Consider the following 72089-nt stretch of genomic DNA (forward strand, 5'->3'; position numbering starts at 1 on the left):
TTAATAAATAATTAAATATGAACATGAAAAAATGAACACGTAAAAAAATGAACATTTAAAACAATTAAGTGACATGGTATATGATTAACCATTTATTAAAAATGAACATGATTATTATATAATCATATATTTGCTAGCCCATGACATTAAAAATGAACATTTAGTTAAAAAAATGAACACGTAAAAATAGGAATGTTCAGTAATAAAAAATGAACACGTAAAAAAAATAAATTAAAATAAAAAAAATAAATTAAAAAAAAGAACATTTATTAATAAAAAGTGAACACGTCAAATAAAGAAAGAAATGTTATGAAATATATAGAAATTAGAGGATTATGAGAAGGAGGTAATAAGAGAAGTATTACTTCTTTTATGTATTACTCTTGGTAATATTTTGTGCATCATACAAGTGAAATTACATGGCTATTTATAGTAGTAAGAACCACTATTACATTGTGGGCTATAACCTTAGAGGGTGGCAATTAGGGTTGGCTACTACATTAAATGCAATGAAGAAATTGGAGTGTGGACATTCACACATTGACTAAATTAATTAACTCTTAACACTCCCCCTTGAATGTCCATACAGAATAGGTTATATGTTGCCTCGTTAAAACCTTGCTAGGTAAAACCCTTTAGGATAAAAGCCATAGCTAAGGAAAAAGAGTACAACAATACATTACTATATGCTTTAGTGTACTGCCTCATTAAAAACCTTGTCAGGAAAAACCCATTGGGATAAAAACCTGATCGAAGGGAAAAAGAGTGCAGTGCATATAATGCTCCCCCTGATTTTAACATAGTTTATGAAGACGACGCATCCCAATCTTGTGGACCAACCGCTCAACACTCTTCGAAGGTAGGGACTTTGTAAACAAGTCTGCAAGATTATCAGATGATTGGATCTGTTGAACATTTATCTTCCCTTCCTTCTGCAAATCGTGTGTAAAGAACAGTTTTGGGGATATATGTTTAGTCCTATCACCTTTAATATATCCTTCAGTTACTTGTGCGATACATGCAGTATTATATATCTTCGTAAATGATGGTTGGACTTTCAGTTACTTCTTTCATCCCACATTCTTCTTGGATATTGCCGATCATTGACCTTAGCCATACACACTCACGTCCTGCTTCATAAAGGGCAATCAACTCAGCATGATTTGATGATGTCGCAGTTAAGGTTTGCTTTGTTGATTTCCAAGAAATTGCAGTTCCACCATAGGTGAACAGATATCCAGTTTGTGACTTGGCGTTTTGTGGGTCTGATAGATATCCAGCATCTGCATATCCGATGAGGGTGGCATCTTGCCTTGATTGATAAAACAAACCAAGATCTTTTGTTCCTCGTAGATATCGTAGTAAGTGTCTTACTCCTTTCCAGTGTCTCTTCGTTGGTGCGTTGCTAAACCTGGCTAACAAATTCACAGAAAAAGCTATGTCTGGTCTAGTATTGTTAGCTAGATACATTAGAGCCCCAATTGCACTTAGATATGGTACTTCAGGACCAAGGACATCCTCGTTTTCCTCTCGAGGTCTAAATGGATCATATTTCATAGTCAAAGACCGAACAATCATCGGGGTGTTTGTTGGGGTCGCTTTGTCCATGAAAAAACGTTTTAACACTCTTTCGGTGTAGTTAGACTGATGGACGAAAATACCATTATTTAAGTGCTCAATTTGCAATCCAAGGCAAAATTTAGTTTGTCCAAGGTCTTTCATCTCAAATTCTTTCATCAAGTATTTTGCAGTTCTTTCAAGTTCATTTGGGGTTCCAATGATATTCAAGTCATCAACATAAACTGCAACAATTGCAAACCCTGATTGTGATCTCTTAATGAAAACACAAGGACTGATTTGATTATTGTTGAACCCTTCTTTCATAAGGTATTCACTAAGACGATTATACCACATCCTCCCAGACTGTTTCAATCCATAAAGTGACCTTTTCAATTTTATGGAAAGTAAATGTCTAGGCTTGTGGTTTTCTGGTAATTTTAGTCCATCTGGGACTTTCATATAAATATCTGTATCGAGTGACCCATATAAATATGCGGTTACTACATCCATTAATCGCATCTTTAGTCCTTCTGAGACTGTCAAGCTTACCAGAAATCTTAACGTAGTTGCATCAACCACGGGAGAATATGTCTCCTCATAATCAATCCCTGGAATTTGAGAAAAACCTTGGGCTACAAGTCTTGCCTTGTATCTAACAATTTCATTTTTCTCATTTCGTTTTCTCACAAATACCCACTTGTATCCAACTGGCTTTACACCTTCTGGTGTAAGGGTTATTTTTCCAAACACTTCTTGTTTTTCGAGTGACTTTAACTCTGTCTGCATTGCCTCTTTCCATTTTGGCCAATCATGCCTGCAACGACATTCTTCCACTGTTCTTGGTTCACTATCATTTTCGTCAGATGCCATTTCAATTGCAATGGAATATGCAAATATTTCATTTACGATAACATCATTTCTATTCCAATAATTCCTGGTAGAAACAAAATTTATTGAAGTTTCATTGTTATCGATGTTATGGTCATCTTGTTCATCCCCTTTTAGATTATCATCTTTTTCTCTATTCTCATCTGTACTTTGTCTTTCTTGACCTTCTGTAAGGGGAATATTGTTGATCTCATCAGGTCTTTTTAATTTTCTTGGTTTAGAGTCTTTTGAACCAAGTGGTCTTCCACGCTTTCGGCGTGCTAGAGATTCATTTTCAATGATCTTATCACCAGATGGAATTTCAATTCGTGCAGGGGCATTTTCAGCTGGTATATGTGATTTTGTCACTTTCTTTGCATCTATAAATGCATCAGGTAGCTGATTTGCAATGCTTTGTAAATGAACAATTTTCTGAACTTCTTGTTCACACATATTTGTTCGTGGATCAAACATTGACAATTGTGTTGCATTCCAAATGATTTCTATTTCTTTCTTTCGTGGGTCCACTTTCTCTCCCCCTAAGGCTGGGAATACTGTCTCATTGAAATGACAGTCGGCAAATCTGGCCGTAAATAAATCACCGGTCATTGGTTCAAGATATTTAATTATGGAGGGTGATTCAAACCCAACATAAATTCCCAGCCTTCTTTGTGGACCCATCTTTGTTCGTTGGGGTGGAGCAATAGGAACATACACCGCACAACCAAAAATTTTTAGATGTGAGACATTAGGTTCTCGACCAAAAACTAATTGTAGTGGTGAGAACTTATGATAAGCAGTTGGTCTCAACCTAATTAGAGTTGCCGCATGTATTATGGCATGACCCCAAGCAGATGAAGGCAATTTTGATCTCATCAATAATGGCCTTGCAATCAATTGTAGTCTCTTAATTAATGACTCAGCAAGTCCATTTTGTGTATGAACATGAGCTACTGGATGTTCTACAACAATTCCAATCGACATACAATAATCATTAAATGTTTGGGATGTAAATTCCCCAGCATTGTCAAGCCTTATTCTTTTTATTGTATGGTCTGGAAATTGTGCTCTTAGTTTAATAATTTGAGCAAGGAGTTTTGCAAAAGCAACATTTCTACTGGATAAGAGACTTACATGTGACCATCGAGTTGAGGCATCAATTAATACCATAAAATATCGGAATGGTCCACATGCAGGATTAATTGGTCCACAAATGTCTCCTTGAATCCTCTCTAAAAATGTTGGAGATTCAGTAGCAATTTTGTTCATAGATGGCCTTATTATTAATTTGCCAAGTGAACATGCAGAGCATGTTAATTCATCTGATCGAGGGATTTTAACATTCCTAATTGAATGTCCTACTGAATTTTCTATAATCTTGTGCATCATTCCCGTACCAGGATGACCCAAACGATCATGCCATAAATTTAGCAGTTCTTATTATCTAACTTCTGGTTAGATATCGAATTTATTTCAATTGGTCGTATATCTATATGATATAACCCTGAAGAATATGCTGGCAATTTCTCATACACATGTTTCTTGCCATGTTTTTCTGCTGTGAGGCATAAATATTCCTTTTGATCCACTATCATTGTTTCTAAATGAAAACCATTTTGACGCACATCTTTAAAACTTATAAGATTTCTTCGAGATTTACTCGAATATAAAGCGTCATTAATGATTAATTTTGTTCCATTTGGGAGTATTATGCAAGCTTTTCCAGAACCTTCTATTAGCTTGGCTGACCCAGAAATGGTATTAACATTTGCTTGAAATAATTTTAACTTTAAAAAATATTTTCTATCCTTCAGAATAGTGTGTGTTGTTCCACTGTCCAAAAGGCATTGAAATTTGGAACCAACTTCGGGCAGATCCATATCTTCATAAAATAATAAGTATAAGATTAGTTTAAGATAATTAAACTGGACTTACTTTATTAATGATGAAAAATTAAGAGTACATAACTTGAAAATGAAGAAAAAAAAACATACAAGAAAAGTACATAATGAAAACATAATACATATCATAGTAATTGATGAATTATCTAAACATGATTATTCTCTCCAAAGATAAATTCACCACCAGCTTCACCATTGTCTATGTGGAAATCAGACACATCAAGGCTAATTCCAGGGACATTTTCTTCATTAACATAATTTGTTTCGGCATGTTTTTCTTTCCCTTTAATGGAAGCCTAGTATAGTTCTACCAGATGTTTGGCCGTACGACAAGTACGTCCCTAATGTCCAGTCATGCCACATCTATAACATGTGTCTTTTCCTTTTGTGGTGGCTTGATTTTTGTTTCCTTGTTGATGCCCCCTTTGAGTGTTGTTTCTAGGGGGAAATTGGCCTCTACCACGGCCATAACCACGTCCACGGCCACGTCCGCGGAAATTTCCACGACCTCTGCCACGGTTATTATATTTTCCACGTCCACCTCTATGAGCAACATTTGTCTCGGGTGGATTTGAGCTTTCTACAGCATTTGTTTCATTGAATGCTTGAGACCCAGTTGGTCTTAGGTTGTGATTCTTCAACAGAAGATCATTATTCTTTTCAGCAACCAATAATGTAGAAATAAGCTCAGAATATTTTGCAAAGCCTCTTTCACGGTATTGCTGTTGCAATACAATGTTGTTAGCATGGAATGTAGAGAGTGTTTTCTCTATCATTTGCACTTCAGTGACTGGTTGATCACAATATCTCAATATTGATACGATTTTATATAGTGATGAATTATAATCACTGACAGATTTAAAGTCCTGAAATCTCAGGTTTGTCCACTCAAATTGTGCTGAAGGAAGGAGTACCCTTTTATGGTGGTCATATCTTCCTTTCAGGCTATCCCATAGTTCTCTGGGATTTTCCACCATTAAATACTCAGTTTTTAAACTGTTATGTAAATGATGCCTTAAGAGAACTATAGCTTTTGCTTTCTCTTGATCAGTTGGAACTTTAACTTGAGCAGGGGCATCTTTTTCATTTCCTGGGATGGTAATTTCTTTGATTGTATGTTCCAATCCCTGAGCCTTCAAATTCATTTGGGCATCAACTGTCCATTCAAGATAATTATGTCCGGACAAGTCTAATACGTCAAATTGTCTTTTCATCAAGTCTCCCATTTTAACTACAATCAAATAGGTAATTATTATTAAGCCAATTAAGCAAGTGATAATTAAAGTAATCAATTTGTAATCATAATAATAATCCATTTAAAACATATTTGCTTCTCCCCCTTGGGTTATTATTATGATTTACATAAAGTTAAGCTAAAATTAAACATGATAATTACGTTAATTAAACAACGACAACAACAATAATAACAATAACAATGATAATAACAATAACAATAAATACTACTACTATCACTACATCACTGACAACAACAACAACAACAATAATAATAATAATATTAATGACATACATTAATGATAAGACAAAAGGAACATTTATTATAACAAAATGCACTTATAATCTACCTAGAAGACAAAAAAAACTTGAAGTACTACGGAGATTACATGCATGAATTCCCTTTGTCGAAAAACCGAGCGTTACTTATGTAAAATGATGAAAATCATCATTGCCATTAATAAAACTACTAGGGACATAATTAAAACTAAATATAGTTTTAATTTCCTCAAATCTTCTTCAAAGGTAAAGGGGTGTGGTGGTTGTCGGTTGTCGACGGGGAACATGGTGTATGACCGGTATAAATGGAGGAAGAAGAAGAGGAGATAATTTGGGTAAAGTTTAAGGAGGGGATAAGGTTTGTATGGTGAAATAAGGGGGTGTAATCCGCCTTTTATAGGGGGTAAATTATCCGTTTCAGCTTTACACTACTGTAAAAATATCATACAATGTTCTAGTAGACTGGTAAAATAATCGTAATCAAACTATTAATATTTACAAACGTAAATAAGTATCACACTGGGATGCAAGCCGTAGTGGTCCGAGAACCCTAATCTATTCGTGAGGTCAAGGGTTCGAAAACTGAAAGAAACATAAAAGTGTGTAATCTAAAAATTAAATAAATATAAAGGCTGCATCATTTTTTTTCATTTTAGTAATTATGCACAAGTAAGTAAGTATAAACATGATTTGTGTGACCATGAAATTTACTCTATTAACATGCATACAACAAATATTTCCACATGCAAAAGTAATTATATATTACTTTCTATATGCATGAGAGTTACCAAACTAAGTATCATAAATAAGGTATGTATTGATATCCTCATTTTTAATCAACATGGCTAATTATGTAGAGTAATTTTGTGGAGAAATATATTGTGAGTTTCTGGTATAGAGGATCCCATATGGGCAACTATAGAGCATACTCCTCAAAATATATTTTGTGAAGGAAATTGAATCTTTGTAAAAATTGGATAATCGGTATAAGTATACCTGATTGAAGATGGTGCTGATAACGTGTTATGAAATATATAGAAATTAGAGGATTATGAGAAGGAGGTAATAAGAGAAGTATTACTTCTTTTATGTATTACTCTTGGTAATATTTTGTGCATCATACAAGTGAAATTACATGGCTATTTATAGTAGTAAGAACCACTATTACATTGTGGGCTATAACCTTAGAGGGTGGCAATTAGGGTTGGCTACTACATTAAATGCAATGAAGAAATTGGAGTGTGGACATTCACACATTGACTAAATTAATTAACTCTTAACAAGAAACATTTAGTAAATTAGAAATGAACATTTATCATTCAACCACAAAATAGCTACACCATACCAAATAAAATGAACATTAAATAAAAATATATGAGCACGTTAAATAAATGAAAATTTAGTATAAAAAACACGTAAAAAATGAACATGTCAAAAAAAAAAAATATATGAACATCTATATGATAGGTTAGTTGTCGTACACCTGTCAAAAATAAATTCCTAACAAAACCAACTAACAATGTAGTAGGGTAAGTAAGGTCGAATCCACAGGGAGATGGTATTTAATCTAACCTCTAAGAAATTGGAGAAACTAAACTATGTCACGAAATCGGGATAAAAAGATAGTCTAAATTAAAATAGGAATAAAACAATTAATAAAATGACCTAGGGTCATAGTTCACCATGTTTATAGTTCTGAATCTATCAAATATCAATAATAATTCAGTCAATCAATTATCTAGAGCAATTGCATGCTAAGCCTACAGTCGGGTCTTAACGCTCTCAATTCAACATATGTAGTTCGGTCGCTAACATAATCAGAATTGCTAATTGTAGGGAAGCCTCTAAAAGTAAGATCTTTCGATTCAAACTCTTAATAACATGAATAAATCATACAATTGATTAGGTTGCAAGATTTAAAATAAAACACTATCAATTAGAGAAATCAATAATCAAAATATTAAAATTATCAATCAAGTTTCATAATATAAACATGGATTCCCAAACCCTAGAAATAAACTACTTAAGCATAAAATAAATAATTAAAACTAGATCTAAGGAATAAAACATATTAAAAACAAGAAATAGAAATAAAATACCTCAATGAATTGAAATAATAAACCCAAGAATCATCCATGGAAGAATCCATGGAGATGCCATGAGAAACTAGGGTTCAAGAGAGAAAACTAAAAAGAACGTAAAATAAAAAGTATCAAAAGGCCTAAGGGAAAAATAAAATCCCTTGGAATATTTATAATATCCTAAAACTAATCTAAAAATAATTAAAGAAAAGTAATAAGAAAATAATAAATACATAAGTTGAATTATTATTAGATGATAGAAGATGACGTGGCATAAAACCGCAAGAGAAGTCGAGAACACGAGCTACACATGGCTGCTTTGGCTGCTCGTCAGAACCCGCGGCTGCAGGGTGGTTCCCGCACCCTGATAGTGGCGGCAGCAGCCTTCGAGTGGGCGCGGGACAAACCCGAAGCAAGATCTCGCGGGTGGCTGACTGCAACGCCTGGATTCTATTCAAGGAAGATTCTTGGGGCGTGTGACCTATCATTGGAAATATCTTCAAGTCTAGTTTCCAATGCAACTTGAATAACTTTAATCCGATCTATTTGTTATTTGGGTTGCTTTTTGGTTTGTTTGGTAGTGACAAATTTTGGTAGACTTAGAATTTGATGAGGAGAATAAAAGTCAGAATTGTATACTTCTATTTGAATTTGCCCTTAAACAAGAGCATTAGGCACACAGTAGAAAACCTACACGGTTATTGTCCGTATTACTTGTTAACGAATTGAGTAATGGTTTGATGATTTAAGGTTAATGAATTTTTGTCAATAACTACAAGTGATTTCCCTCAATATAGTTGGATCAAATTATTTCTCATTATACATTGGTTTAAAAATAAATTCCCAAAGTACCGTCCAAGTAGGATCGGTGCTTGGTTCAACTTAGAACCGCTGATATCGCTAATGACATTAGCGGTTTTTTTTTTTTTTTTTTTAAAAATATACGAAGAGACCTGTTGTTGCAAAAAGAAGGTCTCTCTGTTCTTAGTATTATGAAAAGGACACATACACCCAAGTAAAGCGGGTTTGTCAGTTAGTGTTTGGTTTTTTCCTCAAAAGGAATATAATATTTCAAAATGAGGTCTCTTTTTGCACATATATATATATATATATATATATATATATATATATATATATATATATATATATATATATATATAGTATTCAATGCATTTAAAGAGGGAAAGAGACCAATTACTAATAAAAGGTGGTCTCTTTTTAAAACCGCTAATACAAGTAGCGGTTCTAAACAAAAACCGCTGCTATTATTAGCGGTTTATGGTGAATCAAAATAAAACCCACACCAATCCTACATGGACGGTATTTGGGGAATTTATTTTCATAACGACGTATAAAGGGAATTTATTTTCATTTTTACATTATTGTGGGAAATCACTCCAACAACTACCAATTTAAGTCTCTGTTTTGAAAACAGCTACCTTTTAAATTTTTTTTTAAAAAACTGCCACAAACTTGTAAAAAGTTAGAGTAGCACTACCACTCTTATATTTCCGGCTAGAATCTCCGAGGAGTGGGTCCCACTTTATATATTTTCCTGCCAGGCTCACAACCCAGCCAAAACAGCAGCCTTGCCATCATGAGCAGGCCGAAGCCTAGCCTCAATAGCTCCGGCCGCCGTAGCTAGGCCACAAGCCCAGCCACGCAGTTAGGACGTGCAACACTTGCATCATTCAGCCACCACTGTGCCCCAAAACGCTTGAGTTGCTCTTCCGTGACTGAGCAATCCACCCAACCATACGGAGCTCTTGCCGCAGCCGTAGCTAGGTGGAGTGCCCAGTCATGCCTGCTAGCTTGGAGAACAACAACCAAACTGTGCAGTTGTTGCACATTTCAGCCATTGCCCTCCTTAGCTCCGCCTCCCTGCTGCCCTCCGCCCCACTTGACCATCGGAGCAGCCACCGTGGCCCACCAGCAGGTGGGTCTGCCACTCAGCCATAGCTGCTCCCACTCAAAATTTAATTTTTAAATTTTTTTTTGAGTTAAATCAATTTCACAACTTTTGCAAAATTAATTTGGTGATTAAATTAAACATAAACTCTTTTATGCCTAATTCAAAATTACTCCAAAACCTTTATTTCAATTAATTTAGACTTTCATAAAATTTAATCCTTAAATCACATAAATTAAACTTTCACATAAATTAATTAATCATACCAAACACTTTTAAGTATGAAAAATTAGATCAAAATTTAATTTTTAATTTTTTTTTTGAGTTAAATCAATTTCACAACTTTTGCAAAATTAATTTGGTGATTAAATTAAACATAAACTCTTTTATGCCTAATTCAAAATTAATCCAAAACCTTTATTTCAATTAATTTAGACTTTCATAAAATTTTATCCTTAAATCACATAAATTAAACTTTCACATAAATTAATTAATCATGCCAAACACTTTTAAGTATGAAAAATTAGATCAAATTTTATGAAATCAATACATTTAAATTAAAAAAAAAGGCTTCATAACACTACTAAATTTTCGAAATTAATTAGGGGTTTAGGGTTTAAAATAATTCGGCTAGGGCATAGAAGATGATTGAGAAATTAAATCATATTTAACGATTCCATATGTTAAATCACATTTAAAATAATATTTGACCCATAATTAAATTATTCTCCCACTTAATTGAATTAAAATTGTGGACAATCAAAGAATTAAAATTCAATATGCGTACATGCAAACGCTAACTGATACCACAGTAGGACTTTAGATACTCTAAAGAATTACATGAATCATATTCATAAGCAACTAAACACCAAGATCAATCCATGACACATAAAGAACATATAATTGTACCTTTTGAAGCGTGATTCTGAAGGAGTTATGTCTTCGTCGTGTGCAATTACTAGATATATAATTGGATCAAATTATGGAGATAATTAAGTCCGGACATTTGGGTCGTCGTTTTGCCATAGCTAGAGGTACTTACGATCTTTGGACTAGTAAAATAGGCCAAAGCCCAATTGGACGGATCCTATGAGGTCACACAAAGGGGCTAGATCGAGCATTAGAGGACGAGGCCCATCATGGGCCTTATCACTCTAGGTGGCCGGCCATAAGGGGATTAGAAGAGGGTTTTGGGCCTCAAGCCCTAGTCTAATTATAATGAGATTATAAATAGACTAGGTGCCTAGGTTTGCATGTAAGGAATTTACTGATCATTTAGATCAAAACCCTAATTAGCAAACACGAAACCAACCCCTCTCATATTCCCTCTCTCACGGCTCTCTCCTCCTCCCGGCGCCGGTGGTGGTGGTTCGTGCGGTGGTCGGTTGTCCGAAAAGGTGGTGATCGCGATTTTCCTCAATCACTCGACCAATCTAGTATTGGTGGACGGCTCGTTCGAATCTCGTGGACTAAGTAGAGGAGCAACACTTGGGGCTCTATTCTCTCCCTGATTTGCCTGTCGAATAGCTTCGTGGAATTCACGCTTCAAAGGTATGATTATGTGTCTTGTGTGTTATGCATGCGATCCTTGGATTAGGTATTTTATTGAATATGATTTATATATATTATTTCCGTTGCGTAGTACCTATAAACTCCTACAGATTCCACGTGCAATCGAGCAAGAATAATGGGGAATAAAGAACTCCGAGCGTGATTCCTCTACTTGGTCCATGGACAAATATTAAACCTCCACTAATGCTAGTTAGTCGTGATTGAACCCTTCAATCAACCTTCTACGGAGAATAGAGATAAGTTAACCACAAACCACCACGACGAACAACACGAGCCGCACCTAGGAGTGCTGGTCGTACGAAGTGAGGAGGAGAGAGAGAGAAAGCCATGAGTGAGAGAGAAAAAGGAGTTTAGGGTTTTGGGAAAACTAGTTGCCTTGTTTCACAATTCACTGTCTGTTAATCGTGTCTTATGTCAACCCATAGCTTGGAATTTATTTATAAATCACATCTCTAAATAAGAGTCCATATCAAGCCCAAAATCCTAATCCTAATCAAACTACTCTAGCCTAACACTCTATATAGTATATCATGATCTCACGATGGGCCTCTTACTTGTTTAACCCAATACCCTTGTTGTGTGACCTCATATGATCCATTCTATTGGGCTTTGGACTATTTGATCAGCCCAAATATCATTTATCATATCTAGCAACAAACAATGACAATCCAAAAGAACAAATTTTTTTCTCCATAATAGTGATCCTTGATATATCTAGTAATTGCACTTATCAAAGACATAATTCCTTCATCCACTAATAATATCTGCACACATTTTATTTTTCTTTTCTCCATTACTTCTGTCCCCTTCATCAACATCTATCATACCGACACTTCTCTTTTTTCAACATTGCTAGTACCCGTTGTAGTAGTATTAGGATTACCCCCAACCCCTCATATTCATATCTGATGATAAATTTTAATGTTCAATTATGTTTGAAAGAAATAAAAATAATTGTACAAGTACTATTATAAAAAAAGGCAAAATTGACCTCAACACCCTGAATTATGGCTTAGATGCACTCAGCACCAACAACTTTGCGTAGTAGGCAAAACACCACTAACTATAGTGTTAGGTGCGACAATTGTCTTAAATGAAAATTTTCGGCCATTTATAAGGCACTCGTCGCACTTAACACTATAGTAGATGGTGTTTTAGCTATTACGCAAAGTTCAAGGTGCTCAGTACACCTAAGTCATAATTCAGGGTCTTACGGTCAATTTTACCTAAAAATAATTAATCTTAAAAATAAAATACTCCATAACTAATCCATATTAATATTTCACCTAATTATCATAAAATTTAGTTTAATTTTATACACAATGATGAATGATCGGGGTTAAAAACTACTTCCTCCCTTCTATTAATATTGTAACAAGGAGGAAATTACGCATCCTATGATGAATGATCGGGGTTATAAACTACTTCCTCCCTTCTATTAATATTGTAACAAGGAGGAAATTACGCATCCCAAAGTATATTTTATATGCTAAATATCTATAATTGTATAAGAGTAAAATTATAAAAAGTTGATATTGTGAAAGTAATTTATGAGACGAATCCAACAAGATCCCATATGACTATATTTTGCAACGTATAAATCATATTATATAGTCAAACAAGAGTAGTAAATAGTGCAAAAAGTCCATTGTTGCAATATTAATAGAACGGAGGAAGTATAGTTTTCTTTCCTTAAATTTTTTTTTTTTTGGGTTTTTCTACACGGTAACCCTATTTTTTTCACTTTTCTACGTTGTGCCCCAATATATATGACTTTCTACACGGTAACCCCAATATAGTTTTTGTTTCCATACGGTAACCTTGCCGTTATCCTGCCGTTAAAAAATTCCGTTAGTGGGGCCCACTCTCCATTTATTAATATTATTTTTATCGAATTGGTATTCCGTCAAAGGTTTCGAGGGCTATTTTAGTTCTTAGGGGTCCAAATTGAGTTCAAATTTGGCAAAAAAATACCTAGATGCCTCGTTTTGCTTATTAAGAAATGTCTCGATTTACGTGTTAACATTTAAACACACAAAACGAGGGTGTTTTGCTTCTTAAAAAAACTTTATGGGGCAATGCGCGGGACCCATTGGCAGAGGGTGTTTCACGTTTTTAATTCACGGCTCTTGCTTCGTCATCTCTCACTCTCATTCTCACACTCATCGTAATATCTGATTCAATTTCTTCTTTACACTTTTTTCTCTCTATTTCTGCTCTGTAATTTTCAGGTATATTTCTCTTGCACAAATTACTCACTATTTTAGTTTCTAATTGCATTATTAATCAATTTTACCTTTTTTAGGACATCATGGGGTGCCACACCATTGGAATTGTGAGGTAAATTGATTTTTTTTTTATTTTTTTATTTTTATTATTATTTTTTTTTATTTTTTTTTTATTTTTTTTGTAAGGATTTTATTGTTTTTGGGAAATTTTCTTATATGAATTGAAGAACTAGTTATATATATATAATCAGACTGATGCTAAATTGTTTTGGCAGTAGTATTGTATTTGTCTATGCTTAATTTTGTTTTTTGGGAAAAATTTCTTTTATATATTGAAAAACTAGTTGTATTTATAATCAAACTGATGCTATAATTGTTTGGCACTATTATTGTATTTATCAATGCTTAATTTTGTTATAAATTATAATCAGACTGATGCTATAATTGTTTTGGCAGTAATATTGTATACCATGTTAGTCATTTAGTTTGGTAATTGCTTGTAGAAATTTATAGTTATTGATCTATTCTGTTGTGCATGCAGCTTAAATTATGTGAAAAGCAGCTAATTAAACAATTAAATTGGCTAATGTTTGGACTAATAGGTGTCTGACTAGTGAATTTGAGGACACTAGAGAGTGAAATTTTGATCATAGTGTGTGTGTGTGCGCGCGTTTGTGGCTTTTCTTTTGGCCATGATTTATTGAGAAATAAATGTTCGAACATGAATTCCGGTGGCTGGGTTATAGGGTATAATTATTTAATATCAGTGTTATGTAGTGTAGATACTAAGGTTTGTTATGGTTTGAAGTGATGTGTGAATTTAAGTACTTAATCGGCAGGCATTGCTTAGCTTATGTTAAGATACTTATAGAAGGAGAACATAGAAATATGTGTTTGGGCATAGCTCAGGATTCCCATGTTTCGGTCAAGTCTAGTCATTGGCCCAATCTAGTGTTGGAGATTGAGGATTTAGGCTCGCAATCAAGTGCTTGAATCACTAAGAGGAGTGGGGGTGTTGAGCCATGTTTTACAAAAAAAAAAATCTAAAATGACAATTGAAGGTGGTGATGATACGAGCTATATGGCTGGTGGAGATAACTTTGCCCATTAATCTCTAATATTCTGTGCAAATTGATTCTGGAACTCTTTAATAAGCAAACAACAATATGAACAATAAGAAGTGAGAATTTAGCTGGCCTTTTACCAGGTTCGGGGTATCTAGTTGTTTGCTGCCTTATCCCTAATCAGGCTTGTCAGCCAATATCTAAAAGACTCAAATAATCACCATTTTTTGGATAATACGAATAATATTAAGGTATATGTAAAACAAAAGCCGTGCACAGTATTTGGATCAGCCTTGTAATATATTAATCACTATCTTCGTCATTTGGCATACATATATATATATATATATATAGGCAATATAGCTAGTAGTATGATCTTTTATGCTTGGAGTGGTAGCTTTCCCCTTTAGTCTATGTGTTATCAATATATTTCACCCTTTGGTTGAAAATGGGGCTGATCAGATATAGTTGATGTGATCCTTAAGACCTATTGATTCAACTGAAAAATATATCAATCTGGAAAGTGCATCTGTGTTTTTGTTTGAATTTCCTATTTGGATTTCAGAATTCAAATTATTAGCTTTTGCAGAAAGAAGAAAAGGTGTTTGGAAAAGGGAAAACTTTGATAGTTTTAAAATGTTGACGATTGGTGATGCTGAAGCCTCTAAAATCTTTTCTGTTTCTCTTCACTATTAAAAAGTTTGTAATTTTTCTACTCTCACATGCAAAGTAGGTATTGCCCAGATGAGCCACTGCTGTGCCTATCCCGGAATAAAGTTAAATCAAATTTAAACAGTTTTTATCGCGTTCGCTGTAATGTGGCACCCAACATCTTAGGAGCTCGTTTTCACAACTTAACCCGTGTTCATCAAATTACAAGTGAAAAATATTCACCCCTTCACAGCATGTGGCGGACTTATTTTACACCAGTTGGCTTGGAAGAGCAGTCTTCATCAGGATCTTCAGGATACCATGATGATGAAACAGTTTCTGCAGATCCTACCAAAGAGAGACTTGCTAAGCCACCTAGTAGCAATGAGGTAAAAGCTTGAATATTGTCAGGGTGCATAGAAAAGGGGAAAAAACATTGTCGCCGTGATAACAAAATTTAATACTAATATTATTTTCATGTGTTAAGTTAGATTATGTCGGCTAGACTACATTCATAAAACTTACAATCTTTGCTGACACAAAACTTAGACCATTGAAAAGTAACTATAATAATGTACTTCCTTCGTCCCACAAACCTTTGTTTGTATTACCTTACCCAATTTCTTATTTGGATTGGGTATTGATTTGCTTACCCACCATTCATAAACATACTAAGAATACCCACTAATGTAATTTGGAATCTATACTTTTTCTCAACAAAGTTCCATCATATACATCTTTCCTAGATCTTTGTGCACATGAGGAACAAGGACACGAGGAACAAATAAAGACCTAAACAAATAATTATGAGTTGTGCCCAGTTAATTCCCCAAATAAACAAATTGGTATAATCATCTTTTCAAGTACCAGTGGAGGGGTATATGCGTTTTTTCATGTACTAATTGAGGGGTACATGTGTAATTTCCTCACCAAACAGTAAAAGCCAGTTGCAAACAGTAATTGGACACCTTACCAAAAGTACTGAATAAATGACCACGCTTTTTCAATATATTTACAGAAATGCCACCAGATTAACAAAATTTCGTTTATTTGGCGGATAAACTTGTATTTGCCGAATAATTATGCATATGAGGAACAAGGAACCAAAAGAACATACATACTCTCTCCACCCCCAAATAAATGCCTCATTTTTTGCCCAAAAACCTTGTTCCTAAATAAAAGTCTCAGACCCTATCCAATGATGAGACTCAAGTGAGTATTTTAGGAGATAGAGAGTATTTTTTGCAATGTATACCAATAAGTTAGTATCTAAACTTAGCAACTCCAAAAGAAAGTTGCTAAGTTTAGTTACTCAACTTTGAGTCTCATTTGACAAAAAGTGTGGGTCTCTTGTCAATATTTTAATATATTTTGTAATTTTTTTAATTTTACCTGTTTTTTTTAATCTTACAAATATTTGATATTAAGGGCTATAAATTGAAAGTGACATTTGTATATTTTAGAGAGTCTTACTATTGGGAAATTAGACTTCACTTGAGTTGTTAAGTTGAGAAGTGGGTATGGTATTACATTAGAGGTATAAAACAACTCATTTTGTATTTCAATACTTAAACTTCAGTCTCACCATTGGAGATGGTCTTACATCGTTTTTTAATTTACTTTTGATCAACCTTAACATATTTTGCAAACCTCAATTTTTTTTTTTTATTTACGTTTGATCAATTAAACCCGACTTTTTTCATTTTTTTTTTTTACTTTTTAAATTCTCCTTCCTAAAATCATTTGAAAAAGGAAAATGAGATTTTTATTTGGTGGTGGATGGAATTGTTTATTAAGTTTATACTGGTTATCTAGATCAAGTTCTTAAAACCTAAGGGAGCATTGAAGTTTCTAGGTTTACACTGCTAATTTTGTCTAATTATTTGTTAACAGATATGTGGTCAAACAGCCAAAAGAGTGCATATAACATTTTTTTATTCATATTTTTTGTGTATATTTGCAGCTGAAGTCATTGCTTGCGGATTCTGAGAGATCAAAACTGGTTAAAAAGTTGAGTGAAGCCAATCAACACAACCGCTTTCTGAAACGGCAGGTTTTCACTTCAATTGATTTATCTTCACATTTTGAATTACTATTTCTAAGCTATGTTGTAGCAATATAGCTCTTGTTGTTTCATAGACATCATTATGGTGATTAAATTTCTATATGTTCCAGATGATTAATTATTTGAAAGCATTTGTTAATGAAGTAAACTCAACTATTAGTTTTAGAAAATTTATTCTAAAAGCTAAAAGCACATATTTAGGGGTCCTAAAGTGTAGAACTTCAGATGTGCAAACTATGAAATACGAATGATGTGAATTCAAGGGTTATAATGTTGGCTTCTTAAATTAGGTTATATCCCACCCTAGCTGTAATCTATACTTGGAAACTAGATTATTGGGGAATTAGTGAAGTCGTAATAGACACTAATCTAGTATATTTAGGAATGACATTAGAGATGAGATTGCCGTGATGAGTGTGAAGTAGTTGTTGCTCTGAGAGTGTTTGATATAGTGTAGGATTGGAGGAAAGTTGTATGCTGTAGGGTGTCCTGCTACCTTTTTATAGTGTGGTTGATGAGGTGTACAGATGGACTTAGGTTTACAATAGGCTGAATTTGGTCCGGAGGAAATTATCATACATAATTTCACTGTTTACAGATATTACCTATGTCGACATCAATCAGTTTTTGAATTTCTTTTTCGCTACTTGCCAACAGCTAAAGGGGAAGATGGGGAGGAGGCCGTGTAGGGGAGAAGAAAGTAATTAATTAAGCAATGGAGTAGATCAGTAGAATCATGGAAGATATGCCATTCCTTTGCCAAATAGAGACTATATTTTCTACCCTTGGTAAACTTAATTTCAATCTAGGAAGATTACTCTCTTTTACAAACCAATGTGTGAATTAGAAGTAAATTAGGGTGGGAACTATATGCTTTTATATGCGAAAGCTTTTATTCTAAGAAAATGGATTCTTTTGCAAACAGCTCCACAATCTAATAAATGATGAGCATTTGATTCTACACAAACTGATTCTGTTGTGACTTTTTTGCGAACAAAAACCAGGATGTCGACAAACAATTTTCTATATTATGGCACACCCTTTCACAACCTCTTATATAAGGTCTTTAAAATTTTTGATAGATTATGAATGAATTTGTTGTACCCACATAAACAATGAATCAATTAGATGGAATATGTTGGGCGTCTTTTCTTAAAATTCTGTACAGTGGACATCAACATTGTTCCAGGTGGGAGACTGACTTGGAATTGTGATTAATCTTAAATGTTAAAATTTAAGAGGATTATAGCTTTGAGCTCAGTAACTTGTATTCTGGAATATTAGTCATCATCTAGTCTTTCAGGGAAATGTATTAAGCGATTTATGAATTCTATGTTTTTCTTTGTTAAATCACTATGTACATTATTATTACTTTGATGTGGAGGAACATTGCACCAAATTCTTTGTGAGTGTATATGACTCATCCTAGATCTTTGCATTAGTTCAGGAGTCCTATAGCTAGCCATCTGAATGTGTGCAGGTCTTTCTCCAGAATGTGGTGAGTGGTGCGCTTTGCCTTCAAGGTTCATGCTGATTCTAATTTGATTTATAGGTTCAGGAGAGAGAAGGTGCTTTGACTAATTTCAAGAGTGAACTTGCTGTCCTGGAACTAGAAATTCAGGTATCAATTTGAAAAGGCTTTCTAATTGGGCAGAGGATATGCAATGCTTTTTTCTCTTTTTTCTAATTACTTTATAAGATGATCTATTCTGATTTAATTGATGGAGTTGAAATTTTAAAATTATACTATTTCTTTAGCGGTCTCATTCGGTATCATTGCTAGTTTCCAGTTTTTGGTTTTTAGATTTTAAATGTCATATTATATAAGTTGTATTTTGGACTTGACTTTAGTCATACTTCTACTAATCATGCTAATTTATAAAGCTGACAACATAAAAGTGGAACTAGTCATATTTTATAAGTTGTATTTTGGACTTGACTTTAGTCATACTTCTACTAATCATGCTAATTCATAAAGCTGACAACATAAAAGTAGAAATTACTTTTGGTTTCCGTATATTTGTTTGGAAAATTGGAAAAGAAAAATTCAACCTTTTCACTTTTTCCTCCTAAAAATTCTACCTTCATTTTATTCCTCAAAAATCCAACCTTTATACCCCTCCTTCTCCAATAGATCCATTTTACTTGGGACCTGATAAACAGGTTAAAAAGATTTTTTATTTTTTATTATCTCTTTCCCTTCTCACTCCTCTTCTTTCTCTCTCCTCAAACACTGAAGCCACCAACCCCACCTCCGCCACCACCACTTCTGCCACCACCACTTACCCCACCCAATGATCCCAAACCCAAAACCGAAGCCACCAACCCCTCCTAGGCTCGAAATTTACAATTATGGGTGGTCGCTGAGGTGGGTGGTCAGGTTTTTGGGGTGGGAATTATGGGGTTTAGAAAATGGGTGGGGAGCTGCTGGATCAGGCAGGTTAGGGTGGGGTTCTTCTAGGGAAATTAGGTTAGGTGTTGGTGTATGTGGTGGTGTTGATGAGGTGGTGGTTATGGAGAGGGTGGTGATAATTGTACAATTGTGGGGGTTGAGCAGGGGCTGTGACTGGTGGCCGCTGTAATTGTGGTTGTTGTGCGTGTGATGGACTGGGGCAGGGGAGTTGCGGAGGCAGTGGTGTTGGCTGGAAGTTGGTGGAGGTGATGAGTGTGGGTTTTCTAGGGGGAAGAGATGCGTGTGGGCTAGTGTGGATTGTTGGGCGGGCGCAGCAGCCGCCTAATAGGTCGGGTTGTGGCCTGAAAAGCAGGGTGGCCGATTTAATGGAGGGTGGTGAGGAATGGTGGCCGATGTAATGGAGGGTGGTGAGGAATGGTGGCCGGATTTAATGGAGGTGGCGAGGAATGGTAGTGAGGATGGTGGCCGGAAAATCTGATATTTTTTGTTTGTATATTATTTTTAATTATTTTTGTTTTTTGATAATTAAGAAAATAATTGACCTATTAATTAGCTGGCACGTAGCATCTAACTTAAAAAACCGGTCATCAACAGGTAATAAACCTTTAGATTAAGTGGGGTATAAAGGTTGGATTTTTTAGGAATAAGATGAAGGTTGGATTTTTAAGAGGAAAAAGTGCAAAGGTTGGATTTTTCATTTCCATTTTTCCTATTTGTTTTTAGTTTGCTAAAAAATTGGAAATTGAAAACAAAAAACAACAAACAAGCACTTTTTGCTTTCATGAATTACATTCACAGGTGCTAATTATGATTCAAATTTTTCTTATTCGACTCTACAAATTGATGTTTAAAAATAGTTGCTTTCATGAATAATTTTCTAAATTTGCTTTTGTTATCATTAATATTGTACATGTAATATACAGGCACTTGTTGCTCTGGCAGATGAAATAGCAAAAGCTGGCGTTCCAGAAGGTTCAAGGAAGATTAATGGAAGATACATCCACTCCCATCTAGTCGCACGGTTAGAAGGTACACTTCCCTTTTATTTTCTTTTGTGTTGCTCCTGGATGTTGGATTTATGAAGATGTGTTCCTTGCTTGTAGTACTTGAAAAATTTCTACATTTTTCATAGTAGCAAATCATGCCATATCATACTTTTAATCTACTATCCTTCATCTCCCTATCTATAGTGGAGTGAGAAGGTGATATGTCATTGGTAGTACAGCGAGGGTTTTAATTTTCGTTATTATATATACATATAGGGTTGAGATCCAATGAGAAGGATCATAAAATGAGAAGGAATCTTGATCGTACAAATAAATCCAACGGTTCACATTTTACTTGCGTAAAATGCCACAATTAGCATTAAAATTATGCACATTCAGTACAAAAGTTATGCAAACTTAATTCAAAAATTACACATTTTTTTTAATACGTACTTTCATTATTCTTCTCACCATAGAGAAATCTTTCTCTTCCCTCCATTACAGCTTATTTGAAGTTCTAATTAGCTGGTGTTTAAATCATATATAGATATAATTTTTTCATCTAGAGAATATTTAATACTCGTAGTATGCAAATGTAGTTAAAATAAGCAACTTTAGTAGAAAGGATATGCACATTTCCTTTAAATAATATGCACATTTTTTACAAAAATAATGCACATTCTCTACACGAATTATGCATATACAGGTAAAAAAATTTGCATATTTGATTTTTAAGCTTTGATTTCATCTCCTATACTCAGATAACTCCACGACTCCCTTATTGCAATCATGAAAATTCTTTTCAAATTTAGGAGCCAAATGGTGGGAAAAGAGATGATCATGTAGGAGAGAGAAAGAAAGAGATAGAGAAGGTGGGGGAAAGAGATGACCATGGAGGAGAGAGAGAGAATAGGGAAATATTCAAGCTTCTATTGAACTTTGACGGGAAAAAAAAAAGAAAACAATGATGAACATGGAGGAATGGGAAGGAGAGTAAAACGGGAAGGAGATTAGGTATTTGGGGAAAAACTTTTACATATTATTTATAGTTTTGCTATTAATGAATTATGTAATAAGGACCATTAGATCTATCTAATTGAACGCCCTAGATTACTTCTCATCATTCTCACTATAAGGTCATCATTTGACCCCTACACACACACACAAACACACACACACACACACACACACACACACACATACATATATATAGGGGAGGTATCCGGTGAGAATAGGTCCATATCTGAGAATAGGTTCATACTTATACGAGGATCGATCTATAATTTAGAACACGTGAGTAAAAATTTAGAACATACGAGTAAAAATTTAGAATATGAGACTCAAATTTAAATTTAGAACATATGACTAATAATTTAGAACATGTGTGTGAGTAATAATTTAGAATATCTGATTCAAGAATTAGAACATGTGAGTAAAAATTTAAAAATTTTGCTTTATGAAATTTAGAACATATGATTAACATTTAGAACATATGATTTAAAATTTAGAACATGTGAATAAAAAAAATTTAGAACACCTGGTATAAAAAATAGAAAATGAGAGTAAAAATATTGAACATATGAGTAAAAATATAGAACATGCGAGTAAAAATTAAAATATATGCTTTCGAATTTAGAACATATAACTAAAATTTTTTGAACACACGCACGTTTTAAAATTTAGAACATATAAGTTAAAATTTCGGAATAAGTCATTCAAAATTTATAACATCTTACTTAACTAATTTATGGTTTAGAACATGTGAGTAGTAATTTAGAACATCCGATTAATTTAGAATACCTTGAAAAAAGTTTAGAGCATCATATTTAAAATTCAGAACATACGAGTAGAAATTTAGAACATACGAGTAAAAATTTAGAACATAAAAAGTGTTCTCACATAAAGTAGGGGTTCTCACGAGAGCTTTCCCCTATATATATTTATTTATTAAGGATTTCGCAACCATCATACTTGTAAGTGGGTAATAGATAAGTCTTTGATTAGTACACTCTGTATAGTCGTTACTTTTAACTTTGTGATCCTTTCTCCATTTGCATAACTAAGGATGGAACATAAGAAATTCATAATATTATTGTCCCCCTTTCCAGCTGTTCAACAGAAGTTTCAGGACCAGATAAAGGATGTGGCTGCTGCACAGTCCAAGGAGGTGCCAGTATTTTGGATTGGTATGGCTGAGGTAAGAATGGAAGAGTTATGTTGCACTCAACTGTTTTTCCTTTTTAGTGTCTACTTAAGACGGGACTAATTTTTTTATTAAGATTTGAGAGTCTTCATCCAAAATTTACATCCTCGTTTTTTTTTTTAAATTTTTTTTTTTTTTTTTTAACCTGTTGATCGGACTTTTAGCACAACTCCAAATTAGTGTATCGGTGCATAAATGCATTATGCTACACCTGGACACCAACTTGTTTATTTACAATATGTCAAATATAAATTTTGTTGCTGATAAAATGTTATACTAGCCTCAATTAAGATTTAAAGATCTCTTTGTACCTGTTGAGAAGTTAATCGTCCCTTTAATAAAAAAGTGGAGATCTTTAAAATCTGCCTCAATTTAAAATTAGGTATTTTTCATTTGCTTTGTCTTAGAAATAGGCATTTAATTCAATTAAGGACCAAGCTGAGGGCACTATTCTTAATAATATTTCTTGATAAGAAAATTAAAAATTACAAGGGGATCTTTCAAATGAAGTTCTTCTACGTGCACTTGACTTTTATGAATGACCAATCTTATAAGGACAATATTTTGATTGTATGTAGAGAAAGTAGATATACACATCTGCATTAATATAGGAGTTCCAATTAGAATTGGATAAGTAAACAAAGTTTTGAGGGAGAGAGTTTCCAACTAGTTGCTAGAGAACAAACATGGACTCTAGAATCCGTCAAAAAAAAAAAAAAAACATGGACTCTAGAATAGATAGGAAGTCTCAAAATGGAAAACTTATCTGTAATGCAAGGAGAAATAAAGATGCCAATTTTAACCAGGTTGCTCAAAGACCTCAGTCAAGCAATGTTAATCAATCCCTTCAAAACCATTTAGAGAAAGAACATAACTTTACAATCAAAACAATTATTTTTATGTATTCTCAACACAACGCGACCAGTTTGTCTTCACATCTTTCCAAGTAGAGACTTTTGCAATCCATGCTAGTTCTAGGTGAAAAGTTGATGACAAGACCTAAATCCATATGAATCCAGATCACCTCCCCAATTATTGGAAACGTGAAAATAAAACCTGGTGAGAATCGGAAACTCAAAAAATTGGGGAGAAGACTCTCACAAATGGAGAGAACAAAACAATGAAAACAAAAACCAGAATTATAGAAAAAGGGCTGAAATAGCCTAATTTCTTAAAAGAGGAGAGGGAATAGAGAAAAGACAAAGGAGATGGCCTTTGGAAAATTAGTAGCTAACTTGAGTGGAGAGGGATAAAAAATAGGCTGAGCCATATACTTGATACGCAAGGCGGGTGCATATCCAATGTCTATAATTCCATATCCATGCATTCATTATCTCCAATAACGTTGGAGGGCTGCTGATTCGCACTAAGCTGGTTCCTCTGGGGAAAAGAATACAATACTAAACGCAGGTCTTTACTAATTGCTTCATTGTCTTGCCCTTTCTTGGTAATGTGGTTGAAGCTCTTTTATTTTAGATTTTTCATTGCATTAGCAAAAGTTACCACTGTTAGGTCTGAGTGCGTGGAGATGGTTAAAGGTGTGTATGGAGGCATACAAAGGTTATGCATTTGAGTGTGTGAGCTTGAAAAAGCTAAAGAGGGGATGTGTTCATGCCTGGAAGTAACATGTTCATGTTGGGCTGTCCTGGGGAGATCAAAAGCTAGGGGATGCTGGACCCAAGATGACACATCCATGCCTCAGATGGCACCTCCATCTCAGAGGGCAACAAGTCTATGTCAGTAGTAATACGTGGGTTTAGCATTCGAAAATCCAAATTCGAGTTTAGCTTCTTGTTGCTTGTGTTTCACCGACTACAAGAATTTTTCGTTTTTTATTAATGCTTCATTAAACCCTTAATATAATATAAATAGTGCCCAACAGCCCCCTTTGTATGACATGCTCATATTCACTTTATTTAAACACTTAGGGGTTAAAGAGAGGTTTTGAGAGAGTGAGAAAGAGCATTGGATGCTCGTAAACAATTATATATTGTTCATCATCAATTTAACTCCGTAGTGCAAGGTTGGGTTTTTCTCCTGGTTCTCGGGTTTCCCTCAATAACTCTGTTTCCCTTTTTGTTTATTTTCTTCACTGTTGGTTGCTTGCTGTTCTTGCTTTGTTGATTGTTGTTGTCAATTGCAAATTAGACTTACATGAGTCACATCTTATTTACAACTGCTTCTACTTATCTATCTAAAATTCACTGGAGTGCTAGTGCGTTTATAACTATAACCTGTTTTCAGAGTGTGCAAATCATGGGTAGTTTTGATGGATGGAGTCAAGGAGAACACCTATCTCCAGAGTACACAGGCTCATATACAAAGTTTTCCACGAACCTGTTGCTCCGACCTGGGAGGTATGATTCTTTTTTTTTTTTTTTCCATTGTTTCATACCCATCTGTTATCTCGACTATGAAGTTCTGTTATTCCAAATTCTAGTCTGGCGAGTAAAGAGGATACAAATTCTTGATAATGCTAATTCTTTTACATGGTGAATACTGAATAGGTATGAGATCAAGTTCTTAGTCGATGGGGAGTGGAAGATATCATCAGAGTTCCCAACTATTGGCGAAGGGTTGCAGGAAAATAATCTTTTAGTTGTAGAGTAATTTTTCAAGTCATCAATGATGATTTTTTTTAGGGTTATAAAGTTATTGATCCCAACCCCCATCCAAGATTAGTACATCTCAATAAATGTAACATGTAAGAAAACGGCACTGGCTACTGCCTCTCAAATGTGATCTTAGTTACCGACTTCATGTAGTTACAGACTTCATGTGCTGTTAGTCCTCTACTTCTCTATAATGTAACAAGGTTCTAAGACACAACTGATCGGAAATTATACTGTAATCATATATAAATCTTGTTTATAGAGGTGTGAATCTCATTATTTTACTTTAATTGCGTACCGATGTTGTCAAATAGTCTTCAATACATATCTATGGACAATGGACATGACAAATTGATCGAACTGATCAATTCTGTACAGGTGAAAATTTCATCTATCATTAGAGATGAAGGCTTGCAAGTTGCAATATGCTCATTAATATACTGTGTTTGATCTCCCGCAATAATAATTGGGGAGGGGGCTGGAACCTAATCACCCAGAACTGATCTCCAGAATCCGGATTAGCCCTAAGGGTGAACTGGGTGGAACACAAAAAAAAACTGATACTACGTACACGAATTTGTAATGTTTTGAATGGGACATCCAATTTTAATGTTGTATGTGGGCTGCGGCAACATCTCTTTTCTTACAGCTCGTCTTGTGTGTGGCTAGACACATCGTATGACCACGTATAAAAGAATAAAGTAACCCATATAACACTGACCAAGTAGCCCCTGTAATATTGACTGAGTAACCCCTATAACACCGGCCAAGTAACCCTTTAACACTAGCCAAGTAAAGCCGCATGTAAGACTTTGTGCTTTTCTTATGTTCATTAATACATTGTCTGCCCATTATATTGTTGTTTGTGGTTTTTATTTTGATGCTTGTTTATCTTGAGTAATATGCATATTATGATTTCATTTGCGTTTGAAAATTGTGTGTTCTACTGCTAGGACTGTTATGTTAGCATTAAGTACACAAGAGTATGGGTTGAACTTAAATGTCTTAGAAGCTCGGATTTAGGTCAAGTGCAAATCCAAATTCTGTAAAATCCGAAACAAGTTTGTAGACACCCATTATTTATTTTTTTTTTTTCAAATGAATTGTTTAGGAGATAGTAACTCAAGTCATGAGAAAATACATGACACCGATGTTATTACATTATTCACAAAAAAAAAAAAAAAAAAAAAAAAAAAAAAAAAAAAAAAATTTACTGATTTCAACATTAAACGACCTAGCAGTAGTTGTTGCTAATAACCTTGGCCAAAATACACAAAATTTGTCAAGGATTATTGCATCAACAAAAGTTTAGAGACGTAAAGCTACATTAAAAGCTCTCGGAATAGCAACCTATACAATTTGAACATCGCATCTACTCGTATTCATGTGCTAAAAGACCAATGGCATTAACAAAATGTCACTTCAAATTAGCAATAGGCAGAAAGTAGTTGCAAACTTAAGCAACCTTTGAGACTTCAACCAACAGTCTGTGCAAAGCTTGTGGCTTCGAAAAGAATGGTGAATGGTCTGCACCTTTGAGACGCAGGACCTGTTCTGGAGGGTTGCCCTTTGTCATTTGTTCTTGTGAAGTGAGAGCTATTGCATTATCTTCTGTAGTTTCTATGTAAAAGCGTCGTACAGAACCGTAGTTCTTATCTGTGAGACACAGCTTTTCTAAAACAGGTGCAAATGGTATTGGCCTCATTGATACAGATGCCAGTGCAACATCCTGCACCAAGATATAACCGGGTCAGTGAGAGAGGTATGACGGAGATATTAAATCAACAACATAAGATAACATTCCTTTTCTTTCAGAATTTGTTCATTTAAGTACACTATGGGCTTGTTCATATTTACTTAATTTCAGTTCAGTTCAGCTCCAATCAGTTCAGTTCAGTTCAGTTTAGCTCCTAATTTCCCTCTCTCATAAAATATTCATTTCACCTCATTTCAGTTCAGCTCCAATTAGTTCAGTTCATTTCAGTTCAGCTCCAATCAGTTTAGTTCAGTTCAGCTCAATTCAGTAAATGTAAACGGGTCCTATGCTTAGAGCTTTGTAGATCACCAACTTATCACTTAGTGCTGTACATTATCGGTCATTCCTTCGTTGATCCCTAAACTCTTACAACTAATCAAGATCACAGAAGAAAAGGAAAACTGTGACTGAACTTCTTAACCACCCTTCCTCCACACAAATAAGGAAAAAGAAAAAGAAGGCACAGTCTTGTAATTAATCCGAATTAACTTGGTAATATGAACAAGAAGAAGATGACACCAGAAGAAAAAAGGAAAAATTTGTTCAAACAGTCGAATAGTGTCGAATTAAGTTTTTATTTTTTGGTCACTTATAAGGTTAATCAGAATTAGTTTGGTTGTATGTACAGCAACAAACAATATGGTTCTGACATGTGATCGCTTAAAAAAAGATTCTTATTATACGTTTTGATTGTGATTTGAGATTTTAAAACCAGCAATAGGATTAAATTTTTAAAATCAAGAGTGGAATATAATTTACCTTCGATGGGCTTTGGTTAAATAGCAACTCCTTCAGCAATGACTTGTCAAGATCAATAGCAGTTGGAGGATTATTGTTTCCATTTGCATAAAGGAAAACTTGAGCCTGCTTCATTAGATCCTTGGCCTCTTCCTGATGCAAACAACGATAAAATAATTAGAAAACAATACGCACCCTAAGACTTTTAGAAGTTATTGATGCAATTCTGCACACTATGCCAATTGACAAAACATGCAAAAGGCTTCTTGTCAAAGCACAAGAACATCTAATGGGTTTCTACGAAACATCTAATGAAAACCATTACAATATCAAAGTGAATTAGCCCATTCTATCATGCATTGTAGGCAAGAATTAGTAGTGAATTACTAAATAGCCCCATTACATCAAAGCTCTGACAGCCTCAGTAATTTCTTTGACACGAACTCTTAGACTTCCTCAAACACGCTACAATCAGAATACTAGAAATTCAGCACAGTGGAAGGATGAAAAAAGAGAAATTTGTTCAGCTGAGCTGCTGAAGTTCCGTTGTGCTTAACCCCTAGTCTTGGCTGTGGTTGAAGTCTTGACGAACCACCACAGAGGCACTGAATGACGGAATGTACTACTGTCAATTTGCTCAATTGAGGCATATTTACTTCCTAGTGCTAAAGATGCAAAGAAATTAGAAGCAAACCTGCTGTGAGAAGATATCAAGAGCACTTTGGCCATTATTCAACATTGTTGCAGCAATGAAAACAGCTTTTGACACTTTCGATGGAAACAATTCCATTGCATATGATATGCAAGCACCACCAAAATCATGTCCTACCAATATCACCTGCATTACAGAACAAGAGAAAAAGAATTATAAGATCATAAACAACTCGGTATGTAAGGTTTGTTAAAGTGTACAAGAACAGTAAAAGATCTTTTGGCAAATGCATCTACCCTGTCCATTTCTTAGCATACTCAGTGTTCAATTGAAATGATACACATGGATAAACTTCAATACAGTCACTAACAATTTATAGACCTGACATCAATTATATCTGCTAAGAAACGAAGTTTAACTACATCAATAGAAAGTACATCAAATAAAGAAAGAACCTTTTCTCCATCAGCAAGTTTTTCGAGAAAGTCAGTAAGTGGCTTCACATATTGTGCAAGACTTGTAATGCCATTGGTATCTGATGAATGAATCCCAGAACCAGTCAAGTCTATAGCTGTAACCTTATAACCGCATTCTTCCAGCAGAGCAATGGTCTTATACCAACACCATGCACCAAATCCACCTCCATGAACAAGCACAAATTTATTGGTTTCTAAGCCATCAAGCCCTGCATCCTGCCATATACATAATTCAATCCAATATCAGGCTTCATTATTTTCAACCGAAAAACCATAATCTTATAGCTTATTATCCCTAATCTAAATTTACTTCCCCTCATCCAAATTAACATTTCCTGATACTTATTTTTTTAATTAATCATAATTGAAATTAATCTCCAATCCAATCCTTGAGTTCTATTCCATTCGTACATGTTATCTGTTAGAATTGATAGCCTCACTGAAACAACATATCACAGTGATCCTAGTTCAGTTCTTATACATGGGAAACAAACAAAGTCGTAAATATGTAAATAATATATTTTTCATTCTAGTACATCATATCATTCTACAAATAACATCTTCAAACCACATCCAATCCGATCTATACATAAGTAAACAAACAATAAATCGCATAAGAGGGAAATAATTAGCTCTTGATCGGTCCCCCTTACTGCCCGTGGCTCGACCCCCACCACCCTTAAAACAAAGAAAAAAAAATCCATGAAACATCCCTCAACTGATCACATTAATAAACTACTATCATGCTATCACCAAGCCACCACATGCAACCCTTGAACTTAGATCCGCCCATATAAAAATAAACGATTAACCAAGCACCTGGACTATAGTCTTACAGTTAGAAGTTGGGACCATTAAAACAAGTACACTCTTTTGCACTTAATGTAGCTACTTTCCAGATTTTCAACTGTTTTTTAATGGTTTCTTTTTTCTCTAATTCGGCCGACCGAGCTTTATTTTTTCAATTGTAATTTAATGATGAAAAAGCTATATCAATAAAAAGCTCATATTGCTATCAACTTAACATCATTATCATCATTTCTTCTCTTTCCAAAAAAAAAAAAAAAAAAAAAAAAACATCATTGTCAAAAATTTATCATCATCATATTATTCTTGGACCAAAAGTAGAAAATGAACAAACTACACATAACATACAATAAGGTGAATCAAAGGAAAGGGGTAAGAGGGTTCCAAAAATTATTTTTTTTAAAATTACAAAAATTATTTTTTTTTAAATTCTTTTTACAAAAATTTAATATTTTAATATTGTTACATTAATTTTTGCAAATTAAAGGGCAGGCAATTTCGAAGAAAGGGTGGCAGCTGAATCTGCTAAACTGGTTTCAGACATACCAAACTTGATCCGCCATTTAAGTAACATTATTAATTATCATTCTCTTCTTGTTTCCCCTAATTACTCTTTCTTAAGACTAGTAATTAATTAAACTAATACTGTGTAATTTCGCCACCAACAACATGATAATTACTTCTTATTTTTATAATCATAACATAATACTAACAAGAGTTAACAATAAGTAGCATCCGAGTTATAATCTTTTAGGAGTAACTAAGTCACAAAGTACATTTCCTTAAAAAAAAAAAAAAAGGCGTCCCAAAGTACAATGATATAGACACGATTCGATCGACCACCCTACAACTGTACCAACTAAACATAGGTATAATCCCAATGTAATACGAAGGTGATTGACTATTGACCAAATTTTGTTTAATAACAAGAAACAAACAACTTTTGAAAGTTTCAATTAACATTCATAGGAAATTATAGACTTTAACTTACGTCTTAATCAAAAGATCATTTTAAAAAAACCCCACAAATATTACATTTACTATAATTTAATATAAAACACACCCAAATCAAAATTAATTATAACTAAATAAAAATAACACAGTACAAACAAACAAACAAACCTGATTAAGAAGCTGATGAGGTTGAAGAAGAGGATCAGTAAGAGAACGAGCACGAGTACTAGAACTACGAGGCAAAGTAATACCACCATTTTTATTATTATGAGTACTACTATTGTGTTTAGAACTAGCAGGGTATCTTAAAGAGGTTGATCGGTCAAACGATAAACCCGTCTCGCCATTTCGTTGCTCTTGCCGCTGCTGCTCTAGAATGATTGCAGCGGCGGCAAGAGCTTGTTGGTGAAGAACAGGGTCATCAAACTTAAAATTTTCTCGTCTCGATGATCGAATTCTTGACCAACGGTTGCTGTTGCTGGTGGTGGTGGCAGGGGCGGAGGTTGATCGATTGTATTGGCGTTTCGGGTTTTGTTTTTTGTTGTGTATGTCTTCGTAGGAAAGGCATGTACAGAGGTTCCCCATTTTTTGTGTTGCATGAGATAGGAAAACAGAGAAGAATAGTGTTAATAAGCTAAGTTTATGTAATGTGAGTATGATGGTTTAATTTTGTTGTTGGTGTAATTTGTTGTGTTGAAAAAAAGGAAAGGAAAGTTGGTTGTTTTGACCTTAAATTATGTGAAAAGAAATAAAGGAAGGAAGGGTAATCATGTTGGAAACTTCAGTTTGCCGTCTCAATTTGACCTTTTTACTTTTTCTTGTTGAAATGTATTGGCTGTGAAATGTCCAATGTCTAACTTTTAGGAGGGGAGAACTGGAGAAGGTATGTAAATGAAATTTGGATCGACAATTTAGTTTCGGGTCGGGTTGTCAGTTAGCGGAATAGCGGGTTGAAATAGGTTAATTGGTTTAAATCGGATCCATATGGATGTGAAATGTTTGGGTCAAATAAGCTAGGCCCAGGGCCGTTTCTGACTTTTGTGAGGCCTATGGGCAAACTACCAATTAGGGGCCCTATAAATTTAATCATACATGCGATATACACTTAACATTTATTGAAAGTGAAAGTACTTTTTTATGAGGCTATTTATCTTATATTTCCTTCGTTCTTTAATTTGATTCTAACGTTTCGAATTATATTTTGGAAAAATCCCATATATATACACTCGTTTGATCATTTCTTGTGATTTATATGTTGGAAAAAATATATAACATCTTGTTAGATTTTCCTTAAAATATACTTTCATTAAGTATATAAGATGTACAACTTAAGATGTTTAAGTTATAAAATGTGCATTAGCATTAGCAAATGTGAAACCTACAACGTTGCATATGTGATTAAAAAAGAACAAAGTATAAATCATAACTTTATTACCAAAATAAAGTCATATGAAATTACAAAAGTATCTCATATAAATGCTCAAAAAAAAAAAATAGTGTAAGAAATTTTGTATAAGAATAATTACATGTTATCATATTGAATAATAAGAAAATTAGATGCAATATAAAAAATTATGAATTAGGAAAGAAAAAAAGAGTAAGAGAAAAATATAATACTTAAAAAACGGGTAAAATAAGTGTAACAGATTGTTCTTTGGAGTAGTAACTAAGGAGAAAAAAATGAAAGAAAATTAATAGCTAATGGGTTTCGAACTGAGACATTGTGAGGAAGTACAAAACAAATCTTACCAATGAGCCACTTTGTCCTTTTAATTATTACATGTTGGAATTAATTTTTATACGTAGGCTTATAACAGGTTAACGGAAAAATGGGCTTTTGATTTGGGGACCTAAGCGACCGCCCCGGTTGCCCTGCCCCAGATACGGCCGTGGCTAGGCCCAAACAATGCAATAGTTTTAGGATGTTTCTACTGATGACACCATAACATGATGATGTGTTATGTTATAACTGATCCATTTTTTATTTAGTTTTGAAAGACTAAATATAGGGATGTTAAGAGCTGACATGACACGACAACATGACATGAACCGACACGAAATAAACGGGTTTTGATAAAAAATTCTCGACCCGTTTAATTAATTGGGTCAACACGAACTCGACACGAAATTAAACGGATTAAGTAGGGTCAAAAATTTCAACCCGAAACCGATACGATACGCATGACCCGATTGTATAAATGGGTTGAACGACAACCCATTAACCCGAATTCGACACGCTTAACCAACTCAACTATATATGTAATTTAGTTTCATGGATAGGAAATTCATTACTTATGCATGTTTTAGTAGTTGACACTTTGTCATTTTGAAGGTTGGGACAATTCTTATGTAGTTTTTGTTAGCTTAAAATTTTTGTAGTTGCTAAAACTAACTTTAAACTCTTGCATCTTTAATGGTGTATGTCTTTCAATTTTTAAGTTGAATATTTATTAGTTTATTATATAGTCTTATGTAGGTAAAAGGTTACTGTAGGGAATATTTCAAGCACTATAACCCTAAACTTGAACCCCACTGTGATCATACATTAAAGTATGATGGCGTTCCAAAGGGAAGGAAAAGAGAGCAAAAGAGTCGCCAACAAGTTTTAGGAACTGGTAAAACCAATCACGAGGTGAAGGTTTCACCCCTTAAACGATCCAGGAGATCGTCAACTCCAAAAGGTCTTGAACCAAATAGGGTTCGGGGATGAGGGTACGAATCCAATCTACAAAAGAAAGGACCGCCCTATAAAATAGGCCTCTATTTTGTTCTACTCGTATTCATGTGCGCTTTCTGACTAACATGCAAACATTATATTAATCCTAAACCTGTTTATCTATGTTGGTTGAATATTAATGCACAAATAAAATATTATTGGTGATCACTTGAATTAAAATCATATTAGCCTAAACCAAATTATTAATTATCTTATTAAGCGTGATTTCAAGTACAAAATCCCTTTAACATGCATAAAAGGTGTGATCAAGCAATAACAATAAATATCAAGCAACACAATCATAATCATAATAACAATATTAACAATAATCATGTTAAGGCATAATAAAGCTTAAATATAATAGCAAGATCCTAGGCATGATACTAACAAGATTAATAACAAATCCTAGCATGTCACTAAGCATTAAAGATCAAAGCTTTTAACCTAATATGGTATTAACATGCTATTAAAGGCACCCTAAACATGATACTAGAAAGCAATAAATAACATCCTAACATGATACTAGGAATTAATCAAATCTAAGCATGCTTTCTACAAGAATAAAGCAATGAGATTACATACTTTGAAGCCTCATACCTCTTTCTAATAACAAAATACACAAGTTAGTATAAAATAATTGAAAGAATTAAATTAAATAATTGAAAGAAAGAGAGTTAAAAAGTTTAGACTGGATTTGGGACCAAACCCTCAGAAAAGTATAAACCTTTCACGTCCAGGGCGAAGGCAACTTCGAACTTGGCTAGATGATTCTAAATCTTGTGTATGCGGAATTGTGTTTAATAAAAGGCTAGCTTAGAAAGAGAAAGAGAAAGAAAGCATATATTGCTCAAGAGAGAATAGAGAGAATTGGGTGATTGTCAATGAATGAAAACAGAGTTTCGGGACCCTATTTATAAGGAAAATAATCTGGAAAAGTATAGAATTCGATTAGGAATAAACTACACGCTGTCGCCAGAAATACACGCTGTCGCGAGGTGACAAGGTCTGTCGCCAAGCGACAAACTTGTCGTTTGGCGACAGTCTGACTTGGACGCGTTTTTCCACGCGGAATCCGATCTTTAACCAACTTGATCTACGGAGTCCGTACAGAAGATAAAACGTATTTTCAAAAATAATAATATAATAATATTTATTCCAAATAAAAGTCCATCTTAAAAATAATTATTAAATCTAATAATATTAGAATTAAAAGGAACCTTCTAGAAACTTCTAGAAAGTTATAATTAATCCTAATAATTTTAGGAATAATAATTAACATTGGGCTCTCCTCTAGATCATTGGGCCGTATGTAAATGATTAACCGGGCTCAGTTTAGTATTTTGGCCATAACTTCCTCAATATTCATCGGAATTGGGCTTATAATATATCGTTGGAAAGGTCTCTTCGGGCGGCATATTATTCTTAGGTGTAACCTCCTGCACCTAGAAATAGGTGTCACTATCAAAACGCAGGAGAAACTACATGAAACGCAGCTCACATTTTTAGTGTTCTCTAACGTTTCTTCCCGCATCAGATTCTTAGTTTCCTTTTTCAAATTTTTTGGTTTCCTCTTTTCCAATTCTCTCTCTTCTCCTATCTTTCCTAATTCTCATCAAAGTTTTCCATTAAAATTTTCATTACTATATTTTGTTCTTTGTTTTATTTTCTGGAAAAATTATTCCCTGTTTTTTTCTCCTTCTTTAATTCCTTTTTCCTCTGTTTTTTCTGGAAAAATTATTCTCTGTTTTTGCGATTGCATCTGTTTCGATTGGATAATATGATAAAAAATATCATTATGATTTTCTTTTCCTCTGTTTTTTCTCCTTCCTTCTTTAATTTCTCTCTCCTCTGTTTTTTTATAATTTTTTTATTTATCTTTTGTTTCAATTTTTTGATTCAATTTTTCAATTGAATTTATTATGCGGTGAATTTGTGCTTAATTTCGATTGATTAAGTTTATCTAACTTTTGAATTCATATGAATTGATTTTTTTTTTAGCTTCGATTGATTTCATTTGTGTATGAATTGCCTGATTTTTTGCATTTTTTTTATCGATGAACATAATTATGCAAAATATGAACATATGCATAGGTTCCCTTAAATGTGAACATTAGCTTTTCATAAAGTGAACATAGGCATAAAAAATATGAACATATGCATTTCATAAAGTAAACATAACAATTCTAAATATGAACGTAAGCATTGGTTTCCTTAAAGTGAATATAAGCATTTAAAAGGTGAACATATGCGTAAAAAAAATATGAACATATTCATTCAAGAAAGAGAACATATGCATAAATAGGCTTAATGAGAATATTTCATGAACAAGAAATATTTACTATGAATATTTACATTATGAACATATGCATAGGTTACTTTAAATGTGAACATTAGCTTTTCAGAAAGTGAACATAGGCAAAAAAAAATGAACCTATGCATTTCAGAAAGTGAACATAACATTTCAAATATGAACATAAGTATTGGTTTTTTTAACGTGAATATAAGCATTTAAAATGTGAACATATATGTAAAAAAATATGAACATAAACATTTAAGAAAGACAACATATGCATAAACATATTTAATTAATATTTCATGAACAACATATATTTTGTTTCAAAAAAAAAAAATGAACAACATATATTTACATTACGAATATTTGAAATTATATATGAACATGTAAAATATTATTATGAATATAATGCTTTTAATTATGAACATAAAAATTTGAAGAAATAAAAAATAATATGATTATGAAACATATGCATTATAAGTTTATTTTTTTACGTGTTCATTTTTTATTATTAAATGTTCATTTTTTTCATGTTCATATTTTTTTACTATATGTTCATTTTGTAGAGCGTAGTGTTGATTTTGGCGGAACGGGATTTGTTGTCTGGGTTATTAATTGGGCCGCGCGTTTTGGGTCTTTTCTTGTTGCACCTATCTTAGGTGCATGAGGATGCACCTAAGACCAATTGTCTTCGGGCCCCATCCAACTACTCTATTATTGGACCTTAATTATGGACCAAACCAAACTGGATTGGCTATTTTTAATAAATAGAGTTATTTTTAAAAACAGAGAGAAGAGAATTTTAAATAAAACTAAACCGCAACACTTGACTTTTTCACACTTTCACCTCATTCGATTATGGTTCGATGCGAAAGGCATTCATCACTGGGTTTGGTTTTGGGAGACACAAATGGGTGTCTACAGTTACCCGGGTGGGTAAAGGATTTTCAACCCATTTAATAAATGGGTTAGGTTTGGGTCAAGGTTTTTCAACTCGTTTAACATTGACACGAACACAAACACGAACCCGATAAGACATGTCCCGTTTGACAGCCCTACCTAAATATACTATACATGTATGTATAATTGTAAATCTAGCTTTTCAAAATCTATTTTTTTCTTATTAAAATTATTTTCGAAAACTAAATTATAAATAAAATTTAGAAATGAAAAAATTCATCGTTGTTCTTCATTCATGATAGTAATTAACCACTCCAATAATCTTGTATAATTTATTCGCAACGCAAACCAAAACTCCGTCCAAAACTCCGTACAAATTCGTTTACAAATTTTGTTTTAGGGTTCGATTGATAATTTTGATTAATGTAAAAATCACATTATTTGATAGTTTTGAGAATGAAAAAACCATTAGGAACATGTATTATGATGATGTAAAATGCAGATCTTTCATTTAATAAAATGATGAATGGATAACGAGGGTTGCTCTTCGATTTAGAGTTCGAGTTTTTTTTTCGCACTATTCGATCCGTAATCTTGTTTTGCAATTTTTGTAATCTATGTGTGGTTAGGTAATCACCTATACTTAGTTAGGTCATAATAATTACAATATTCAAAATATAAAATTTGCATGGCTATACATACGTTGCATATAAGTTCTTCAGGAACTTTTCTTGCATGATTCATAAATATTATTAGATCAACATCATGTATAATTTCATCATAATATAAGCCCATTGGAATAATAATATGTCTTTCTAATTTTCCATCAAAGTTGTAAATATGCCTTACTATATGTATAATGAACATCGCATATATACCACAAATATTATATGGAAAATAATGCATGCAATTTAAGTTATAGTAAACATGATAACATACTAAACAAAATTTCAATGAGCAATGCAATGAATAATCCATTAACCTATGACTCACACATGTATATGAACATACATAACACTCTAAATAATGCAAGGCACTATACAGTGTGGATTTAAAAATCCATATTTCATTACATTTCTGGTCCATGATGAACTTATGATCATTATCATTATGTTGACATCAAAATGGACACGTATTTCAGATCCCTTATTCACTAGTCCACTCTATTATGCATATGCATATTATTCATCGGTTTCACTGTGTACCGGTATCATAAAATTCCTTTAACGTACATTTCGCATGCTATTTTACTATAAGATGAATACATCTATTATTGGTACCATCATAACTTTCTTACATTATAAGCCATCTATTATAATAATTCAGATATCTATACCACTTTTAGAGTATTTCATTCACTATAGTATTTATATACTATTAAACTATTAGTGTTAACTGCACTATCTTTTCAAATATCATATCTATTAGACATATTTTTATTTTGGAACTGATCATATATACAACCTACACTTTAGGTGTAGTGATTTAAGTACAATTGCAAGATTTTATCTCAATGTATACACATAGTTAATATGACCAAAATGTATCTTCAACGCTATGTAACATGAGTCATAACTAAATCAAATCATAAATGTGCAATATATCTTGATAATATATATACAAAAGTTGGAATATAACTTTTCAAACTACCATTAAAGGATCATAAATATTCTTTATTTATTTAATTTTTTTCCAACTTTTGCTATTTTTTTCTTCTCCCCCTGAGTTGGTAAAATATCTCATTTAAAGGGGCGTCTTATTATATACCAACTTAGTAGACAAATTTGCATTAATAAAATTCACTTCATTAGGAGGATCACAATCAAAATTTATTTATGAGAAGATTTGTATTAAATAAAATTCATTCTCTCTTCTGAAGAACAACTTTAATGAAGAATAATTTCTTCATTAACTTTACATTGCATGTGTATTTAATAGGAAAAATTGTCAGGAACTACATGCTTAATAGGGGTATTCGGAAACAACTACCTATTAAAAAATTTTATCAAAAAAACTACCCCCTAAATTTAAAAAGTTAGAGTAGCACTACCCATTTGCATTTTTCGGTGAGAAATTCCGGCGAGTGGGCCCATTTTTTCAATTTTACTCTGAAAAGACAATACTAGACCCGACATAACTTTTTCTGTGAATTTGTTAGCCAGGTATAACAATGCACCAACGAAGAGACACTGAAAAGGAGTAAAACACTTACTACGATATCTACGAGGAACGAAATATCTTGGTTTGTTTTATCAATCAAGGCAAGATGCCACCCTCATCGGACATGTAGATGCTTGACATCTATCAAACCCACAAAATGCCAAGTCACAAACTGGATATTTATTCACTTATGGAGGAACTGCAATTTCTTGGAAATCAACAAAGCAGACCCTGACTGCAACATCATCAAAACATGCTGAGTTGATTGCCCTCTATGAAGCAGGGTGAAAGTGTATGGCTAAAGTTAATGACCGACAATATCCAAGAAGAATGTGGGATGAGAGGAGTAACTAAGAATCCAACCATCATTTACGAAAGACAATACTCCATGCATCGCACAAGTAACCGAAGGATACATCAAAGGCGATAGGACTAAACATCTATCCCTAAAATTGTACTTTACGCACGATAATTGCAAAAGGAAGGAAAGATAAATGTTCAACAGATCCAATAACGTGATAATCTCGCAGATTTCTTTACAAAGTCCCTACCTTCGAAGAGTTTTGAGCGGTTGGTCCACAAAATTGGGATGCGTTGTCTTCGTGAGCAATGTTAAAGTCAGGAGGAGTATTACATGCACTGCACTCTTTTTCCCTTCGATCAGGTTTGTATCCCAATGGGTTTTTTCCTGAGAAGTTTTTTAATAAAGCAGTACACTAAAACATATAATAAATTATTGTTGTACTCCTTTCCCTTAGCTATGGCTTTTATCCCAAAGCGTTTTACGTAGCAAGGTTTTGATGAGGTAACAAATACCATATTTTGTATGACATTCAATTAATTTGATGATCAAGCATGGTGTGAATGTCCACACTCCAAATTTCTTCATTGCATTAAATGTAGTAGCCAACCTTGTTGCCAACCTCTATATTTGTAGCTCACAATGTAATACTAGTTTTCACTACTATAAATACCCATGCAAGTTCACTTGTATGATGCACACAAAAATATTACCAAGAGTAATATATACAAGTACTAATTCTACTTCTCTTATTACCTTTTAATCTTAATCCTCTAATCTCTATATATTTCACAACAGAAACAATAATTTTTGAGAAAAAATGAGCTCGACCGACTCACCTAAAGTGTTAAGAAGAGAATTAAGGAAAATCTATCAAATAAGACTCATGAAAATTGATCGGTAGACCTCATGGAACTCCCCCACCTCAACTCAAAAGCAAAACTTTAATAATGGATGATTAGTAACATAACATAAAACGAAAGGACAAAAGGATGCCACAATTTGAATTATGAACCTCAAACTCCACCCCTTAATATTTTTCATATTCAATTTTTGGTGCCAAACTCAACAACCCCCAATATGAACCCTCTTCCATAAAAGCAAAATAGAAGATTTCATAACAACAAAATACACTCTAATTTCATCTCATACTTTTCTCCAATTCCCCAATTTTAACAAATTCAACCAAATCAATCAATCAATCAAAAATGGTGCAACAATTTCAAAATGTATCACCAAATTCAAGCAGTAGCATCAAAGTTCAAGCTATGCAATTCGCTTATCCTGGCCAACCTCCCATCTTTGCTGATTTTAGCCTCGAAATTGCGCCTGGTTCTCGTTGTCTTCTTGTTGGAGCTAATGGATCTGGTAAAATTTCGTTCTTTCTCTAAATTGTTGTTTCTTTTTGAGTTTTGATTATTGTCTGCTATTATATGATTGATTGATTATGTTTAATTTTTTGAAGGGTATGTTATTTGATATTATACTTCGTTTTTTTTTTTTTTTTAAATCGCAACGTTATATTTTCTTTATATCAATTGCAACGTTTTAATTTATATTGATTATCATATGGGTCACTCATTTTATATGTAGCTAAAAACTATGCATCCCAAATTGCAAATATAAATAATTATGTTGTTTAAGTGTTTGATTGTATGTTGTGCTTTATTTGATTGATGATTTTTTGGGCTAAGATTCGGGTTTTTGTTGGTAGATGTAAATTTGTAATTAATTTAAATTGCTTAAGGACTGGATTTCTGTAATTTTTGGGTATAAGACGGCTTGTGCTGATTTCAAACATTAGGCCTGTCGAAATAATCAATTACAATGTTCGAATCATGTTGTATTTTACATTCACAATTTTAATGTGATGGATTGCAAGTAAGTAATACAAATGTAATGTATGTGCTTTGGAAGAAAGACCGACAAAGCGACAATTATATACTCCCTCCGTCCCTAAATGATAGTCCCTTATGGGCAAAAATCACGGGAATTAAGAAACTTAAATAAAAGTAGTAAAATTACATTGAAAAGATAAATTTACATTGGGTATGTAAAATAGTAGAGAGAGAAAGTAATAGAAGTACATTGAAAAACAAAATTTATATGGGAAAGTTAAATTTGCACAAATATTGTTGTAATTAGAGGAAATTTTGATAAAAAATTGATATTAATGGTACTTGAAAAAAGCAAATGGGACTATCAATTTGGGACTAAAAATAGGCCATAAGGGACTATCATTTGGGGACGGAGGGAGTATAAAAACTACATAGGAGACACATCATAGATAGTACAAATGAATTAATAGTATGCCAATTTAGGTGGGGATGGAGATTGTGATCACAGACATTTTTGGATGGTTTTACTTAGACTAAAAAAGATAGAGGAAATTGAGAATGAAGAATATGATGAGTTCGGAGAAAATTGAGATAATGAAAGCCAATTAAGAAAAAAGAATCAATTCTAGCTGAAAAATTTTGAGAAGAAAAGTGATATTATCTGTAGAAGGATGCTTTCTTGACAGAGAAACCTTACTTAAGTTATCAGCGAGCATGTTAAGGTGAGCAGAAAAGAAAGCTGTATGAGACTTCTAAGCATCTGATGGCTGTCTAAGAAACTAGGTTCTTCGCAATGTTTATTAATCTGATATCTTATGGAGATAGCAGATAGGGTTTAGATATGTAAAACAAAGCTTTTCGAGGCCGAGTCACCCCTACTGTATTCTGATTTAGCTGAGACTTTAGTAATTGTACGCTGTTTCTTGCATTTCCAGTTATGAGAGGATTTACCATAAACAATCCACCACCCAGTAATAGATCTAGCAGGACAAGAGGCCAAATTAGATCCAAGTAAGCATGCATACTAACCTTGATCTGATCTGCGTTATAAAATGCCCTATCCCAAAAGTCCATTTAACATAATTGAGGGCATGATGAAGAGCATGGAGGTGTGGATACCATGGGGATTTCAGGAACTGCGAAGTTGAGGTTAGATCTATTCATCTAATGTTTGTAACAAAGTTGAGTTTGCTAACTGAAGTTCTATCTGAACTGGAATTGAGAATCAAATCTTCGTTATGAGCTATCAGTTCACGTTTGGGCGATTTTGGTCTTGGTCACACATCCCTCATGAAGACTTTGTTGGTATTTTAACAGCTCAGTTTGAAATCTTGTTATGGATATTTTATCTGTCAAATACCTAAGCATTATGCTAATAGTACATTGAAGACAATACTAATCTTCAATGCCAAAAGTAGAGTGTAAAGGGTGCTTGAATGATACAATTTTACAAAGATTTTGAAACCTGTAGCCAACATATAATCTACATACACTGCTATGAAAGTCATACATTCATCCTCCTAAAGAACAAAGAATACTCATTCTTTGACTATTTATAAACCTAAGTCTTATAAAGAAGCTGAAGTAGTGATACATTATTTTGAGGCTTGCTTTAAGCAATAGAGAGAAATTTATAATACAAAAAATGTGTTGATTGGATTTGGAATCCTTGTTAATGTTGTTTTATATAAACCTATTCATAGATGTCATCATGCAAATAAGCAATGTTGTCGTCCAATTGTTTTGTGGCAAGAACTATATCTTCTTATATTGTTTTGAGTCTTTGATAAATTGACCCCGCCTGAGTAAAAGGTATTATAAAAATCTATGCCTGCCTGCCCCACTTATGGGATTAAGGCTTTGATTGATTGATTGATATGCCTGCCTGCCTTACGATTATTTCATCTAAATGTCTCCCTCAGCAATTCATCAGAATTCAACTATACTTGGCAGAATAATATAGAAGGAGTATCTTTGTTGCTTGCCTCCCTCATACCATTAGCTTTGACCCAACAAGAGCTTCATAGTAGCTTCTTCCCAACTAGAATGAAGATTTAGGTGTTACATGTTGAATGAATTCGTAAATCACAATTCTCAACTCAATGAAACTTAGCAGAAAAAGAGGATTGGGACTTCCTGCTTTGATAGCATGTAAGAATTTGTAATTCGGTCAAGTTTGCTTATACCTCATTCCTGAATAAGTTCCAGCTTTGATTGTGTTTATTTTCCAATGCATATGTACGGGATCTTCTGAATTTAGAGGAAAATAAAAGTGTCCTAATGTGTTAACTCCTTAAGATAGTTAATTGGAAAGGTAGAATTGTATAAAAGAATCTAACTGGAAAATTTCTCCAATTATTACAGTAACAAACTCTTCTGTTAACATGACAAACTATGCCAACTTGGACAAATACCAAAGCATCATGCTACTGTATTACTTCTGAACTGATAACTTGTTGATTTCTATCATTCTATGGCCTAATTGCTGCTGACTTGTAAACCCTGACACTGAGCCTTTTATCATAGAAGAGGAAGGCTTTTTGAAGACTATACTTTGTCATCCTTAGTTCCTTACTATAGCAGCTTCAATATTTGATGTTGATATGGTTTATGTCTTATAGGTAAGACTACTTTGTTGAAGATTCTGGCTGGAAAGCACATGGTTGGTGGAAGGGATGTTGTGCAGGTTTTGAATTCTTCAGCTTTCCATGACACGCATCTTGTTTGTGGTGGTGACTTAGCATATTTGGGAGGATCTTGGAGTAAGACCATTGGCTGTGCTGTAAGTTTCTCTCTCTCCCGCGTCTTATCTCTTTCACACACACACATATACTGACACACATAAAACATGTTTTGTAATCTCATAAAATCATACACACTTCCCCACGCCACATGCACAAATGCAGCCCCCTGATCACGCATACACAGTTTGTAAGACTAATTAATCGCCATATATCATGTTATGCCCGTTAGGCCAAGTTTGTGTATATGTACATGATTGTGTCAAAATTGCTTTTAAAGGGTCTCATAGATAATGGTGCTACAAGGTAATTGATTAATAGTAACAAATTTTGTTAATATTTTGACATGGATTGTTCAAGGTGATCCTTTTCTTTCCTTTGTGACCTATGTGGTTACCTTTGTAGATCGCAATTAATTTGTAGGAGAATGAGTGAAACTGGCTTAACGTTTATCATTTTACTAGTGTAAGATTAAAAAATTACTCTAGAACATCTTCATCTTTCACTGATGTGCTTATTTTCCCATACAAGGCATAAGGGTCGATCAATTTTAGTTTGTTAACAAGGGAGCAACTTTTGATATTCTTTTTCATTTATTTGTAAGTAGTGTGGACTATGCACTTGAGTCTTAATTCTATAAGGCACATCAATACTATGCAATATGCATGAAAGTGACTAAATGAGCACTCAGGTGTTCCTTTCTTAGTTGTGGAGATGGGATGGACTGTGAAATGCAGCAGAGATAGAACAAATCGGGGATTGTTATGAAGACAAAAAATTTCAACATATGTTTTATTGCCATTTTTTGTTGATCTGAACGAGTTCATGAGAGGAATATGCATATTAATTGTGAAAATTCATATACTTTTGACATCTTAGTAAATTATTCTTAAAAAGTATTGTTCCTCTTCTGAAGTACCATTGAAAGCGACAAGAAAAAAATTTCTTGATAGCTCTTTTGTTTATTGCACCTCTTGCTCATTACTAGTTATTTTACAACTTGCAGCTTGTAAGCTTTATTTTTTTTTTATTTTCAGGGTGATGTTCCTCTCCAAGGAGACATTTCAGCTGAACAGATGATTTTTGGAGGTATATTACCCTTATCGACATTATTGAGCATTTAAGAAACCCCTTTTTTCATTTTTTTTTTCATATTTTTAATAGAAATTCCCCCCAGCAGTTACATAATAAAGAAAGCGGCTTGGAAACATAATTCTTGTTGCTAATTCAACTCTACAATTACCTTGGATTTTTTCTAGCCATCATACTTCAGAGTTGGGTCTTTATTAAAGCTATTATACCTTCACCCAGTCTAGTTTAGAAATTGGGATTATAATTGATAATTAAATTTCACTCACTTAAATATCAAATTAAGTGGGGCTTCATTCACTTGAATCTTCATTTCTCATGCAAAATATGATAACCTATGCAAAACTTTGGCAGGGAATATCACTGAAAAAAATTGATACAAACAAGGCCATTAAATAGGCATTATAGTGCTAAATGGCTTTGTGTGTGTGTGTTTGTGTGTGTGTGAAGATATTGATAAATGTTGAATGTTCTGAAGCATATCTCAAGTTAAATTAAAATTGTGACGGCCTTATAAAAACCTTTTGTAAAAATGGAAACCAAAGCTTAAAAAATCTGTTATAAACTAGAATAACGGTTCAATGCCATGTAAAAAGATAAATCTACATGTGGCAAGCTAATTGAATTCATCCCAACTGAGGCAAATTCTGTTGGAAGTCGTGGAATGTACAGAATGGCCATGCACACTGCAACTGCACCATTGCACACTTTCCTCTAAAAATCATTAATAACATTCTCCGCTGTTCCTATTTGTCTAAGATTTGATTTTGTAATAATTTTGTTGCACAAAAATTCAAACACCTCATGTTGTAAGAGTTATTGATCAAATGGATACATCATCCAAATATGCAGAAATAGTTAACTGGAAACAAAATATCTTCCATTGCATTAAAATAGCTTCATAAAGCTTGTACCCTAAATAAGAACTAGTAACAGCACCTTAGCGGCGGTTGCATTCTGTATTCAGGCTGTAAACCTATTCCTTTTTCTACTGCAGTTGAAGGCACTGATCCTGATAGAAGAGAGAAATTAGTTGAGTTGCTTGATATTGACTTACAATGGAGAATGCATAAGGTGTCTGATGGTCAGCGAAGACGAGTCCAAATCTGCATGGGTCTTCTTCATCCCTTCAAGGTATCCTGACTCTTACAATTATGAATTATGTTTATTTCCGCCTTCTGTCTCGCACTCCAGCTTCTGGTAACTTGTGTTTTGTTTCTTCAATTATCTACTGATGTTTTAAAAATGCTTCAAAAGTTTGTTTAATGTTGAAATGGAACATAGATTAATCCAGTCACGATGAACTTTAAGCCTTCACCTTGCATAGACACCAACTATTTTGTGAGAGACACTGGTGATTTCATGATGTTGGCTTCTCTTTCCCTTAATTGATTTTGATTTTTAATAGCCCCTATGTCTCCTTTATCCTAGATTCCTAGTGTCAAGCCTGTCGATTGATTTTGAAAGTTTAGTTTCTAAGAAGATAAATTTTTAGTGTTTCATTTTTTTTATTAGTGTTATTGTGTGATGTTGTGCGTTAAAAAATAGTCTTTGGTACACCTAGCTAGTTAGCTTTAGGCTTTTATAGCCTCTTGTATGACCATTATTTTCCTCCTATATTCTTTTTCTTCTATACTAATCATTTAATTTTTTATAATCATATGGCTTCATGTTTGATTGGAACTTTTGGTATGCTGCAGGTTCTCTTGTTGGATGAGGTTACTGTCGATCTTGATGTAGTTGCCAGAATGGATTTGCTTGAATTTTTAAAGGAAGAGTGTGATCAGGTATGAGATACTATCTTTTGCTACCCATGATATTCTACTAGTGCTGGGCAAGTTGCATTTTTTATTATTTATTTTTTTAAATTCGATCATTCTCTGGCAACTTGCAGAGGGGAGCTACAATCGTTTATGCAACCCATATCTTTGATGGTTTGGAGACCTGGGCAACTCATCTGGCCTATATCCAGGAGGGCGAGTTGAGGAGGGTAGAGAAGCTATCAGAGCTTCATGAATTGAAGAGTTCAACCAATCTTCTTTCGGTGGTTGAGTCATGGTTGCGTTCTGAGACTAAGCTGGAGAAGAAGAAACCTGTTACCACTACTAATACCCTTACACAAAAATCGTCTGGTTTTGATGCTTCACCATTTAGATCGTCTAGACATATGGCTTACTATCGATGATTCTAACATACAACCTGGGTACTAAAATCAACTGGACCCGTGCCCTATCTTCAAGCTTATAGTGGTGCTAGTATGCAACTGATACAAATAGTGCCATATGTAGAATGCTTTTTCAACAGGGCAATGATGTGGCCTTTTATCAGAGTGTCAAGCCTGCATATTAATGTAATGTCATACTGAAGCAAAGCAAATTGGCATTAGCCAAATAAATTGAAGAAAGAAAACCTATGACGTGGTGGCGGTCATGACTCATGAGTTTTGAAGATTAACCCAGTTGGTAGATTTCTTGAATAAAAATTGGTATAGAAGCTGTCTTGTTAACTAATCTTGTGCGCAGCTGGTACCTGGAATGCACAATGCTTGTATTTCCTTTCAGGAGTTGCTTGGCTAGCGCGTGTGTGTTGCACAAGGCAAGCTAGCCAGTGTAATGTGTTAGAATTGATAATCTGCGCTGATTGTGATAGTTGTAATGATATTTATCTTCTTTGTAATTTTTGTTGGAAAGGAAAAGAAAACAGAGTGAAATTTGTTTGTACTAACACTGAGAGATTTGAGTTCTGCTAAATATTCGATTATTCAGTATGACTGATTATTAACATGAATTTATGGTTCAATTGAATTACGAAGCACTCTTACTACACCCATGACAAACTCGATTTACATATCAAGAATGAAACTGAACGATATGGTTCTTTAGGAATTAGTTTTCTTAATTTTTAGATTATTGCAACGACAGTAATTTTTTAAATTTTCTTTTAGGCAAACGACAATTGAATTGAGTCAACAAATTAAAATGATGACATCAAAAACATTTTAGATTTTACTCATATAAAACCTCCGTTTCGTAATAAATTTGCAACAGTTTGACTTTTATATTATTCATGCTTTTTGGTAAATTGTTTATCACGATCATGTGATATGGAGTACTTACCTTCCATTCGTAGAAAAAAAATGAACAAAACATAATTAGACAATTTAATTTCATAAATTAGTTAGACTTAAGGTTTATTTTAAGGAATCCTACTTGAAGATGGCTAATTTGGTGCACCAACCACATTCACATATAGATACTCTTGAAGATGAATATCTTCACAAGTTAAGAGGAAAGATGCTCAAGATTCTGTGTTGATCCATCCACTTGGTGTTACAAAATAAACGTTAAGATTGCTACTTTTATTTACACCAACTGGCTTTTTCCAAAATAGTTTGGTGGCACTTTTGGCAAAATCTTCTTCATCATTTCATCCTGTTACAGAATATTAATATAACTAAGAAAATAAATAATACTTCATTTGGTAGATGGTTTAGTAGCAAGGGTTGTATCACAACTGTGAGATTGTAAGATCAATCACCTCGTCAAAAAAAAAAGAACAATCACAATGTCGTGAGATCAATTTCCGCTTGAGGCTCCTTGAGGGAGTGGGAGTTCTCTAACCTTTTCTGCTAATTTAGAATGAGTTGACATGTACAATCCAATTTAATCCAATATGACGCTTTCTCTGTACTACAAATTTAATATCTTTGATAAACTAATACATAATGATGAAAAATTATAAAAATATCTTTTTAATGTACACCAACACATAGTGATTAACTTTATAGATAATAAATATTTTTTTTTTTTTTTGAAAGAAGATAATAAATATATTTTATAGAATTGTATACATCCGAAAATATTAAGGATATATTTTAGAAAGATATATTTGTTTCTATCTTTTATATTGTTTCCTTATTTCTAGTAACCTAATTAAGGCAAAACTAGGAATAAGAGTTGTATATATATGTTTCACCCCGATCAATGAAAGTTAAGCCGTAAGTTTACACAAATTCTATATGGTATCGGAGCCTTGAAAAATTTTTTTTTTCTGTGAAATTCAACGATGGGGGATACACCTCCTCCACCGTCACCTACAAAAATTGAATCAACCTCTCCGTTTTACCTTGGACCGCAAGATCGGCCCGGGGATTACATAACCTCACAACGTCTCAAATTAGATAACTTTCATGATTGGTCTCATGCTGTGCGGATTGCTCTCTGCTCTCGCCGGAAGTTTGGTTTCCTTGATGGTAGTATCAAAACCTTCGAGCCGCCGTGTACGAAGGAGGATTGGGTAACAATTCAATGTATGTTAGTTTCTTGGCTTATGAACACAATCGATCCCGAGGTAAAATCTATGCTTTCACATTATGATGATGCTAAAAAATTGTGGGATGATTTACATGAGCGTTTTTGTCTCGTTAATGGCCCTAGAATTCAACAGATTAAATCTGAAATTAATAGATGTGAACAATTGAAGAATATGACCGTTGCCGTGTATTACAGTAAATTATGTGTTTTGTGGGATGAACTTGATAGACTTGAACCATTAATTTCGTGCAAGTGTGGATAGTGTCAGTGTAATGTAGGCAAACAACATGCTGATCGTCGTGACGGGGATAGGCTACAACAATTTCTTCTCGGTTTATATTCTGAATATTATGCTCAAATTCGTTCTAGTTTGTTGTCTATGGATCCCCTGCCTACATTAAACAGAGCATATCAACAAGTTTCTCAAGACGAGAAGGTTCGAGGCATCACTCCTACCAAAGATGAATCTGCCCCTGCTCTTAGTTTCGCTGTCCGTACAGGTGCAGGGAGGGGCCGTGGTGGTGGTGTTTCTGACCGCCAGCCGCCGGTTTGTGGGAAGTGTGCAAAGGTCGGACATGAAGCATCGAAGTGTTGGTCCGATAAAATATGTGGCTACTGTAAAAAGCGAGGTCATGAAGAAATTAGGTGCTATGATAAACATGGGTGGCCGGAAGGTAATGCCGGCAGCCAGGGGGGCAGCCACCTGCTGGCCGTGGTCGCGGGGGTCCGGTGAAGGCCAACGCGGTTGTTGGTGGTAGTTCAAGCTCGGATGATTCGGGTACATTTGCCTCGGGTCGTTTATTCTCAAGTGAACAATGGAAAGCGATTACGGGATTGATGGGTAATGCAACAATTTCCGATAATCGGTTGAGTGGTAAGTTTGATGAAACCTCTTGGATTATTGACACGGGGGCTACTCATCATGTGACCGGAGAAAAACATTGGCTTTTTGATACAAAGAGTTTTGAATGTCCTGTTGGTTTGCCTAATGGGGACACGGTGTTGGCATCTCTTATTGGTTCTGTGTGTTTATCGGACAAGATTACTCTCACCGGAGTACTCTATGTTCCTAATTTGAGTTGTAACTTAGTTTCTGTTTCGCAACTCAATGATGATCTTAATTGTACTGTCCAATTTAACTCTTATATTTGTGCTATACAGGACCAAACGAAGGAGCTGATTGGAACGGGAACTAGGAGGGACGGATTGTATTACTTTAGCAAAACGGATTCGGTGCATCATGTGAGTGTTGCAAATTCAGAGTTGGAGTTGTGGCATCGTCGTATGGGTCATCCTTCCGAGAAAGTAGTTAAGTTGCTTCCCACAGTTAGTAATAAAGCTTGTTTAGATAAAGGGTGTGAAGTATGTATGCGTGCTAAACATCCTAGAAATAGTTTCCCTTTGAGTGATAATAAAGCATCTAGAATTTTTGAGAAAATTCATTGTGATTTGTGGGGCCCGTATAGACATGTTTCCTCATGCGGAGCTCGTTATTTTTTAACAATTGTTGATGATTATTCTAGAGCTGTTTGGATTTATTTATTGAATGATAAAACAGAGGTTTTCCGAATGTTTTTGATGTTTGTTGCCATGGTAGATAGACAATTTTCTCAAACCATAAAAATTGTGCAAAGTGATAATGGTACAGAGTTTAATTGTTTGCGTGATTTTTTTGATACTACGGGCATTATTTTCCAAACCTCTTGTGTGGGTACTCCGCAACAAAACGGGAGAGTTGAGAGGAAACATAAACACATTTTGTCTGTTGGGAGAGCTTTGAGATTTCAAGCCAAATTACCCATTTATTTTTGGGGTGAGTGTGTTCTTGCCGCAGCTCACCTAATTAATCGTACTCCCACTCCGTTGCTACAAAATAAAACCCCATTCGAAATTCTCTTTGATAAACCCCCTATGTTTGATGCCATTCGTACTTTTGGGTGTTTATGTTTTGCACATAACTAGAAAACTAATGGGGATAAGTTTGCTAGTAGAAGTCGAAAGTGTGTTTTTGTGGGTTATCCTTTTGGGAAGAAAGGGTGGCGTTTGTATGATCTTGAATCTAAGGTTTTTTTTGTGTCTCGGGATGTTAAGTTCATTGAAGATGTGTTTCCGTTTGCCACTCCGGAAGATGTTAACATAGAGCCTCATGTCTTTGATTCGGGTTGTGATGTGCATGATGATTTTGTGGAATTTGAGGAGGAAGAGTGTGAAACATTGTGTGATAATGGTGGTGTTGATGGCACTAAGGCCACGGATCAGCAGGCCACGACAGATTACTCCGCAGCCAGGCCGCGGCCAGAGGTCACAGACCGCAGCCAGGCCGCGGAGAACACTGCTGGGCAAAGTGTGGCAGACCACACCGCGGGCAGGCCGCGGCCAGAGGCCACAGACCGCAGCCCAGTCGCGGAGGGTGCTGCCAGCAGCACTGCCAGCGTGCAGCAGCCCCAAGGCCATGATGCACATGGTAGCAGTGCAGGGGCAACGGAGCAGCCCTTGGGGAGAGGCTTTCGGGAAAAAATTCCCAACGTTCGCCATCGTGATTATGTGACTCACTCCGTTTTTGCTAACAATCCGTCTCCTTCCACTCCGTCCTCCAATACTCCTTCAGGTACTCCTTATCCTTTAGCACATTATATAAATTGTGACAAGTTTTCTGTGAATTATTGTAAGTTCCTGGCAGCTATTGTTGGTGGTCATGATCCGAAATCTTTTAAAGAGGCCATGAAACATGAAGGTTGGAGGAAATCTATGCAAGAGGAAATAAAGGCTTTGGAAGATAACGGTACATGGACCTTAGTGCATCTTCCCCCGGGTAAACGTGCACTAGGGAGTCAATGGGTGTTTAAGACAAAATATTTGTCTAATGGTGATATTGAACGACTTAAATCTCGTTTAGTTGTTTTTGGTAATCATCAGCAGGAATGCATAGATTATGGTGAAACGTTTGCTCCAGTTGCAAAGATGACAACAGTTCGGGCTCTTCTTGCAATTGCAGCATCAAAGAATTGGGAACTTCATCAAATGGATGTGCATAATGCTTTCTTGCATGGTGATCTTGATGAGGAGGTATATATGAAATTACCTCCCGGGTTTGAAAGTGAGGATCCTACATTAGTCTGTCGCTTGGACAAGTCCTTGTATGGGTTGAAGCAAGCACCGAGGTGTTGGTTTGCAAAGCTAACTGCGACTTTGAAAGGGTATGGTTTCATTCAATCTTACTCTGATTATTCCCTTTTTACGTATACTAAAGGCACCGTTCAGATTAATGTCTTAGTATATGTTGATGATCTTATAATTTCTGGTAATCATTCCGCTGCACTTGTTGGTTTCAAGGCTTATCTTAGTGATTGTTTCAAGATGAAGGATCTAGGTCCTTTGAAATATTTTTTGGGCATAGAGGTTGCTCGTAGTGCTTCAGGTTTATTTTTGTGTCAACGAAAATATACGTTGGATACTATTTCTGAGACAGGTTTGTTAGGGGCAAAGCCGAGTGGTTTTCCCATGGAGCAAAACCACAAGCTCGGTCGTGCCACAGGTGCGTTTCTTGAAGATCCGGAGGCATATCGTAGGTTGGTTGGTCGTTTGATTTATCTAGGGGTCACTAGACCAGATCTAGCATACTCCGTACATATTTTGTCTCAGTTTATGAAAGAGCCACGCATTGAGCATTGGGAAGCGGCTCTTCGAGTGGTTCGTTATTTGAAAGGCACCCCGGGTCAGGGTATTTTGTTGAGTGCTACTAGTGATCTCACTTTGGAAGGTTGGTGTGATGCGGATTGGGCGGCGTGTCCCCTTACCCGTCGTTCTATCACAGGTTGGTTGATATTTTTAGGTCATTCTCCTATCTCTTGGAAGACTAAAAAGCAACCAACAATGGCGACTTCGTCTTGTGATGCCGAGTACTAGTCTATGTATGCAGCTACTTGTGAGCTCAAGTGGCTTAAGGGTTTGTTTCTAAGTTTGGGTGTCCATCACCCTGAGGCAATCAAGTTGTTTTGTGACAGTCAGTCTGCTTTGCACATTGCAAAGAATCCGGTCTTTCATGAAAGGACCAAACATATTGAGGTTGATTGTCATTTTGTGAGAGATGCAATTATTGACGGTTTAATTTCTCCATCGTATGTTCCTACGACTACTCAATTGGCCGACATCTTCACGAAGGCTCTTGGGAAGTCACAGTTTGATGGTGTTTTGTCCAAGTTGGGCACTTTTGATCCTAGTGCTCCACCTTGAGGGGGGGTATTAAGGATATATTTTAGAAAGATATATTTGTTTCTATCTTTTATATTGTTTCCTTATTTCTAGTAACCTAATTAAGGTAAAACTAGGAATAAGAGTTGTATATATATGTTTCACCCCGATCAATGAAAGTTAAGCCGTAAGTTTACACAATTTCTACAGAAAATGAGAATTTATGATCAAACCTTTAAAAGGTAAATAAATAAATAAATCAATAAATAAATCAATGAGACAACTTTATAAAAACGGGGGTTATATTTTGTCATTTTATAGTAGAAATCATGCTCATGATATAGTGAAAAACATCCATAATATAATTGGCACGACGAACGAACGCGTGGCAAACATGGCATGTGCTTTAGAGATGACTTATGATTCTAATGTACTGTCAAAAGTGGCCGGTATGATTTGCCAATTGCCATAGGTTTTTTTTTTTTTTTTTTTTTTTTTCAACTTCTAAATTTTCAAAGCTACTGTTAATATATTATTTTTATATTTTTATTTTATTTTTTTTAATGAAAGGATACACGAGTTTTAATATATATATTATTTTAGTGCCATAGGTTTTTTTTTTTTAATTTTTTATAATATATATATATATATATATATATATATATATATATATATATATATATATATATATATATATATATATATATAAATAAATTCAAACCAGCTTTGTTTTTATGGGTAATGTTATATGTAGCCCTTAAGCATTTAATATACTTTTTTTTTTTTTTTTTTTTTTTTTTTTTTTTTTTTTAAGTATTAAGTGGAAATGTATCATCCCTCAAAAAAAGTGAAAATATATAAACAATTCATGAGTAAATCGATATAATAAATATTGATAAGATAGGAGTAATAATTTTTATGTAGTAAAAATAAGATATAGACAACGAAGCAATGTCTAATTTACTGAGTACGTAATATGCATACTTAGGATTGTAGGATATGGCTCATATAAATGAAAGTTAACTTTTTACAAATATAATCATTTAACATCTGATTACCTCAATTATTCATCCTACTACTACTAACCATCGTTCAAACACCTACTTGTTGTTGAATTAGTCCTTGATCTCATATTAGAAACTTAATTAACTAATAGTTTTGTAATTAAGTAGAAAAGTCAACACATTGAGTTAGCTCAATCATGTGCTTGAGTTCATCGGTTTCTTTTAGGGATCTGAAGTTAGGTGTTTATCCTTCACTTGTAAGACTGCCTTTCTGACAATGCCGACTTTTTAAGTTGCCAAAATCATCTAATTAATCATATTATTAATTTCTTATTGTATCCCAACTAGGTTAAGATTACGTCAAGATATAATACAAGTACAATATGCATTTCTGAGATATCAAAATTGTTTATTTTTATATATTAAATATGGTTGTTATTTATGTACCTTATACCATAAGCCTAGATCTACCTTTTAAAGTATTTCTTAATCCACAAGATACTTGTGTAAAGTTTGCATGCATGAAATCCTCTGATTAATGTACGAGGACTGCATATTTAACATGGAAATTGAATTAATTAATCTCTAATTAGAATGATCTTTTCAGTATAATGTATGATTTAAGTAAAATGTATCTTTTTAATCAATTTTCTGCCTTTTTCCAATAATAACAATAATTGATACGTATATAACCAGCAAGTAAAAGTTAGGCCCTGTTCTTTTGAGCTTCTAGGCAGAGCAGGGGTCAGCAAAGCAGAACAGATTAAATTTCAGCAGAGCAGAGCAGAGCAGAGTAGATTTCAGAATAACCGAGCAGAGCATAGCCGGGCCGAGCAGAGCAGAGCAGATTTCAACATTATTATTAATACTATTATAAATGTTATTATTATTAATGTTGTTGTTGTTGTTGTTGTTATTATTTATTATTATTATTACTATTATTATTATTATTATTATTATTATTATTATTATTATTATTATTATCATCATTATAATTATTATTATTATTATTATTATTATTATTATTATTATTATTATTATTATTATAAAGTGCATATAGATTTAGGTGAGTGAAAACATAAATATATGTGTACCACATTCAACATATGTTAATAGTAGAAAGATAAAAAAAAAAAAAAAAAACAACGGTTTTCTTATATTTATTTCACAAAAAATTTAAAATATAATGATTTAATGAGTAATAATGATTTTACTTATAAATTAGTCTTAATCATATATTTTTAACCCTAAAATAATAATAATATATAAAGTACTACTTGAAAACAACCACTTTTTTTAAAAAAATTCTTAAATTGTATGGAAAGATTTGAAAATCAAAATTTAACTCAATGAACTAACAATCAATATCAACATAAAATGTTTCTACATATTGTGATTCTAATATCAAATGTTTATAAGAGAAATTGTTATTAACTGTTATTATTAATATTACTATTTTATTTTTTGAAAGAATTGTTATAATTATTAGAAATTATAAATTAATAATATTATTAAATATTAATCTTGAAAGTTTGAATTATTATATATTATTATTGATAATTTTTATCATCAATTATTATTATGATTAATAAATTTTAATTAATTTTAATATTAATAATTATTAAAATTATTTTTATTGTTAATAATTATTATAATCATTCAAAATGATAAATTATTATTATCAATACAATATGAATTATTATTATTGAATATTAATTATATTTGCTGTTATTATTAATTATTATTTGAAAATAGAGCCGAGTAGAGCAGAGCAGAGCTGAGCAAAGCAGAGCAGATTTCTTTTGACCAAAGCAGAGCAGAGCAGATTTGATTTGAGCAGAGCAGAGTAGCTCTAAAGAAAGGGGCCTTAGTGTATTAAATAAATATTACACTAAGGCCCCGTTCTCTTCACTTTATTTTTGCTGAAGTTAAATTATTTTTATTAAACTTAAACTAATTTTACTGAACTGAAATTATTTTTGTTGAACTGAAATTATTTTTACTGATTTTCTATTATAATTCTTCTTTAAGAAAACAGAATTTTACTGAACAGAAATTATTTTTACTGAACTAAAATTATTTCTACTGAACTGAACTTGAACTGAACTTATTTTTACTGAACTGAACGGATACACAATACAGCCACTTAGTAAATAAAGGATGCGGGTACGACTTATTAAGTATGATAAAATATATTATGTAAAACATGTTTTATAAAATCTTCAATAGTTTTTGATAAATTTTTCTTTATACAATGTACATTTTAAGAAGACAAAAAATTCATTCAAAAATTCATCAAACATTAAATTTAAAGCAAAGTTTTAAAAAAATAATATGAAAATATAATAAAACTATATATCAATGTACTTAATACCCATAGAGACACGGGTGCGTATTGCGTGTTCGGTACAGGTACGATAATCATTAGAAGTACCCATGGAAAATGAAATAATAGGTTGCATTAGAACGGGTACAAGATTGAGTACAAACACGAAATTAGGGATGGAAACGGGACGGACTCGAAGCGGATTATGCTAAATCTGACTCGGACCCGACAGGAAGTCGGAACTCCGACTCCGATATCCGACTCCGACTTTAATATCTGACCTCTGACTCAACTCCGATCCGACCCGACTCCGAGTTTTTTTTTTCCGTTTTTCAATATATTTTAAGAAATTGGGCTATTTGGGCCTTTACAACCCACACTAAATGCCACAATGACCCACACCAAAATCCACGATCGATCGGAGTCGGATATTTGTCGGAGTCGGATTTTTTGTAGGATCTGACTCCGACTCGGAGTAGGATTATTTTAACGAAGTCGAACCCGGATTACTTTTTTCTCGGACTCGGAGCGGATTTTTATAGCTTGGATTGGGCCGGAGTAGGGTCGGATTCGGACTAGATTGCCATCCCTACACGAAACAGGTATGCAATACGATTGATTGGAAAATAGAGGATACGCGTAAGGCTAATTAAGTATGGTACAATATATTCTTTATAATATTTATACTCCCTCTGTGTTTTTTTAAGTGATATATTTTGACCGTCACATAGTTTTAGGCAATTCAATTGACTTAAATAAAATAAGAGATAAGTGGGGTAGTGGAGTAATAAAAAATTGTTAAAGAAAGATAGTGGGGTTAATAGTTTATTGAAAAGTAATGAGTGTGAGAGGAAAGATACAATAAAAAAGTAGTAGTGGGTTTAGGTGGGGACCATAAGAGGAGAGAGATATAATATATTAATGTATTTTTTTGCCAAAAAAGGAAGTGTATCACTTAAAAAAAACACGGCCTGAAATGGAAAGTGTATCACTTAAAAAAACACGGAGGGAGTAGTATTATTTGAAAAGTTATACTTTAGACGAAGTATATTTTAAGAAGGCAAAAAAAAAAAAAAAAAAAAAAAAAAAAAAAAAAAGAGAAATTCCACATGTCGGCCTCCAGGTTTCATTTTTCCTACGTGGAAGACAAACATTTTTCCAACTCTCTCAAGTGGCACTCTCGTTTTGCAAAATTAAGTTTAGTGTCCTTTTTTTGGTTTTATGGCTAACTTTTATAATTAAATGGTTAACCTAAGGTTTTTTAGTTTGAAAATTAATTAAATTACATTTTAAATAATAAAATTTAAATGTTTACAAAACAAAATAAATAAAAATAAAAATAGCCCCCAACCCACAACCACCCTCCCTACCACCACCATCATGGAAGGTGTCAACCTTCACCATTCCGACAACCAAGCTTGCCCCCACCCCTCGCCGGCACTCAGACAACCTTTTGCCGCGCCAGCAATTTGTCTCCCTACCCACTAAACCCCCCATCTGAAACCCCCAAATATTCAACCCGAAACCTAAATAAACCCTCCCCTACCACATTAAACCCCAAATACGAACTTTTCCCACCCTCGAAACCTTGGGCGACGGAGTTTCGAGGGTGGGGGAAGGCCTGATTCGGGGTTTAAAGTGGTGGGAAAGGGCTTTTAAGGGGTTTCGGGTTTGGGATATGGGGTTCAGGTGGTGTCGTAGTGGGTTCAATGGGTAGGGGGACGGGGCTGCTGGCACGAGTAAAAGAGTTTCTGGGCGCCGGTGTGTCCAGGGGTTGGGGTTGTAGATGGCGGACGTGGTGGTGGGGAAGGTGGTTATGGGTTGGGGATTTTTTTTTTTGTAATTTCCTTTTTTTTTTATCTTATTATTTTACATAAAATTTAGTAAATTTTTAACTAAAAAACCTTAGGTTAACCATTTTAATTATAAGTTAGCCATGAACTAAAAAAAAAGGACATTATACTTAATTTTGCAAAACCATAGTGCCACTTGAGAGAATATGAAAAAAGTTTGTCTTACACGTTAGAAAAAATTAAGCCTAGGAGTAGTTTATCTAGAAAAAATTTTATATATATTATATTATATTATATTATATTAGTTGTTGAAGCTGCTGATGACAAAAATCATTTAAACAAGATAAATGTCAACATCATTTAGACAACAAGATAGCCAGCTGGAGTAGTTGTGGCTGTCAGCAGAATCATCTTCTTCAGTAGAAGAGGGCAAAAAGAAACTGCAGTAAAACTTAGAAACCTTTATCTTCTGAGCAAAAAACTTCAACATCAGTGATATTGCAAAAAGAGCAGCTGGAACCATGGATAAGGCAGAGTAAATTAGGTAGCCCTATCTGGAATTTCTACTACATAGCTTTCAAACAACTCAGCAGGAGGGTAAGTGAAAGGAACACTTTCTCCTTGTTTGAATTTAGTCCTTCCTATAACAGCTAACCTATCAGCAACAAAGTTCATAGTCCTTCTTGCATGAAAGTCTTCGACAATCCATTTCTAAAAGGGAGGCAACATCTCTTATCAGGTTACCTAAGTCACCATCTTCAAAGGATTTAGGATCCTTAAGCATTTTTGTTAGAGCATCAGCATCTGTCTCGAGTTCAAGGAATTTGATGTCCTTGTTCTAGGCTCTAAGCAAACCTTCTCTGATGGCTAGAAGCTCTGCTGAAGCAACAAAAATAGCATTGAATCTCATAGCATAGCCTATAATCCATATTCCCTTTTCACACCTTATAACTCCACCTCCACAAGCATTATTACCTCCCATCCATGTCCCATCAGTGTTTAATTTGTTGAAACCCTTTTGAGGAGGAGCTCACATTCTGGAAGATTGATTGGAGGAAGAACAAGGTCTGCCTAGACTTCCTTGTATTAAATCCAAAGAGTAATGATAATCCACAAGATTGGTTTTCTTTTTACTTTTACCACCAAGAAAAAACACGAAATTGTTTTTTACCACCAAACTTTTAAACGTTTTATTTTACAACCAACTAAAAAATCAAAAAATTGTTTTTCATCACCACCTAGTGTCAAAATAATCATTAAATCTAACGAAATTTTAAAAAATCTTGATTTTCTGTGTCAAAAACATATTCTTTAATGTTATATGGCCCTTCTGCATTTAATTTGAGGTCAAAATTAAATATAAATTATCGTAAATACCTTATCTTGTCTACTATTAGTACCCCATTTTATGTGACTCACAAAAAACGAGACATTTTCGATAATATATAATTCTGACCTCAAATCGGATGCAAAGGGCCAAAATGATCCCCTGAAACCTCTAAAGAACATGATTTTGACATGTTTATAAAAACCGTTAAATTTAGCGGTTCCTTTAACGGCCGGTGGTTAAGGATGACAATATTAAGTGGATATCCGCTAACCCGTTTCACCCGCTTTAAATAAATGGATGAGAAATCGAATTAAACGGATGAGAAGCGGGTGATAGATCAAATCAAATCAGATGTGGAAGATATTTCTTTCACTCGCTTACCATCCACCCACCCGTTTAACATATATTAAATTTTTAATCTATGAATTTTTAAAAATAAGATATGATATGTGCAAGAAAATTACTTATTGTTTCCCTTTTTATTAATAAAATAAAAAATTATTGTATAAATATTCGAAAATTAGAGTTTATGTGAGTTTTTATTTTACTTTAATAATTATCCATTAGTCATCTGCTCCACTCGTTTCATCTGCGGATGATTAAAGTACTTAATTTATTGGCTAAGGTTAAGAGATTGATTAAGTGTGGAAACTAAGGCAACAAAGAAAGTTAAGATGGTCAAAAAATAGTGCTTTGATTATATGCCTATGTGAAGGTTTTAAAATTTTTGATTGATTGACCATTAATATACAATCAAATTGGCACTAAAAATTTTCTCTCTCTAAAAGTTGAGAGCCTCTCTCACTAAGCTGTGAATTTTCCTTGGTCAAAGTGCTATTGCATGCAATTCTATTGGTCGTTCTTCCCTCCCCCTATCATTGAAGGTTTCTTGCTAATTAATTGTAAAGGCAAAAGCCTTTTCATATCTCCTCTTCGATTCTGTGGAAGATTAGGCCTGCATTGTTATCTTCACCAACAACTCGGCCAATCAAAGTAGCAAGAATTGTCTGCTACATTTCTAGAGCCTCAAACTAAAATTAATTAATTGCTTCGTGCGTGCTGGACATTAATTACATCTGTCAGACATGCAGTGAGGGATTGGAACTGAAGAGACATTGTTGTGGCTATAAATTCTCTGAGTATTTTGCTGCATCAAGCATATTCTCACAATGACAATCTTCACTAAGTAATTCGTCTGCTACATTTATTCTTCCTTCTTGTTTTCTAGCTGTTATTCTATGATAATGGAGAATAATAACAACGACTCAGTGTTTAGGATGGGGATTTTATTCCCTCGTCTAATAACAACCAATCACACGATCGAATAAATTACTATTGGTGTGTAATTGGAAGCTTCATAGGGCATCAGGGAGCAGACCACAATTTGCGATGGAAGGGTGATCGTTTTCTGACGATATTAACCTATCGATGTGTAGGAGATTATAGGTACTAAATGCGGAATTAACATGAATCATATTCATATAGCACCAAACCAAGGATCTCATGCATAACACATAAAGAAGTAAGAATTATACCTTTGAAGCGTGATTCCACGATGATCGAGCAAGAACAATGGGAAGATAAAGAACCTCAAATGCGATTCCTCTACTTGGTCCACGGGCACAGATTAAGACCTCCACTAATGCTAGTTAGTCGCGAAAGAACACTTCTATCGACCTTCTACGGAGATGGACGGACGATCAACCAGGCAAGAACCACCGCGCAACACCACGTGGCCACTAGGGGTGGCCGGCCGTGGGTGAGAGGGGAGGAGAGGCGTGCGTGTGAGAGAGGGAGGATGAGGGCTCTTGGATGATGGTTGCTTGATTCACAATTCACTGTATTGTCAATTGTGAGTTCTATCTTCAACCCTAGGCAAGGCTATTATTTATAGATCATATCTCTAAATAATAGCCCAAGTCCAAATCCAAGCCCACTTCCTAATCCCACTCAAACTATACTTAGCCCACTCATTCTTGTGACTAATTGATTGCTCATGAGGCCCATTAATGTGCCTCTAACTTGCTTAACCCAATACCCTTGTGTGTGACCAATATAGGATCCATTCTAAAGGGCTTTGGGCTATTTGACTAGCCCAAAGATCATCTCTCATAGTCTAGCAACAGAGGATGACGCCCCAATAGAATGAACTTATTATCTCCATAATAGTGATCCTTGATATATCTAGTAATTGCACTTATCGAAGACACAATTCCTTCAATCTCCCACTTGTCTGAGACAAGTGCGCAATATTCAAATTCCTTAAGTCATTTTGTGTCGATTTGATAATATGATTGCATCTTATGCGATCTATATTAATCTACAAATCGTTTCTTGAAATCCGAGTTAGAATTACAAAACAAATGGTTACTATATAACACATTTGAGCACGGCCATGCATTTTCTGAATTCTCCCTCTTCAAGAGGCCAAAACATGACATATTCCTAAATAAATAGGAAGACTCTATCCAATCTTGTGGCAACCAAAGCTCCCACTCAACTTCTGAAATAACCAGGAAACACCCTTTATAATCTCCAGTTACGGGAAGACGTTTGAATGTACCACAGTTATATCATCCATTGAATGAAACCAATGTTCCACTCATGTCAAAGGAATCCACTAATATATCCGGAAGTTCTATACTTGAACTTCAAAGTAGGTCTATAGTTCGATCCTGCATCATTCATGCATATCCATGTGATTGACCGAGCCTTATCACTATGCTCCTATAGCCCATGAAACCGAGCTATCCAATCAATCTTACATGCTAGTCCATTCATTGAAATCATTTATGTCCACTTTAATGATTTCGAACTAGGAACTTAAATAATATGTGGATTTTGTTCACCTGTGGGGTTTCATACACCAGGTCTCTATCTAATAGATAACCTGATGAGCCCATCAATCCATAATTATTTTTGGACATTTTATTTAATATTGAAACCACAATTAAATAAGAGAAAAAATAATTTCTGATTAAACATAATTCTGCAAATGAATGTATTACATATGTAATTTATTTTCTCAAAACAAATAACAACTTCTAATTACACCATTCGCTTCAATCCAGTTGCACTAGTATGCTTCTCATGCTTAGGCATTCGAAGGGGTTTAGTAAGCGGATCAGCGATGTTCTCATCCGTGTGAATTTTGCTCATCTTGACATCTCCTCTGTCAACGATCTCTCGAATGAGGTGAAATTTCCTCTCTACATGTTTGGATTTGAAGTGTGACCTAGCTTCCTTTGATTGAGCAATAGCTCCATTATTGTCACAGTATATTTCGATACCCTTTTGAGCACTTGGTACGATATCCAGCTCAGTCAGGAACTTCTTTATCCAAACAGCTTCCTTAGCTACTTCAACAGCAGCCAAATACTCTGATTCTGTCGTAGAGTCTGCGACAGTGCTTTGCTTCGAACTCTTCCAGCTCACTGCTCCTCCATTCAGACAGAAAATGTATCCAGATTGAGATCTGAAGTCATCCCTGTCTGTTTGGAAACTCGCATCCGTATAACCTTTGACAACCAATTCATCTTCGCCACCATACACTAGAAACATTCCTTTCGTCCTTCTCAAGTACTTAAGGATGTTCTTGGCAGCTGTCCAGTGTGCTTCTCCTGGATTTGCCTGAAACCTGCTGCACATGCTTAGAGCATATGCAACATCCGGCCTTGTACAAATCATGGCATACATTATCGATCCTATTGCAGAAGCATAAGGAATGATAGCCATACGTCTCATCTCATCTGGCATAACCGGGGATTGAGATTTACTGAGCGTAATGCCATGGGACATGGGGAGAAAACCTCTCTTGGAGTTTGTCATCTCGAACCTGTCAAGAACCTTATCAATATAAGTCTCTTGACTTAGTCTAATCATCCTTCGAGACCTATCTCGACGGATTTGATCCCCAATATGTATTCGGCCTCTCCTAAGTCTTTCATGGAAAAACAACTTTTCAACCATTCCTTGACTGACTCAAGCATTGGTATGTCATTTCCCATGAGAAGTATGTCATCCACATACAAGACTAAGAAGACTATGCTGCTCCCACTAAACTTCTTGTATACACAAGGTTCCTCTTCACTTTTGACAAAATCAAACCTTTTGATTGCTTCATCAAAACGAAGATTCCAACTCCTGGATGCCTGCTTTAATCCATAAATGGATTTCTCAAGCTTGCATACCTTTCTAGGATTTTCTGGATCTTCAAAACCCTAGGTTGTGTCATATACACTTCCTCCTTCAAGAACCCATTCAAGAATGCGGTTTTGACATCCATCTGCCATATTTCGTAATCGAAAAATGCGGCGATCGCTAGAAGAATCCGAATAGACTTAAGCATTGCTACTGGGGAAAAAGTTTCATCATAGTCAATACCATGAATCTGTCTGAACCCTTTTGTAACTAGTCTTGCTTTATGGATGTAGGCATTTCCATCCTTGTCTGTTTTAATCTTGTAGACCCATTTGCAACCAATGGGTTTTACCCCATTAGGCAAGTCAACTAGGGTCCACACTTTATTTTCAGACATTGACTCCTTTTCGGATTTCATGGCCTCAAGCCATTTATCTGAGTTGGGGCTCACCAAAGCTTGCTTGTAGGTTGTGGGTTCCTCATTCTCCAATAAGAAGATTTCAGAATCCTAAGTTAACAGAACCTCGACAAACTGTTTGTTTCTGATTCTGGTAGACCTACGTGGGGTAGGAGCAACAGTAGAAATTTTCTCTCCAACTCCTTGAAGATTTTCGCATGAATTAGATTCAAGTGGGACGATAGGAGTCTCGCTGGTGGAATTAGCTTGCTCCGACGCATGATTAATCGTTTCATGCGCCCTCGCCTCTGATGTGGTGTTATCCACATCCATTTGTTGCTCGTCTCGAATTTCTTCGAGAACCACTTTACTCCCACTTGGCTTTCTAGATAGAAATTCCTTTTCTAGAAAGACACCATTGCGAGCAACAAACACTTTGTTATCTTCGCGATTGTAGAAGTAATACCCTTGTGTTTCTTTAGGACAGCCCACAAAGAAACACTTGTCTGATTTAGGGTGTAGTTTATCGCTTTGTAAACGTTTTACATAGGCTTCACAACCCCAAATCTTGAGATAAGACAAATTTGGAACTTTTCCTTTCCATAATTCATATGGTGTCTTCTCAACTGCTTTGGATGGGCTTCTGTTTAGTACTCGGGAAGCTGCTCCTAATGCATATCCCCAAAAGGATATGGGAAGATCAGTAAAGCTCATCATGGACCGAACCATATCTAGTAGAGTCCTATTTCTCCTTTCTGACACTCCATTTAATTGAGGTGTCCCTGGAGGGGTTAATTGTGAAAGTATTCCACAATTAATCAGATGTTCATCAAATTCTTGGGTTAAATATTCGCCACCACGATCAGATCGTAGGGCTTTAATTGTCTTCCCAAGCTGGTTTTGTACTTCATTCTGGAATTCTTTGAACTTTTCAAAGGCTTCCGACTTGAGCTTCATTAAGTAAATGTAACCATATCTACTTAAATCATCAGTGAAAGTAATGAAGTAATTATATCCACCCCTGGCTTTTGAACTCATTGGTCCACACACATCTGTATGTATGAGTCCCAAAAGGTCACTAGCTCTTTCACCTACACCCGTAAAGGGTGACTTAGTCATTTTCCCAAGCAAGCATGATTCACAGTTTTCAAATGATTCATAATCAAAAGAAGAAAGGAGTCCATCCTTATGTAATTTCTGGATGCGCTTTTGGTTAATATGTCCAAGCCTACAATGCCATAGGTAAGTTGGGTTTGAACCATCTGTTTTCTGCTTTTTATGATCTATGTTGTAGACATGAGTTGTATATTCCAAAACATACAAACCATTAATTAACTTAGCATTAGCATATAACATGTTTTCTTTCGAAATAAAACAACGTTTGTCTCTTATTTCAAATGAAAAACCTTCAGTATCTAAAACTGGAACTGAAATAATGTTTTTAGTAATGCTGGGAACGAAATAACAATTATTAAGTACTAAAATTAATCCAGAAGGAAGTCTCAAATGGTAACTCCCAATAGCAAGTGCAGCAACTTTTGCTCCATTTCCTACTCGAAGTGTTACTTCTCCTGGATCTAGCTTCCTACTTCCTTTCAAGCCCTGCACATCATTGACGATGTGAGCACCACAACCGGTATCAAATACCCAAGTGGAAGATAAAGTAAGATTAATTTCTACAACAAAAACATCAAGTAACACCTTACCTTCTGTTTTCACTGGTGTATAATGGGGACACCCTGGTGTATGGACTTGCCATCCATCACAATAGAAGCACTGGCAATCTCTCCTAATCAGGTACTCCTCAGCATGGTTAAGTAAGATATTGATCAAATTCGCTGATGATCCCTCATCATTATGAGAAAGTCTCACAATGTCAAAACCAGCATGGAGCGAGAACAAGATAATGTCACGCGCAGAATCATCATCGATCGGTTTCCCGAGGACATCCATTTGGTTGATCATATCAACCAATTCATTGACATGGTTCCTCACTGACTGACCAAGTAAGAGTTTCTTTACCATTATCTTACCATGAATCCGGTAAGTCTCATACCTTAAACTGTCAGCCCAGGAATAGTAAATCTGAGGGATCGAGTTAACGATCTCTCTTACATTTGGATCGTTGACACCTCCGCTACCCAATGCCCCCATGCCACCCCTACAGATAGCACGAAGACATTGATATAAGTTGGTCACCTCATACCTTCTGAACCTATTGTACCAACAGTTTGGAATAAATTCCAGTATTAGGTTCTTGACCTTTATTGCATCCAAAACTAATTTTGCATGCATTTCAGGGTCCTGACCAGGAGCACACTTGTTCTCAACGGGTACATATAAGCGAGCATCAAGCTTGAAGCTTGTGAGAACATTTCTCAATTCGCCCTCCCATTGCCTATAGTTTCTGAGATTAAGCCTTAAATTGAGTTTCATTGGTAAATCTGTGTTGTCATATAAGTTATTCATCTACAAACAAAAACAAAACGAGGCAAAATTCAATAATTATGTTTAATAAATTTAAAGTACCATAAGTAATTTAGAATTTATTGGTAACTTTAAAGCATTTTATTCAATTTTAAATTGACCCCTATTGAATAAAATGATTCCAAGATCCTTTATTTGTGCAATAATTAACCAGAGTGAAGCTCCGCATCAACCATTACATTTTCAAGGTGAGTAAACTCTTTACTGATTACAACTCTTGTAATTCTTGGTTGAATAATTAACCATCGCATGTTTAATTATTACTCTTAGCTTCAAGGTTCTAAACGATTTAGGTAACCTTGTTGAATATAACCAATTAAAAGTGTAGTTATGCAGTTCTACCCCCACTTCCCCAAGATATATTATGATGCTCTGCTGAGAGCTGACCCACCACAAACGATCAAGGTTTTCATCGGGTTTTTAATTGGAAAAGCTGCATCAATATTACTGGGATCTAGATTTATTATGTTGTGATTGTATAGTGAACTCTAGCGCATCATCAAGCAACATAAATAAACCTAAACATGCATAATCTACTAATGCAATAAAACATGACATAGTATGGCCCCTTAATCCTAAGAAAACTAATAAAGTAGAAAGCTCCCACTTAGACCTTCATGGATTTCATCCATCTTGCTCCATTGGGCCTTCACCTCATTGGTTTTTGGATCATCTGCAACCTGTAATTTTATTCTATTCTATCTACTACTTAAATAAAATAAAACAAATTACAAAATACTCAACGGTACGCAGACCGTATTTAGATTACAAAAATACATCACGATGCGCAGATCGTATTTTATAATCTATGGGCCATACTAGTCTATATATAGCAATAAACAATATCATATATTATAAAGTGCCATATAATAAATCACTCATCATGCTTTCCTAAACTATAACATCTGATGATCATAATGAAGGAAACATGGCTATAAATATCTCATATTTTAATTAATTACTGTAATTAGATAATATCATATATTAATCATAACCAATTATAAAATATCATATATTTTAATTTAGGTATGAGATAGAATCAAATCTTATTTGAAATTATGGAATATAAATCATATTTATTTTCCATGATTATCCTAAATAATTTAGGAATTCTATCCTAATTACTTGCCAATCACATATTTTAAATCAATTATTATCCATAAATAATTATGAGATAATCACATTATTTAATCAATTATTATCCTTATAGAATCTTTTGCTCCATAATTATCCAAACTTAACAAAAATAACAACTTTAAATTTGTTAATTATCTTTTCAAAATTTAAACTTATCTTTAATATATTTTTTTTTTAAAATTTGAAAACTGATTTTATCCAAAATAAAATAATAAATTTTTTTTTTTTAAATAGGGCCGCGTCAGCCACCGTGGTGTGGCCAGCCGAAGCCGGCCACGGTGGCCGCACACCAAAACTGATTTTATCCAAAATAAAATAATAAATTTTTTTTTTTTAAATAGGGCCGCGTCAGCCACCGTGGTGTGGCCAGCCGAAGCCGGCCACGGTGGCCGCACACCTTACGGTGTGCGCTGCCCCTGCAGTGACGCAGGAACAGCAGCAGCAGCACACGCAAGGGGCGGTGCACTGCTGCGCTGCTCCTTGCTGCCTGACCCAGCCCCGCCCCCTCCCTCCTGGACCACCAGCAGCGGCACCACCGTGGCAGCGCCACCCAGCCGCGGTGCTGCTGCTGTTCTTTCCTCTTTTTTTTTATTTTAATTTTAATTAATTAAAACAAAACATATTTTGTAAAAATCAATTAAACTTTATGTGGTCCTATTAATCCCAAAATTAAATCATATTCAATTTTGAAATTAGGGTTCTTGATGAAATTAATCCCCAATTTAATTTAACATTTAAATTAAATAATTTGATCATGAAAAATTCATAATTTTAACATGTAATCAAATAGATTAAATTCCTTAAACATATTACCATCGAAATAAATCAAAATTTAAACACAAAATTTTACAAATTAGGGTTTAAAATTCGAAATTGTCGAAATTAGGGTTTTAGGGGTTCGAATTTTTCGAATATTTTGGGGCAAAATTCGGATCAATTGATGGCTAATATGGAGCAAATTAAACACCTTTAATGATTCTATATTGTTAAATCATATTTAAAATAACAATTGACTCATAATTAAATTATTCTCCCTCCTAATTGAATTAAAACTGTGGATTATCAAAGAATTATTACTCAATATATGTAAATGCAAGAGGCTAACTGATACCACTGTAGGAGATTATAGGTGCTAAATGCGGAATTAACATGAATCATATTCATATAGCACCAAACCAAGGATCTCATGCATAACACATAAAGAAGTAAGAATTATACCTTTGAAGCGTGATTCCACGATGATCGAGCAAGAACAATGGGAAGATAAAGAACCTCAAATGCGATTCCTCTACTTGGTCCACGGGCACAGATTAAGACCTCCACTAATGCTAGTTAGTCGCGAAAGAACACTTCTATCGACCTTCTACGGAGATGGACGAACGATCAACCAGGCAAGAACCACCGCGCAACACCACGTGGCCACTAGGGGTGGCCGGCCGTGGGTGAGAGGGGAGGAGAGGCGTGCGTGTGAGAGAGGGAGGATGAGGGCTCTTGGATGATGGTTGCTTGATTCACAATTCACTGTATTGTCAATTGTGAGTTCTATCTTCAACCCTAGGCAAGGCTATTATTTATAGATCATATCTCTAAATAATAACCCAAGTCCAAATCCAAGCCCACTTCCTAATCCCACTCAAACTATACTTAGCCCACTCATTCTTGTGACTAATTGATTGCTCATGAGGCCCATTAATGTGCCTCTAACTTGCTTAACCCAATACCCTTGTGTGTGACCAATATAGGATCCATTCTAAAGGGCTTTGGGCTATTTGACTAGCCCAAAGATCATCTCTCATAGTCTAGCAACAGAGGATGACGCCCCAATAGAATGAACTTATTATCTCCATAATAGTGATCCTTGATATATCTAGTAATTGCACTTATCGAAGACACAATTCCTTCACGATGTTCCTCAACACATCGAGTTCTCTATGGCTCATATTTGGGTAAGGGTTATGGCTTACCATTTCCTTTTTTAACTTCTCAGTGGGCTCGTCGTATTTTTGAGTGTATGGGGAACATAGATATGCTGGACCAAGTTAGTGATCGTGCACCACGTTTTTCCGAGCTTCGTGCGAGGATGGTGATCGATCTCTCACAACCTCTAGTGCCGAGGTGTTTCATATATACCTGTCACGGAAGAGAAGGTGGTGTGGGTTTATTTTAGATACGAGGGTATCTTCAAATTCTGTAAACAGTGCGAACTTGTAGGCCATTCAACGAAAAGGTGCAATTTACCTTCTCAAGTTGCGAGGAGACGGCTTCGATGGAGGATGGCTGCTAGGGAACAAAGCGGCCTTCGCATCTTGTATGGTCCCATGGAACAACCATATTATACTAACATGATTCGTGATTTGGTAGATAGATATATTTTCAGGAACACAGCCGCAAATCTTAGGCGATTGGAGGAACCAGAGGATTGTATGCGGAGATGCGTCGACAAAGAGATAATGATATTACAGGGTCCAAGTTCTATCAATCCTCGCCCTCAAATGATACAGAGGTGTATTATTTTGGTGATGACGAACCGGAAGAGGATTCACAAAATCACGGAGAGGTGGACTTTGGTTCAAACCTAACTCCCTCTCCGGGCCGCCACTATGGGCTGCAGGGCGATCTGTATGCCTAGTATTACCAGTCGTAGCAACACGGGCCTAAAAGGGGCCCAAGTGAAGATGAGGAACTAGCCATGACTTGTTTTTGTGGCTGGTGTCAAATTTCAACTAGATCCCCGCCAAGGTGAAGCCCAGCCCACACTCAACAAAGGGCTGACATTCCCCCACCTCTACCGCAACACAGGTTTGCGAATTCCACCTTCGAGGTGGGGGTATCATCTGGAGCTGCTAATCAAAATCAGGGGCAGGGATCGATTTTGTTCAATGTTCTGGGTATTTCAAAATGGGCAGCAACTTTTTTCACGCATTTAAGCTCCGCGGCTCCAACTGGACTTCTTCAGGATGTTGCTAATCATGGGTTTCTGTAGGGATTATTTCAAGCATTATCCCTAACTTGAACCCCACTGTGATCATACACTTAAGCATGGTGGCGTCCAAAGGGAAGAAAGTTAGAGCAAAAGAGTCGCCAACAAGTTTTAGGAACTTGTAAACCATTCACGGGTTGAAGGTTACACCCCTTAACGATCCATGAGATCGACAACTCCAAAAGGTCTAGAACCAAATAGGGTTCGTGGATGAGGGTACGAATCCAATCTACAAAAGAGAGGACCTACCCTATAAAATAGGCCTCTACGACTTTATTCTACTCGTATTCATGTGCGCTTTTTGACTAACATGCAAACATTAGGTTAACTCTAAACCTGTTTAATCTATGTTGGTTAAATATTAATGCACAAATAAATCTAATATTGGCAATCACTTGAATTAAAATCATTTTAACCTAAACCAAATAATTAATTATCTTATTAGGCGTGATTTCAAATACAAACTCCCTTTAAACATACATAAAAGGCGTGATCAAGCAATAACAATAAATATATCAAGCAACATAATAATAACAATGATAATCAATATCATAATCAAAAAGCTTAATAATAATAGCAAAAATCCTATGCATGATACTAACAAGATTAATAACAAATCTTAGCATGTCACTAAGCATCAAACATCAAAGCTTTAAACCTAACATGATATTAGAAAAGAGTAAAAGACACCCTAAACGTAGAAAGCAATAAAGAACATCCTAAAATGATACTAGGAATTAAACAAATCTATAAGCATGCTTTCTACATTGAAATAAAATAGGGAGTAAGCTAATTAATTACTTTGAAGCCCCGTACCTCTTTCTAATAAAAAAATACACGAGTTAGTAAACTTAAATGAAATATTAAAAATTAAAGAATTAAATTAAAGAATTGAAAGAAAGAGTTAGGCCTCGTTCTGTAGAGCTGCTCTGCTCTACTCTCCTTT

General features: G+C 34.6%; 4 protein-coding genes across 5 annotated transcripts; 3 read left to right on the forward strand and 1 right to left on the reverse strand.

Annotated features, from left to right (window-relative positions):
* The first annotated feature begins 13541 nt into the window (after nucleotides 1-13541).
* LOC145595268 (protein PTST, chloroplastic-like) lies at nucleotides 13542-25914 on the forward strand. 2 transcript variants are annotated; one of them, XM_081651653.1, is made up of 9 exons: nucleotides 13542-13633; nucleotides 13708-13742; nucleotides 15428-15734; nucleotides 17309-17398; nucleotides 18963-19031; nucleotides 20747-20852; nucleotides 22918-23006; nucleotides 25257-25369; nucleotides 25520-25914. In XM_081651653.1, the coding sequence occupies exons 2-9, from the start codon at nucleotides 13714-13716 to the stop codon at nucleotides 25620-25622; spliced, it is 906 nt and encodes a 301-aa protein (XP_081507779.1). In that variant the 5' UTR covers nucleotides 13542-13633; nucleotides 13708-13713; the 3' UTR covers nucleotides 25623-25914. The 2 variants fall into 2 exon arrangements, with proteins under 2 accessions (XP_081507779.1, XP_081507778.1); XM_081651652.1 differs by having other exon boundaries at nucleotides 13560-13633; nucleotides 15425-15734.
* Nucleotides 25915-26738: 824 nt separating this feature from the next.
* LOC145595270 (putative methylesterase 11, chloroplastic) lies at nucleotides 26739-31679 on the reverse strand. Its single transcript, XM_081651654.1, has 5 exons — nucleotides 31176-31679; nucleotides 29226-29462; nucleotides 28813-28956; nucleotides 28140-28271; nucleotides 26739-27353 (listed from the first exon to the last, which is right to left on the reverse strand). Exons 1-5 carry the CDS (start codon nucleotides 31590-31592, stop codon nucleotides 27081-27083), a joined length of 1203 nt encoding a protein of 400 aa, XP_081507780.1. The 5' UTR covers nucleotides 31593-31679; the 3' UTR covers nucleotides 26739-27080.
* Nucleotides 31680-40416: 8737 nt separating this feature from the next.
* On the forward strand, nucleotides 40417-47812 carry LOC145595271 (ABC transporter I family member 19-like). The gene is made up of 6 exons (XM_081651655.1): nucleotides 40417-40745; nucleotides 43837-43997; nucleotides 44994-45045; nucleotides 46043-46179; nucleotides 46746-46832; nucleotides 46940-47812. The coding sequence occupies exons 1-6, from the start codon at nucleotides 40586-40588 to the stop codon at nucleotides 47228-47230; spliced, it is 888 nt and encodes a 295-aa protein (XP_081507781.1). The 5' UTR covers nucleotides 40417-40585; the 3' UTR covers nucleotides 47231-47812.
* Nucleotides 47813-49110: 1298 nt separating this feature from the next.
* On the forward strand, nucleotides 49111-53264 carry LOC145594280 (uncharacterized). The gene is made up of 7 exons (XM_081650613.1): nucleotides 49111-49552; nucleotides 49637-49926; nucleotides 50046-50381; nucleotides 50520-50600; nucleotides 51321-52385; nucleotides 52509-52707; nucleotides 52828-53264. Exons 1-7 carry the CDS (start codon nucleotides 49111-49113, stop codon nucleotides 53262-53264), a joined length of 2850 nt encoding a protein of 949 aa, XP_081506739.1.
* Nucleotides 53265-72089: the final 18825 nt, after the last annotated feature.

Source organism: Chenopodium album, chromosome 19 (genome assembly GCF_948465745.1).
Source record: "Chenopodium album chromosome 19, dcCheAlbu1.1, whole genome shotgun sequence".
Lineage (NCBI taxonomy): Eukaryota > Viridiplantae > Streptophyta > Magnoliopsida > Caryophyllales > Amaranthaceae > Chenopodium > Chenopodium album.

Bases quoted from the DNA above. Each gene is read 5' to 3' on its own strand.
- LOC145595268 (XM_081651652.1), top strand. From the start codon at position 13,714: ATGGGGTGCCACACCATTGGAATTGTGAG. The intron at 13,743-15,424 runs GTAAATTGATTT...TCACATGCAAAG, and splicing joins CACACCATTGGAATTGTGAG to TAGGTATTGCCCAGATGAGC. The intron at 19,032-20,746 runs GTATCAATTTGA...TGTAATATACAG, and splicing joins TCCTGGAACTAGAAATTCAG to GCACTTGTTGCTCTGGCAGA.
- LOC145595270 (XM_081651654.1), bottom strand. From the start codon at position 31,592: ATGGGGAACCTCTGTACATGCCTTTCCTACGAAGACATACACAACAAA. The intron at 28,272-28,812 runs GTTTGCTTCTAA...TGTTTGCATCAG, and splicing joins TTGATATCTTCTCACAGCAG to GAAGAGGCCAAGGATCTAAT. The intron at 27,354-28,139 runs GTAAATTATATT...ATCTTGGTGCAG, and splicing joins TTAACCAAAGCCCATCGAAG to GATGTTGCACTGGCATCTGT.
- LOC145595271 (XM_081651655.1), top strand. From the start codon at position 40,586: ATGGTGCAACAATTTCAAAATGTATCACCAAATTCAAGCAGTAGCATC. The intron at 40,746-43,836 runs GTAAAATTTCGT...TATGTCTTATAG, and splicing joins TGTTGGAGCTAATGGATCTG to GTAAGACTACTTTGTTGAAG. The intron at 43,998-44,993 runs GTAAGTTTCTCT...TTTTATTTTCAG, and splicing joins GTAAGACCATTGGCTGTGCT to GGTGATGTTCCTCTCCAAGG.
- LOC145594280 (XM_081650613.1), top strand. From the start codon at position 49,111: ATGGGGGATACACCTCCTCCACCGTCACCTACAAAAATTGAATCAACC. The intron at 49,927-50,045 runs GTCGGACATGAA...TAATGCCGGCAG, and splicing joins TTTGTGGGAAGTGTGCAAAG to CCAGGGGGGCAGCCACCTGC. The intron at 52,708-52,827 runs GTTTCAAGATGA...TTTCTGAGACAG, and splicing joins CAAGGCTTATCTTAGTGATT to GTTTGTTAGGGGCAAAGCCG.